The sequence below is a fragment of the Mytilus trossulus genome, chromosome 11 (assembly GCF_036588685.1).
Source record: "Mytilus trossulus isolate FHL-02 chromosome 11, PNRI_Mtr1.1.1.hap1, whole genome shotgun sequence".
Lineage (NCBI taxonomy): Eukaryota > Metazoa > Mollusca > Bivalvia > Mytilida > Mytilidae > Mytilus > Mytilus trossulus.
Window position 1 is genome coordinate 21,917,066 of NC_086383.1, and position 72,089 is coordinate 21,989,154.

Sequence of the window (72,089 nt, forward strand, 5' to 3'; positions counted from 1 at the left end):
TTCATATACAAATACTGCAAAAATTTGTGCAATCAGAGGTAGGTTTCTCTTATCGTTGTTAAGCGATCCTCTAATTTCCTACAACAAATTTAAGCATGTGTATAGAAACGCCAAATGCTTGAATGAATATAAAGTCCACATTTCAGCTCGCTGCCTTTGCATTCAATGTACACAATTCAGACATTTATTGTTTATGAATATCAATTATATCAATTATATATCAATCATTACATTTATTACTCATGTTGTTAGCTCATGTTTATATCGTTTGATCTATATCATTCGCATTATATCATTTTATCATCATCATATATGAAAATATATAAAAAAAAAAAATAGAAAAATAAATGCATAAATAAATTTAGAAAAAAATACTATGAATTTCTTTTTCATGTATATTACTACTTAATTTTATTGATATATTATATTTATATTGTTAGTTAATGGATGTATATGAAAACTATGTTTAATTGCATAATTGATGGAACAATCATCTTTTTAAAGAAAGAACAACTACTGTAATGTAAAATTGTGTTTCATTTTGTTAATGTTGAATTTATGAATAGTTGGTGTAAATTCTTGATGCTTTAAGTTATATAAGTAGAGTTGACATGACTTTCGTACAAACTAGGTTGTAAACTATTCATCTATTTACAATTGCTTTGAAAAAAATACATATCAAATATAGTCTAATTAGTTATCAAAAGTACCAGGATTATAATTTTATACGCCAGACGCGCGTTTCGTCTACATAAGACTCATCAGTGACGCTCAGATCAAAATAGTTAAAAAGCCAAACAAATACAAAGTTGAAGAGCATTGAGGACCAAAAATTCCAAAAAAGTTTTGCCAAATACGGCTAAGGTAATCTACTCCTGGGGTAAGAAAATCCTTAGTTTTTCGAAAAATTCAAGTTTTATAAACAGAAAATTTATAATATGACCATATAATTGATATTCATGTCAACACCGAAGTGCTGACTACTGGGCTGGTGATACCCTCGGGGACGAAATGTCCACCAGCAGTGGCATCGACCTATATTGTATTCTGTATAAAACCATTCGAATACTTATTGTTTTTTAGATTTTCTTGTTGCGGATTCCGGCCTTCCTACAATCGACTGTGAGTCCCCTCTTTTATTGTGGAATAAATCAATACGATAATTAGGGGAACACGCATCAATGCGAAGTGTCAAAATAGAATAATGGAGGACCCGGGCCTAACTACCTTTTATAATAATCCTAGTATATCTTCCTGATGTATCCTCTGACATTTGCTTACACATTGTTTATTTTCATGAATTAAAACAATTCTATATTTCAAATTCAAATTATTATTTCCATTAATCAAATGGGAATCAGCTGTTAATTTTTAAAACTGAATAAAACTTTTAACTTCATAAGGATGATAAGATTATCAACTTATCTGAATATTTCCAAGCTTTGAAGCACTTTAACAAGGAAAAGTAGAATTATCTTTATTTGATGTTAGTGCCTTTCAATTCTTAGAAAAGAGGTATTACAAAATTTCTGATATTCATTGTTTAAGAATAACAATTATATATTATATGATATCATTTATTACTCATGTTGTTAGCTCATGTTTATATCATATGATTTATATTATTCGCATTATAGCATTTTAGCATTTTATCATCATATATGAAAAAAAATAAACAAATAAATGAATAAATAAAAAAAAAACTCATATTATTACTATTTATTGTTATATTATATGTCTATTTCCTTTGTTGTTATTTAATGTAAGTATATAAACACTATGTGAAAATACATTATTGATGAAACACTCATCTTGTTGAAGGGATGTAAAATTGTGATTTATTTTGTTTAATGTTAAATTTATAAATATTTGATGTAAAATCTTGATGTTTGATTTGGCATGGTTTCCGAACAAACTAAGATGTTAACTATTCATCTAACTATTTCTAATATAATTATAGATTATTGGTATCAATATGCTGTTATTAAGGATGGAAATTGAGTTGCAAGATTCCACAAAGTGTGTTATATAATTTCTTTGTCAGTACAAGTTAAAGATAACTGAATTCTTGACAATTTCTTTAAAAATGAAAATCTCTAAAGTCTTCTGGGTCAAATTGCAAACGCAGCATGGTCAAAGTGTGTGTTAACTGTATGTTCATAAATAGTACACAGGTGGGATAAATGCTAATTAATAAATTATCGTGGGCCGATGGTTGTTATGTCCATACTTTAAGATTATATCATTAGTGGGTAAGCCATCCAAGATAATTTGATAATCACTATTACAGTCAAGTCTATAAAAGCCTATGTTTATCATTTGTGTTCAATTCGAACACTTACTGTATTCTAGATAAGATTAACATCATTTCAAACATACTTTGTATCTTCAAAACAATTTTTATAGTTAAAATAATTTATTTCATAATAAGGAAAGATTAAGAGCATAAGTATTGATATTACTATAGTTGTTTGATTATATAGGGGATAATTAAAAATGTATATTTCATGTTTATTAATTGTTTATTAATGTCTTCAATTTACAATTACTTTAAAAAAGGAATGTATGAAATATCATCTTATGTTATAATGACTTAACTTTATTCTGTATTAAACATTCGAACACTTGTTGTATTCAAGATTTTCTTGTTGCTGATTCCAGCCTACTTTCAACCGATATTGAGTTTGTTTCTTTTGTTGGTATGGCATAGGTCAATACGATAGTTAGGGTTACAGCACCATTAAAAATTGTCATAATGCATATATCGTTTTTAGAAATGTATGTTTCCGAATTACTCTCCTGGTTTTTTTTTTATTGAAACAACATGGGCCTTGTATACTAAAAAAAAACCAACAGACTGCATCCACTGATGATTTGTTTTTCTGAAACAAATATTTTTTCTCAACATCTATTGAAAACAATGTTTTCGTGTTTGTCATCTCACTACTGCATGGAAATCAAGACGAATATCTTTTGTCATCTAAAAACAATGTTCGGTTGCTAGTTTGCGTTGCCATGGGTTTCAATATTTTCACTGAATAGGATGTTTACTTATTTAAAGCAGCTGATCGAAAAGGGATGGGTTAAGGCCTTCCCGCAATGAAGTTTGTTTGGAGCTTTGCATTTGAAAACAGGTGCGCTCTGAGACATTTTCGGACAATTAACAAGTGCATAAGTATATAATTCTGTTTAATTAATAGGGACCATCAACATCTTTCCCTTTCGTATTAGGAACCACGGTCATGGCCGTTAATGTAAGAATCACGGAAACATTTCGATGATGTTTTATCGATGTTCTCTCACTAAATAATTCAAAATTTGAAGACTATGGTGAACGCATCTATCCCATCGAACTAGAGATAAAGGATACAACAGATACAATTAAGTCGGCGTCGTATCTGCACTTACATCTAGAAATTAACAATGAGGGTGAGTGGAAAACAAAACTTTACGACAAAATAGATGAATTCAGCTTTCCAATTGTGAACTTTCCATTTCTCAGTAACAGCATTCAAGCAGCACCTGCATACGGGATATAAATCTCCAAATTAATACGATATTCCCCTGCTTGTAGTTCCTATCATGATTTTCTTGATGGGGGTTTGCTGCTGACAAGGAAGCTATTAAAACAGGAGTTCCAAATGATGAAGTTTAAATCATCCCTTCGTAAATCGAACGGACGCCATCACGTGCTGGTTGACCGCTTTTGAATAACCGTTTTACAGATGGTATCGGATATGTTCCTTACGTCGTAGCTACAATCCCCTTTCTTTTTATGAATATTAACTGGATTTTTTATAACATGAGCAACACGACGAGTGCCACATGTGGAGGAGGATCTGCTTTCCCCTCCGGATCACATGAGCTCACCCAAGGTTTTTGGTTAGGTTCGGATTGCTTATTCTTGAGTTTTATATGTTGTCTCATGTGTACGATCATTGTCTGTTTGTCTTTTTCAGCCATGGCGTTGTCAGTTTATTTTGATTATTCCTCTGGTATCTTTTGTCCTTCTTTATTATCATTGGATTTTTACATAATATTCACTGTATTTTTTAGTTCAGCGGTCCTTTATAATTTTGATTTTGTGTCGCTGAATACTGAATAGTGTTAGTCGAACTTTAAACTAAATATCTATATAATTTTATTTATAGTGCAATATACATGTACATGCATGCAACTTTTTATTGAGTATTTGTAGTTATATGACTATGAGGTTTCTGGTATCATAGATCATAGACATTATATACTAATAGTGAAACTGTACTATATCCATTTTATTCCGGTCAGAGTTCTTTCAAATTTCGAATATTAATCATGAATACTCGATATTTTCTGTTTTTTTAGCACGTTTGTTAGTTATGAGCTCAGGTTTCATAAATCTTCAAGAGGAAATTTCTATTTCCAAATAAGTCATTCGCATATCAGCGTTTCAAAATGTCCAAATTGAAAGTCAGGTAAAATAAGTGAAAATTTATTCAATGATATTGCAAACATTGTAGATGCATATGGTTAGAAGTATGTCTACATTATCCCCATCAATCACTAATATGGTATTCTATTGATAAAACGTTGGAAAAAAATACCGTTTAATCGAATTGTCACCTTTCGATAAGTCTTTGCCACACTATTTTTTGTGAAAATCTTTGTATAGTGGTTCACGTCCTTCACATGCATTACATATTTTCCATTTGAGTTTCACTCAAGCAAGCCTGATAATGCTTGAAATTATGCTTCTATCCGAAAAAAGCCCACCATAATTATCGTTCGTTTTTTGTTACACTTCAATGTTTCTGTTGTTTTGTTGTTTCCCTTTTACACAGTTGATGTGTTTCCCTCGGTTTTATTTTGTTACCCGAATGTGTTTTCTCTCAATAGAGTTATTACTTTTCGAAGAGTTGTTTACTACTGTTGCCTTTATTTATCACAAAAAAGTAAATAACATAGCACAGAAAGCTGTCTTTATACAAACATAAATAAATTTTGTGTTTTTACTGTCTTTTGATTGGTTAAAATTATTAGTTTTATTTTCAATGTTGTCAATTTTGATGGTGACACGCCCACTCTGACGTTGTGTATTCATACGCCAACATGTGTGTCCTTTTTGTTTTTAATATAAATAAAATAAAATGGTCTTTGAGCCTTATTTTTGATGGAAATTTATTTATAATGAATGGCAATAATTTATTTTGATTTTATTGAACCATAAAACTAATTTTGACTCTTCACATTTTACATAATCTGCTTCGCGGATTATTCAATATGAAGAGTCAAAAAATAGTTTTATGGTTCAATAAAATCAAAATAAATAAAAGCCATTCATTAGATAATACGTATTCATCGCCAAGCAAAGAGGAATAACAATGTGTTAATCTATTAGGTATAAAGGATTGCTTCTTTACAATGACAAAATGAAATTACTTATATTATCTGTTCAGGTACGAATTATATATTATAGATACGATAAAATAATACTGAGTGATTCTTCATATGAATTTAAAATAAGTCAAATTATAAAGATGTATCTTGATTATATTTCAATAATAAACAATTTCATATGTATTAGGAGAGCGGCAGAGAGGATTATTTTAGAAATTCAAGTTACCTTAATACCTCATTGGAGTGTAATAGCTCACTAGAAAGCTGAAATCTTGTACGTTTTGCAAATATGCGTCGTAAATATAAAAGCTGATACGATCGAGCTGTAAATCAGGGTCAACGGTCATCAAGGAATAATTTCCTATTTTCATCTAGAGAATTAAAAACATTAATATTGTTCTAATAAGTATTATGTACCAATACTGCATTTCATACCAAATATTTTCGATATTTAGAAATGACGTCAAAACAACTTTTTATATAATTTGATATTTGATGCCATTTGTCCATCAAAGAAAACTGACCCAGCTTGTAATTTTGCAATTATTTTTCAACTAAAGGAACACGGTTAGCAATTATTTTTGTAGGTCAAATTGGCAGCCACTAAAACTTTGCTTTGTGTTGTTAACATACTGATGCACATGACGGAAGCTTTATAATACATTTAACTATATCTATAGTCAATTGATGTCGCAGTAAATTTAAATTGTTGTGAAATTTCTTAAATTTATATTCCGAGTTGTAAGAGCAGTATTAAACACCCTAGCAGCAAATATAAAAATATTCTCCTGTGTTAAGGCTACATAAAAATTAGGTGGCTGGGTTTGGCTTCATGATGTTGAATACTGACTTTTAATTGATGCAAACAAAACCTTGAAGTTGAATCACAGCCACTCAAGGCATGACCGATCGACAGAATACCGTTGGCAACTGCACCAAAAGACAAAATAATGGCGCACACTGGTATTAATCGTCTATCATCGTTCAAGCTGCCAAGTATAATTATGCATTCACGTTATATGCGCCCTTAACATCATCTCCAAAAAGATATTGATAGCAAGTACAATGCTATATTTACCTTGTCCTTGTGTAGCAGAGAATACAATTGCAGTCTTGTAGTGCTTGCATTGTTATGTTTAGCTTTTAGGTTTGAGGAATGACAGTAGGTTTTACTAATTTTCCCCGGTAAAAAGGTTGGTACAGTGTACAAAAATTGATGACACTTATATGATAGTTTCTTGCAAGTAAAACATTTAGCTGTATTGCAATGCTGAACATTATTTCAGACAGCAAAGAATTTGATAATTGTTATCAAAGGTACCAGGATTATAATTTAGTACCCCAGACGCGCGTTTCGTCTACATAAGACTCATCAGTGACGCTCATATCAAAATAGTAATAAACCAAACAAATATAAAGTTGAAGAGCATTGAGGATCCAAAATTCTAAAAAGTTGTGCCAAATACGGCCAAGGTAATCTATGCCTGGGATAAGAAAATCCTTAGTTTTTCGAAAAATTCAAAGTTTTGTAAACAGTAAATTTATAAAAATGACCACATAATTGATATTCATGTCAACACAGGAGTGCTGACTACTGGGCTGGTGATACCCTCGGGGACGAAACGGGGACAAGGTTTTGTATTTGGTGCTTCCTTTTCAGCCGAAGATATGCTACTGATTACAAATTCTGCTTAGTTGTGCAGCTTTATTTCATGACCTATAAAACTAAATACGGTTGACCCCGTTCCTGTTTCATCACAGAATGTCATTAACGGTACAAATTTTCCTGCACCTGATGTGCATTTCGACAATACATGTATCTTCAGTGATGCCCGTGGCCAAAATATTTGAAAGCCAAAGCTTATATAAATGATGAAAAGCTATAATCCGAAAGGTCTAAAAATAAAACCCAAAATATCGCCACATGTCTTTGCTGCAGCATTTATCGGTCATTTTCCGTTCGGATTCTGTTGGAATAATTAATATTTCATCAAAACATGCAACACTAGAATCGCTGACAATGCATTTGTCACATCAACTAATACTTGCCTTGTATTGGCATCGGGCGGAGCCAGTTTTAACGAGACAGTGACAGTTTCTATTTACCTGAATGCAAACCAAATCAAACCCACTCAAAAACAAAACGAACCCTATGATATTCACTTTCTCGATTTAATTCAACAAAAAAAAAACTCTTGAAAGAAAGGCAAAAAGTAAAATTACGAAAAGTCCATAATCACATGGCAAAATCAAATAACAAAACGTATCAAAAACGAAAGAATGGACAAGAACTGTCATATTCCTGAGAGAAAAAAAATCAAAAGTGTTAGAATAATTTTCAGAAATAGACCCGAGATTTAAAATAGTCCAACATTGATATATAGAATGTGTAAGTATCCACAAATAGTCAATTTCAATACGCATTGAATGATTTTGACGTTTGTGATAAACGTATTTTGTAATTCATAATAGAAATATATCATAATGACATCAAATAGAACAATATCAAATTGACGGGATCTTTTCAAATACAGAGCCACGTTATAAGAACCAATAAAATACAAAAAGTTGCATATACAGAACACACCACCAAAAAATGAAAGACAATACAAACACATTGACGAGATGTTTAAGTACCGAACCACGTTAAATGGATATCACTTTAACACCATTCAAAAGTATAAGTAAGATTAATAATAGAACAAAGACAAATGAAAGAACTATAAAACACGTTGTTAAGATGATAAAAAACATCAGTACAAAAAATCTATACATCATTATCATCGTGTATTATTTGTGAAGTCGATGCGGAAAATTTATCAACAAGGTCTTGATACCTTCCGATGAACTTTTTAAGAAAAAGGACGAGACTTTCTTTAACATACCCCTGGTTTATCAACTTTCTATGAGTCTTATGTAAACGAAACGCGCGTCTGGCGTATTAAATTATAATCCTGGTACATTTGATAACTATCTACTCAGACACTGATGACGTTTTACAAAGTCTGAGTAGGAGCTGCAAGCTCGTGAATATTGAATAAGTTGGGAAATATATATCCCATATGCAGGTGAAGTTGGTATATTGCTCCCAAGGTGGGTGAAATTCATAATTTCAAAATTAAAATCGTCTCGTTTGTCATATAATCTGGTACTGAGATGACTGTGTAAGTCAAATTCGAAATATAAGTCTTAAAATGAGGCGAAGGAAGCTGTGTCTGTTGTTTCTTTCATCTCTAGTGCTAGGGGATATATCAATGGAACCCAATCAGAAAAGTTCGGTTTGTTTATGGAAAGAACATCATCAATATATCTGAAAGTTAAATTTAATAATCCGGCTTCTTTGATCCTCTTGTTTTTGACAAGTGTCTGAAGGAACTCCGATTCATATGAAAATAAGAAGAGGTCGGCAAGAAGAGGCGCACACTTTGTTCCCATAGGAATAAGGACAATTTGTTGGAAAAGTCTACCTCCAAACTCAACAAATATGTTTTCGATAAGAAAACTCCAGCATACTTACTACTTGTTCTCCTGTGTATCGTGTTTTACCTCTTTGTTTGTCACTATTAACGAAATATGCCTTATGAAATCACAAAGTAATACATTTATAGCATATGCTACCATTTTTATGTTGAAAGACATTGTGAATTATTTCTTTTATGCGATTTCACATGGGGAATGGTGGTATACAGGGTTGAAAATCAAAAGTTTTGATAGGACTAATTCCAGAAAAAGACCGATTTAAAATTGTCTAGAAGTTTTTTATAATTTTTAAGAATCCACATATGATTAATATCACTACGCGAGTAAACAGTTTTACAGTATTTCTGAAGTCCCTCTTTCACTGCGGACATAATTTTAGTCAAACTAATGGACACTTCTTTAATGGAACATGACGATGAGCCAGCAATATTCCGTTGTTTGTACGGAATTTTATAAAGCTTTGGTATCCAATACAAACAAGATAGGTCCTCTGATTTGGTGTTCAATGTAATGTTTACTGAAGCCATGAAGGACTTATGATTTGCTAAAATCTCATCCTTGTCAAATGATATGTCTTTCTATGTGAGATTACCTGAGTGCTTCTTTATACTCAATCCTTTTACAAGACATTCGTTGTAATACGATTTACATACAAAGACAATATTTTTTTAAGCTTTGTCCGCAGGAACAACACGATACCTATCATGAAGAGATGATAGACATTTCATGGCCTCTTTGTCTCTGAAAACGGACTTTGGTCGATCGTTCACACAGTTTTCAACTTGTGAATGCGACGTTTCATCAGAGACCTTATAGTTTTAACCAATTCTGACACAACATAACAAAATCACAAGGCTTAGGAAGTTCTAAAAGGAACAATAAAGGAGCTTAATAATGACTTCAAGTGACCTTCGCTTAATCGCAAATAACTAGAAACTACAACAGTTATTGTTTGACAAAGATCCTGACTCCAAATTCTGATAAAAAGCAGATATTTATCGTCTTATGTATTAACTTTAAAAAGTAAATCGGGTCGATTGAAGAGTTTTTAAGGCAGATTTACTGTTGAACGTTTAACACACACCTATACTACACATGCAAATAATGCTAGATAAAAAACGAGGATTTTTTTGTGCTATTTTTAATTTATTAAACGTGCTGTTTTCAATGATTTAACCATTTTCATATGCTTTGTGCTAAATATATAGGATTATTTAAAAATGCCTTTATTGTGTATAAGCGTCATAAGCGACTGTATGTACCAATATAGTTCATATTTTTTTTTAAAAGGTGTTAGTTATATGATTTGTCTACCATATCAGCAAGTTGGGTATTCGTTGCAATTTGGGTAACATCAGTTACGGCTTATTTTAACGTCATTTGTGCCGCATTTGATATTTACGACACGTATTTTTCTAAAGCTAAATAATTGATAGACAGTTTAGGACATAAGGTATTTATGTAATTTAAACTCGTTAACCAAGCGAATTTTTCAACATACGCCGCTTCACTATATATGTGCGTATATCAAATCCATATATAAAAATAAAACAAAAAGGAGGAATACATTTACTCTATAAAAAAGAAAATGTGGTATGATTGCAAATGAAACAACCGTCAACAAGAAACCAAAAATAACTCAGAAATAGATTGCTTTTGTTTCATTTGATTGTAAATAAAACAACCGCTTTTTTCTGGAAAACCAATTAAACTGTTACAATGATAAATCTCTCATGACAGATCGATATATATATTATTGATTTACCTTACAATATCACATGTGTAATTGGTCATCACAGTGCGTTTTTGTCTCTATAACTATCTACAACTTTTGTTGACTATATCATCAAGACACTTGATTTGATAACCCTTTTCCTTTCGATTTTAGTATGTTTTGAGTGATATAATGAAACATAAAGGGTTACATAGGATTGTCAACTTCACATGTACAGAGCATGAATCGTATCAGGCCATTGTTAAATCAATTACATATATTATAGATATTTTTGCTTTAAAATTTTTATTTCAGTTAGTACTTTGGTGTCATTATTGTATTTTGATTACTCATTTAATTTTGAACGCAATAACAAAATACAGCACAATAGGTTTTAACACAAAAAAAAACGTATTACAAAATGACTATTCCAAATATTTCCTGGCTTTCAAAACTGCACAAAACACCTCACAAATATAGACTTTTTTCGTCATTGAGTCATTGTTCCAATACTTAAATGACTATTATACTTATTAGTACACTTAGTACACAAAAGACTTCTGGTATTAAATTGTTAAAAAAAGACTTTGAAAAGAGTGTAATAACACTGCATGAAATGATACGTTTAAAAAATTTATTCATATATTAAATTTCTAGTTTTGAATTTAATGTCTGATTTATGAAGAACTATTTTAGTAGTTTATTAAAGTTTCATAATTTTGTTAAATTTCTTATTTTCTTAAGTTTAATTTCGATTTATGGGTTATTAAATTTGTTATTTATTTGAAAAATAATACCAGTTTAAATTTGTTATTTAAAAGATTTAAATCTAGTTTATCGCCGTTAAATTTGTCGTTTAAACATACGTTTTTTTTTTAACAAACTACTAATATAAAACAATTTTACTGAAATTTAATTTGGATTAAATAACAAGTTTAAACTGATTAACTTTCCTTCGGTAAATTTGAAATTTAATGCCAGTTTTCGTAACGTGTTTATGTATGTTGTTTTATATCAATGATTATTTCTTCGTCAACAAATTAAGGCTTCAATACTGTCAGATGAATACATGGTGTACAAATTAGAAAGAAAAAAAGACAACTTTACGATCGGGCTTATTATAATTGTCCAAAGAGAAAAACAAGAAAAACTTTCGTTGCAAAAATATTAACAACTTGTAATACGTAAATAATTATTCAAATCTTGAAAATCTCCAAATCTTTAGAGATTGTCAATAAAGTATATATGACTATCTTCGTCAGATTTCCATGGACATTCTGGTTATCTTTTTATCTTTCTCAATTACAGAAAATACAAAACACAACAAACAAACAAGAGCTCTATAAATAATGGCTAAATTTAATCGTTTGTTTTTATCGTTTTATTAGGAATAATTAAGTAATGAATAGTTTAAACAACATGTATTTATCGCAGTACATAAACACAAATAGAAGATATTTTTAGAAACAAGAAGTCTTGATTATCCCCCTTGTTATAGACTAAATATATTTTGCATTTTGACATTCTTCTTCCACTTGATAATATTTATTATAATCATATATATACGAAATGAACTTCTATAAAGTGCACTTTGTCAGATATTTCTTAAAGATCGTATTACTTTTTTAATAATATTTATATGGGATGTTACTCTTTTTGTCAACAATGATATCTGAGGAAAATATTTATATTTATGTTTTGAGTGTCAAAAATTCGTAGGAAGTACTTGAGAAATTGCATGCTCATATTTGTGATTTCGCATATGTTTGAAAGTTAAAATGTTACCCTGTATACAACTTTACCTCATTATCTTATTTAGGAAAATGCTCACAACTAATTAAATGGGTATTTAAAAAGTCAGAATGCGAATATTCAAGTTCGAACACTTTATGGTAATTTTAAGTAATAAATTACCAAATGGACTATATCTATTTGACCTGCTTTGATCCGATAACTGCACTTGAATTTGTACTAGAAACTATATAGATTCTACATTATTTGTTCTATAGTTTTAAGTCTTTTAATTTCTCTGAAGAATGCTTTATTCCTTTTAGTCGAAGTTATAAATCTTAAAAATAATGATTGGTAATCCATATGACACGATTACACACAGACACATAACAGAATTTAAACAAAGCGCATTGGCCACCCTCTAAAAGAGTCTAATTTTGACCCCCAAAATATGTGTTTAAAGGACTTCATAGAGTTATTAACAGAAAAATGTTCGTTACTGCGGCAGTGATCACCAATAGCACAGAGCTAAATATGGCCCATATAGAATCGAAGATAAAAAATTGCAAAGAAACAAATCAAGAATTTCCCCCCAAAACAACTTGAATTCACATATACGCACACAACTACTTGACACATGATCCCGACTACGGACTAGTGTGGCGTGTCAACTATATTAAAGAGTTGACTGTTAATAATTAATCAGTTGAATGATCTTTAATCTTGATTATTGTGACAGTTTATACGGTACATGCGTTGTTCAGTATAGTTGCAATAACATTTATAAGTTTATCAAAATACTCTAAGAAGTTATCAAAGGTACCAGGATTATAATTTAGTACGCCAGACGCGCGTTTCGTCAACATAAAACTCATCAGTGACTCTCAAAACAAAAATATTTATAAACCCAAACAAGTACAAAGTTGAAGAGCATAAATAAATGTTAAGTCTAAATTAAGAATATATGTTTACAACACGATCTTGTAAGAAACCTGTTATTGGGCAGATGTATTATAGATGAGAATGAAGTAACATGTTCAATTGTTGTATGGAGTTTAATTTGAAGTAACAAGTTGAATTGGTAGTTAAAATGTTGAACTTATTATTTATATTGTACACGAGATATTTACTAAACATGGATACAGTAAACTACCTAAACATTGTGCAACTATGATTAAATGTATTACTCGTAAATTACTATTCATCATCTATACAATGAAGATATGCCCTTATCTTCAAAATCATTGCATTATTTATTGCTAAAATAATTAAACTGTCAATTGAGTTTATACAAACAAGATAAATTTATTCGTCGCTAGGTTAAGTAGAATTGATTTACAATAGATGTATAGCGTTTTTAGTTGGATTTCCTTGACTTTCTCGTATTGCGTCTATGAAATGGTTGGGTGAAATTCTCACACGTAAGGAAACATTTTTAATTCAGGTACGATATGTTTTACGTAGATCACGGTAAATTTTGTCCTGATTGCATTGTTTCTACATATTTTTATAGTTATCAAAATTTGTTAAATACTAATATAGCTGTTTTTCTATTTAAAAAACGCTACTTTTATGTGTATTTGTGTATTTTAAAAACTTATCTTATGAACAACTTTTATTTTTATTCATTATTTGATTTTAAAGTATGTGCATTTAAAATTGATGTGGTTAGAAATTTCTTGATAAAGAAATATTAGAAATTCCTGTATTCAAAATTCCTTTTAAAAGTCGAGATATTCAGCATTGGTTAGTTTTCAGAATTATGTAGTTACTTACGATACAATGGAAACATAGAGACGACATAATTCCTTTTTTCTAGGAAAACAAAGTCAAATGTCACTATGCAGAGTGATTTTTGACAGATCAATAAACTTGGCTGACTTCCATTAAAATAAAATGACGAATTCAATTATCTATTAAAGTTGATTTCCATGTTTAATCCACCATTCTTTATTTACGGAAAGGTCTGTTTAAAATAAGGAATATTTAAAAAAAAAATGTCATTTTATCATGTATCTGTTTTGAATAGTTGTTACTACTGTGGATTCATTTAATTCCAAGAATACCAATATCAGTTGATTCGTGGGTACAGCTAAACCACAACATTTCATTGTTCGACAAAGTAAACGTTTTCTATACTTTACAATTCTGTAAATATAAACAATGAAATTTCACAAAGGAATTCGGCTAAAACTGTCCCTTTTTAACGCTAAAGTTTTGTTTTATCATGGAACAGAATGCACTACTATTTATTCAAAGGCCATAATATAGGGCTGTGCGGCTTATTTTCAGTTTTATATTCCCTGATTTTCTAAGAGCTTAAACTTTTAACAAAATACTATACTACACCCTACTCCACTTTTGGACCTCTTTAAAATTAAATTGAAGACGCTACCATGTTTTACCATATTGCTAACATCCCCAAGTGTTGTCTCTGTGAGATAAAACCACAAAAAGCATATCTGGGAACCAGTAAATTAAGAAATACCCAAATTTGTGATTATTATATAACTCTCTAAAAGAGGCGTGGTTTGTGAAACAGCAGCTGCTGTATTTACAAAGTACAATCTATACAAACATTTAACCACTTAGAAAACTCTTGAAAACCATTCTATAAAATCCATCTCCCATCCCCCAATCCCTGTTTCATTTTTTTTTTAAATTTGAAAACAAGACTTTAATCATTAGCCTCTCTCCCAAAACGCCAGTTTTCTGACAATCATGTAATGTCTATGATCTGTTCCAAGGTATTCTTATATCAAGTTAAAAGCATTTCAGAATACTGTAAATGTAAAGTTAAGTAGCAAACCTGTCTACCACTCAAGAGTATATAAAATATAAAATCCTGCCACTGTTTCCAATCAACATGTTACTGTATGCCTATTTGTTAATTAAATTTGATAATTTCTACCTCAAATAAATAGTGAAGAAGTGTTGTTACAACCAAATCATAATAAACCACATTCAGATTAATCAAGCTAATATAAAGAAGTGTTCATACAAGGTAATATTTTCACGAGTTGCAAGTATGAAGTTGCAACTCTAATGTAAGACATCGTTAAATGATTTATAGAACTGACTGCTTATTTCTATTTTCTGCATAATTCAAAAGCCCAGCTTCTGATTTCCATACAAAAGACTATTACAATAATAAAATCATAGCAATTACATGTTAAATTATCTGTTTTGAGGGCCAGAGGTAGGAATATTTTGCTACTGGTGTCTTATATTTGTTAAATTATTCAACTGTTTCTGTAAATACGGAATGTTCAGTATAAACTAAGGTTAACACACGCTATTGTTAGTTTTATGGAGGTATTTTTGTATTTCTAGCTTGTATGTTTTATGCTGCAGTCACAAAAAGCACATGTATGTGTTACCGCTTACTTTTGGGTTACCAACAAAATAAAAACACCCAACAACAATATTCAGTTAGGATATATGAGTTTCTATTTGCATTATAAATATCCATACATTATGAATTTATTCAGTATATAGGCCTTCAGTAAACAATAAACGCTGTAAACTGTGAATTTATGCTGAGTAATCGTAGTTAACGCCAAGGATTTTTCTATCTACATGAAACATTTTTAAATCTTTGTATTTGAGTTTATTAAGATTTAAATCTCTGAGATAAAGCATATGCTGTGAAATTCTATGTTCTCTTTTTGAACCATGTATAGGCTGGTATGAAGACTTAGCCAAAACAACGAAATAAAATATCCACGAAAAAACATTTTGTCCTCAATCGGCGAAAATGATTTTTTTTTCATATTACAATTCTTACTTTGATCCCAAACATTAAAACAAAATTTAAAATAAGTTACACTTAATTAACACACTATGACAGTAACCCTTGTTTATTGCTTACTGTCATATGATAAGGATTTGTTTGTTTTTAGAATATCTTTGATGGAAAGTTTGATTAAACTATACAACATTTTTTGGTGTTATGGACAAAATAACCGCAGTTATGTTCTTTCAGTTACTTCATATATCATTGCGTAATAGTATATTTGAAAAAAAAACCAACCATGATCATGTTAATATAATTCTGTTAAAACTCATTACCCATTCTTCTATATTAAATTGATTTTTTTGTATTGCTGAAACAAAACAAATCGTGTTATTCGAGATGTAGGATTGCAAATGTTTACAAGCTGTTTAAAATTTGTATTGACGTTAATTTATAGTTGATACAAATCATGCAGAAGGAAAGATATTACCTGCTGTTTATTTTACGTTTGCTACTGTAGTATATATAAGAGTGTATAAAAGTTATATTCATCAGTCATTTAAATATCTTATTTACTTAAAAACCTTGATATCATAAATGTGCCAATGCGGTTGACAATGTAAATTACAGACGAATATTCTTTACTAAAAATTATCAGTATAATGTTATGACCAAGATCGTCTGAAAAGATCAAAGCATAAATCCGTTGGGCTGAAACATGAATCAACCAGTCGATAGTGTTTCGATTTTTTTATCTTATTAAAGCTGATATAGATCTTAACTGTGTACTTATGTTCTTATATCTGTTTATTTGATCGAACACATTCTTGAGGTGAAATAAACCTCACTTTTTGAAACAAACTCAGATGCAGAAAACTGATTTACATGCACATCAATTGTACATAATTATACTACGTATTAATTTATATTACTGTTGACAGAACAACTATTTATCAAATCACACTCATGTGAAAGATACCAGATGGACATTCAACCCCAAAAATTGAAAATAAACTTACAACCCAGTGGCTAAAAAAGAGACAGAACAAAAGACAAGCTAGTCTATATTACACAAAACAAAACATAGAAAACTAGAGACAAAGAAGCATAAACCCCTCCTTTAAAGACGGTGATCTCGGGTGCTCCGGAAGGGTATGCACTTCTTATTCCACATGTGTCACCATCGTGTTGATAAGTAACACGTCGTGTTCGGTATGTCACATTAGTAAAAAGGGAAAAGTATTTAATGTATAGAGCTTTACTCAATGCTTTGTAATTTATTTTGCCTTTTAAACTTTTTTTTTTATTCGAGCGTCATTTGATGAGTCTTTTGTAGACGAAAGGCGCATCTGGCGTTAATACAAATTTAATTCTGGTATCTAACTGTTTATTTACAATTTTAAGAAAGAAGATAAATAAAGTAAAATTAAAAAAATATTATATAATGAGGGATATATGTCACTTGTCACTCCATTTGTACTCCTACGACACCGACTTTATGCTGTCCAGATATAATTATGTATGTTAATGTTTGTTCTTGAATTATTAACAAAACATCGGCATACATCTTTTACGTTACGTTTTGGTCGATGTGACTTTGATAATATCAATTCTTTATAAAAGATAACATTCAAAAATAGTCTATAAAAACTAAAAGAATGGAGTTTCTCTTTATCTACAAATCAATCATTTGGTTTTAGTCGAACGATTGAATTGTCAACTGAGACAACTGTTATCTTTTGAGATCCGGTTATGCGGTCATAAATTAGACATGTTAGATTGGTCAATAAATGTAGACATACAGATAATAAAATACTTTTAAGAGAAGTACGATATAATCCTCATAAAATCAATACATTTTAAAACTTGTTTCTAATTTATCAAAACATATGTGAGTGTATCTGTGTAGTTCAGATATTGTCAAAAAAAAAATTAACAAGATTTTATTTAAAAAAATTGATTGGAAAATGTTAACTTGATGAATAAACAAAGATATGAGGCAAACATTAACAGTAAGAATAACACACGTATTTGTAATGTGAGCACAAGTAGCAAGAATGTGTATGTTTGCAAACTTAAATCTGGTAAAAACAGATGATCTCTAAATTATTCTAACAAAGACAGAATTACGAGAGAGAAAAATCAAAAAAAATATCCTAAAACTTAAACCAATCACTTTCTCGGAAAACATTTCATTAAATAAATAGCAGTTCGACAAATCAAATTTTAATCATTGAGAAGCTTAATATTTCCTTAACAATACAACGTGATTAAAACTGTTATCTGATTTTACAGAGTTATCTCCCTGTACTGTCAGGAACTACCTAAAATAACTTTTAAATAATTAGCTATTGTTTATGAGCGTCTCTACCTACTTAATTAAGTATCATTTTAGAATTATAAACGGTTTTTAAACTGATGTTGATAATGACTAGTACAACATATCGTCGTGTCATCTGTTTTCGTATGTCATTTTTTTTCGTATCAACCACATTTCGGTTTTGACTGCATACGCGTACATTGTGGCATGTTTTTCGGTTTCTATATTTAGAAAAACAACACCAGTACAACTTGATATATTTAAAAAAAAACATATTCAACGTCGCTTTTTAAAGACGTAAGAACAAATTAAATAAAACTGACCTACTTAGGCATTTTTATTTAATGTCAAAAATTTGCATCACTAGAATAATTGTCGAAAAAAATTATGAAGAGTTAAAATAAAGTCCAGGTATGTTTTTGTCAAATCAGACACCGGATCATGCTTTTTAAATTTGAGTAAACACCTGAATAAAAACTCAACAGTGAAAACCGAAAGCAGTGAACATTGTTATTAGTACGAACACACATTACACGATGATAATATTAACCTCTAGAAAAATGTCTGAATCTAGAAAATAAACAGAAGTACATGTATTATCGGTTACTTAAAATGAGCTCATAGTTCTAATATGAACTTTTGATATGGTTAGTATTAAATTTAGCATAGAACTGACGAGATAATATTAATTTAATGCTTTAACTATTTGAAGTGTCAGTCCATTAGTTTGGGAAAGCGGAAATGGAAGAAGAGATACTGTTTGAACGATTAGTCAAATTCTGTTTTGGAAAAGCAATGTCAATCTTATGCCTTTTCATAAATGCAAAGGTTCTTCAAAATGGACGGTTTGAGTTATTTCTCAACAATTTCAAACATGAAATATTTCATCAATGGATTCCAAATTTTAGATGTTGTCAATGTAATCCTTATAAATATACGCCTTCAAGGGCTGCCCTTACCGAACCTCAAATGGCTAAATTGTATGAATTACCCAAAACAGTGAATACTGGACACGAAAAGAGAAATCCAAAAGGAAAAATAACTGAGCATTGTATATGCGGATTAAAAGCTTTACCAGACGTTGAAACAAAGGATGCAGATATTGGAACACTGTATTGCATCTTAAGAATTTGTGATAAGACTAATTTCTTGCGAGTAAAACAACAACTTGAAGTAATAAGAACAATGAGAAATGAAATTTCACATTCAGCGAGTAGAACATTTACAGAAAATAAATTTAATAAAAAATGGAAGGAACTCGAAACAGCTGTATTGGATATTGCGAATGAAGTCAACCCTTCAATTAAAGTCCACGAAGCCAAGCAGATAGCTGAATTAAAAGTTGCTGATGTTACTCAAGAGAAGTTAAACACGTTAATGAAAGTTTGCGATGAAAATAAAAAGGTATCATTTTTGTTGTTTTAATGTGAGTTATACGTGACCTTCTGGGGGTGTTTTTTTCTATTGTCGGGTTGTTGTCTCTTTGACACATTCCCCATTTCCATTCTCAATTTTATGTCATATCTAGATGTAAAATTCTGAATTGTTTTTGTAGTCGCCAAATCTTTTCGGGATTTACCATTCAACATCAAACTAGTCGATAAGAGAAAAATAACCAAACAAAACAGCTTCAACTCATGATAACAAATACGTTATTCTTGATGCATATGTCAGGTTTTCCAAATTGCGCGGCCTTATGTATAACTGAAGAGGTGTCAATAGCTAGTGCATTCAAATCATGTGCTAACTGTTTTTTTTTATAAAGATACAATTTGAATTAATAGTACAAGCTAGACATCGATACTATCATTAGATTTTAGCTACAGAGATTACGGAGTATACCTTAGGGGTTTTCTATAATATCTCTTTGCGATGTATAAAAATGAAATGGACATTTTCATTATAGCAATGTCTCTAGAAAACACCCCTTTCCAATCACTACGACTAACACCTTAATTTATGGTAGAGTTCCACACGGGCATTTTGTTTTCAGTTTATCTCTGATATCACGATATCTTCGAAAATCAAGCAGAATATTTTTATTTAGAATATGATCGACTGTTGCGTTGCGAATATTAAGAACAGTTAGCAAAGATACCAGGCTTATAATTGTATATACCATACATACCGCATGTCTATATATAGCTTATCAGTGACGCTCTGATCATAAAAGATAGAACACATACACCTGATAGTTTTTAAATAAAAAAGTATTAATGCATCATAAAATCAACCAACAGTGACACCAGTCAGAAAATGGTTATAAATAGCTCGCTATGGTCATTTCAAGTTAAAGAAATACAAAACATACAATATTAAAGAGCAATACACCTCAACAAAAGATATTTCAGAGAGTCAACACTTAAAAATCTACTTTTCCTTGAATAATCAATACAGGAATCGAATTACCATTTCAAATTTAGATATTCAATATATTGAATGGGGTGTAATTTTGAAGATTATATTCTTTCTTACCAAAGGGGCCTGCAGTATACATTTATCTTTTTTTTCTCTCATTTTTAGCAGTTGGAATGTATATTGAATATAAAACAACAAGAAGCAGCTCCAGATCCGGAAATCCGAGGTAAACTAACATTTTTAAGGGTGATCACAATTTTTTTAATAATGCTATATATCTACTTTAATAAATGCATCTAAAGAAACATAAATATTGCCAATGTTTCTTGGTTATGGTGCGTGTGTGTTTGTTTACGTTTGTTTGATATTGTATAACATTATAAACTACAATCAAATACATTTTTTTCACCAAAAAATCGATATTTAACATGTGAATAAAAACGGTTCATATTTGCATTTAATAAAAGGTTTAATTTTAGATGTGTTTAAATCTAACAAAGACAATCGAAGATCTTACATTACAAACTTTCCCTCGTTAAAAACTGTTATAATATATCAACGAAAGACTTCGACCCTGTTCCGAACAAAAGCAATGAACATCTGGTGGATATATATATATATATATATTTCTTTGTCTTTTTGAACAACTTAAGCATACAGTGTTTTACAATAAAATGAATGCATTGGAAATTACTTATGAATAATAAAAAAATGAAATAATTTAAAAGAATAACGATGCAAAAATCTAATGGAAAAACGTAACGAAAATACCCAATAATAGATAAAAAAATTTGATATCGAGTTTATTTAATATCAATTGCTTAAATATTTTCAGAACATGCCTTTAACATTGAGAATTTATTGATTAGAATATTATATGAACACCATCATACATGTTCAAACACACAGTCTCAAAGTAGTTGGAAATGTTGTTTTTGCTTGCCATCGAATGGTAAGTTAAATTTAGTGTAACTTCATCTATTACCAGGAAAACTATCAGAACAACAACAGAGGTTCAAAGATAGCACACTCGATATTTTTTAAGCTGTCAGCTCAGGACAAATGTTGTTGATAAAAGTAGACACATGCAAGGTTAATTATTCAAAGGTTTTAACAGTAGACTTTCATGAATGACGTTACTTATAACATAATATTTGTACACGTTATGTATGAAAAAGAAAGTTAACATACCCAATTTCATAACAACTTGATGTTTTTGTAAAAAACAACCAGCATCAGGGATCAGAGAAAAGGATGAACCACTCTTCAACTTTATATATGTATTTGTATCATTTATTTCAAATGAAAAGAATTTTTTTTTTAATCTGCTTGAATTTTGGTAAATTACATAAAATGACATATTGAAGTCTATTTTGAAAAGAAAAAAATGTTGTCATTGGGCAAACTAATTTACCCTGTTTCGTAGAGAAAACAAAGGATTCAGAACATTTGAAAGAATTTTTAAACCTCACTTAATATCATTTTTAACGTAAATTTGTTTGGATATATCTCACCTTTTTCAGGCTCAAGGTATTTGGCGGATGCACATCTATCAGATGGTAAGATTGCAATTATTCATCTTTTATACTTGATAATCAACGAATTTCTGCTAACTTATAAATATGGAGTTGTGGTATGATTACCATTGGAAAATAAGTTTCCACCAGAGACAAATGCGTAGAATTCGCAAATATAGGTCACCGCTTGACCTTCAACAATGAGATAAATCCACAACAAAAGCTATAAAATGGCAATAGAAACCAGAGTGACTTTCAACCTCATAAGTATAAAATAAACTGACAAAGCAATGGCTAAAAACAATGGCTTACAGACAACTAAAGTAAACAAACACTGCATAAAAAACTTGTTGTGCAACACAAACTTTTCCATCAACTGGGGTGATATTATATGCCCGGAACAGTAATCAGATCCTACTCCACTTGTGGCACCGTCATGTAATTCATGTTAGTACAAACCCGGTACTAGTTTGGTTGGTCACATTCAGGAAAAAAGATTGGATTAGTGTTAAAGGAGAGAAATATGCTGTTAAAAGTGTGTATTATGACGGTGACATCGCTCTAAAAACCAGATATCCAAATTACAGTCTTAATGTCTACCAGCTTTTTTTGTCCTTATGGTCGTATTTCTGTCTTTAGAATCATCGCTTTTGAAATTCATTCATGTATTACTCTATCAACTTGTTCAGATGAATTAGCCATTTTCGAAAGCTGAAAAGTTTTTTACCTTCATTTATATATATTTTGATAAACGTTACCTGACTTTTAATTTGTAGGTTTTAAACATCAATTGTATTTTTTAGGGTTGAACTCATACGGTTGTTAGAATCTAACTGATCTTAACAGCTTTTTTGTAGTTTTGTAAACTGGTATATACCCACCATTTGAATATACTTGTTTTAATCCTAACACGTCTAAATTTCTTCTCTGCTTGATGTCTGTCAGTAGATTCATGGGATTCATTTCAACAAACGTTATTTATCAAATCAAGGCTAGACATGACAATCATTACACTATCTACTTCTCATGTAAATTCTTATCACAAACAAAAATCACACATATCAGAAATACAAACAAAATACAAGACAAAGCATTAAAAAGAGAAAAACATAACGCAGTGGAAAAAATAAATCAGAAAGTTCCTAATTAGATGGCAAATTCAAACACTGTTAAATATTAAACGAATCGATAGCAACAATAATTTTTCTGACATGGTACATGCATTTTTCTTTTGTTGAAAATTATGAGTTAAACCTCTCATGATTCACTTAATTTTCGTTAAGGCGGGTTTTTATCTAAATGTACGACATAGAAGAACACAACTGCTTTTATAACCTATTGTCATTTTTCATTTGTTATTAACCTATCATATTTTCCACGTAGCATAGAAAGGAAACACTCAAAGGTTAAGGAGGTCACAACATTCTGAAAAAAACCCAAAAAACTTCATTATATGAAATAATGACTTAGCAATATTGTAAATTGGTGTTGTTTGTTGTCCTGGTGGACATATATGCATCGTTTATTACTCAATATCGTATTACTCAAAAAATGTTTATTGCTATATATTTTATTTTAATATTTAAGAGGAAACCAACCCTTTAATCCAACTTACTAAATGGGCAATGAATCCACCAGGTAACTGGGACGTACAAAAGATAAAAGAAAAACTTAAAACCAACTCCTGTTCACTAAAATATTTAGAAAAAGAGTCGACTGATAATAGAAACTTGGTTTTCGGGAAGGAATTTCCAAGACAACTTGTCGAAAATCATAAAAAGCTCATATCAGAAATAGAGTCAGGTTTTAAACAAACATTTGAAGCTGGTGAAATTGATGTTAAGACCACTGCTGAGATTACAGTTAACTGGTCAGTGGAAGATATACCATGTAAAAGGTACGGCATTAGATTGATAATATAAAAAAGATGTCTATTCGTAAAACAAGGCATTTTTAATTTCTACAATAAAATGAGGTTTAATATGAGGACTTCTACTACGTAATGAATGATTTGAAAAATCGAATTCAATCGACACATTTGTATTTGCAAAGGTTTTGTATTATACCAAGAAAACCTCTCTGACTTAAAGTGATGATGAGCGCAGAAAGCAAACGTAATGATTTCGAGATAGTTTTAAAATAAATTGAAACATTTATTTCTTTTCCTGAGATTTTTAATTGTAAGAAAATACAGCAATTGAACTTTAACGGATTTAATGAATTGTAAATATTTTTTTTTTTTCCTTAATTACTGTATTATGAAGATTTGTTGGTTGTGATTTCAGATGGGTGTGTAGCATAAACATTTCTTTTTCAAAAGACCTGCTTTTGCATATATGATGTATTGTACATATAGTTGCAATTATCATAACTATGCCAAAATAGGTCTAGTTTTTAAAGCATCCAAGATCTCAACATATGTTAGTATTTTTCTATAGTGAAACGAGATTTTTTGGTGCAGTTCAAAATTAGAAAAAAACATATTGCATTTTTTTTCAATTTGGGTGTCGATTCCAATGTGGGAAAATTGGTTTTTGATATACTTTAATTCTACACCATGCTGACGTTGAAGCTCAGATTTCTTTTCAGGTTTGACTTAAAGAATACAGTTCAGATTCCTTTCGAGAAAGCCGCAAATCATCCTATCCAAAATATCGCTGATATTAAAACATTCAAAGATGAACGAATAGTCATTGCTGATAAAAACTTGCACTTGTTGAAACTTTTCTATAAAGGACAAGAAATTCAAACAATACGATTAGATGGAGGACCAACGTCATTAGATATAATAGACGATTCAACTGTCTGTGTGACTCTTCCCCAAGAAAGCATTGTTGCTATCGTAGACGTTAACAGAGGAGAAACAACGAGGAAAATACATGTTGATGGGAAATGCTGTAGTATTATGTACACACAAGAGTGTTACGTTGTGGGATGTGAAAATAGAACCTTAATAAAAATTAATCATTCTAGTGATGAAAACCAAATCTTCAAGCTACCCTTCGAACCTTCTGGTATCTGTGGAAAAATATTCGATAACGGGCGTATACTTTGCATGCTTTGTCAGATTACACAAGATAATAAAATATATCGCATAGAAACTGATATAGAGGGTAAACTTAAATATCATGAACACGTTAGTTTAAAACAAACTATAGGAACAGTACATTTTGGATTAACGATAGATGATGAGGATAATTTACTTTATCTTGATAACAATGAAGTATTTAAAGCGTACAATGATGCCGCAAACACTCTAGTTTTGTCTCCATATAAGAAAATATCTTGCATGCATTACGACATTTCATCAAAGGCAATCTTACTGGTAACCATCGGGGGAGAAATTTTGTTTTACGAACACTTAAGCACTCGTTTGTAGCATCTTGCTGTAATGATAGTATTTCATGGTTGTTTCTCATAATATTCAGATTGATATCTCTAATTTTAAACATCTAGAATAAAACTTTATTATCATTCTAGTGTTCCACATAATTGTTTTACTTATCTGATCAATTTTGGCAGTAAGCATATTCTTACATACAATTTTGAACTGTTTCTATCGTCTGCTATGAAAAACAATGTAAAACATTGTATCTATGTACATGTATTGAATACTGAGCTACGTTTTTTTTTATAAGTAAATGATATCTTAAAATAAGAAATAATATAAAAACTAAAAAACAATGCAACAAAAGGTCTGCAACAAAATACAAGTACATATTGTATATATCACATGTATCAGGGAGTAAATCAAAATTCACACTGCGATAAGACGTGTCATGGTACTTGTCTATCCCAAATTCATGCGTTTGGTTTTGATGTCATATTTGTTATTCTCGTGGGATTTTGTTTGATGCTCGGTCCGTTTTTATATGTGTTACATTTTAGTGTTTTGTCGTTGTTCTCCTGTTATATTTAATGCTTTTCTCTCGGGTTTAGTTTGTTACCCAGATTTTAATTTTTGTTCATTGATTTATGAGTTTTGAACAGCGGTATACTACTGTTGCCTTTATTTGAGATTTAAATATAATCGATTACTCTGAAAATAGCTGTTTGATATGTGCAATAAACGCTAACAACCTTGAATAAAAAAAAATATTCAGGTATAATATCGGACTATGACAAGGATTTTGATTATAGACTGCCACATGAACACCTTCAGGAGATAAACATTTATCCTTAAAAATTAAACGAATTATATTAAAGAAAAAGAACACTACAAGGCCATACTAGAAAGTTTCTATCCCAGTAAGTAAAAAAGACATGTTTTGTTTCAAAGAAAAAAAACCGATAGCTGAATATGAATTACGAAAACAAAGTTGTCATATAGGTAACTCATAACATCAACAGTTTCTGAAAAATGGCATTTCAACCATGTCGAAAATTGGAATTGATTCACAAATTCAGCAGCATCAAAATATATGTTAAAGGTGAAATGCATTTAAAACTAGACTTAAAAAGTTAAACTTAGGATTTCACATTTATTTCCGTTCAAGTTTACAAATTTATTACAAATTATTTTAGAGAATACTTTGCTGTCATCAATGAACGGAGAACTTTTTGTCGTCTTAAAGCATTACTCTAAAGAAAAGGATAGATACAAATCTAGATAGTTCCTAATCTATACATCTTCTCGCAGTACACGTTATAACTAATCAAACGCATATTGTCAACCATATATACAACAAAAATACTGACGGACTTTACAAAACGCAACACACATTTTATATTTTGTTTCACATATCATAATGAAAAGAGACACGAAAGGTATGCAAAAGGCCATTTAAACTCGCAAGACAAATTTAAGTTAATAAAATCATGACTTAAAAACAAACAAATACACACAAAATATGTCATGAATATAGACTCTGCAGTACAATGCCGACAAAGTCACGTCAATACAATTTTAGTACAAAACGGCATTGAATTTGGTGATTTGTTTACGTCTGTCAATTAAATCGTCGAATGCCATGACAGATGGATTCACAAATTTAAAGGTTTTCCTCATATTCAAATGACAAAGAAAAGAATCGACTATAGAAAAAAACCTGTTATCGTCCCTAAAATTGGGATGAGTGGGACAGCAGCCAAATAAGAAGGTACAAAACGGAACAACAACATGCCAAACATATTATTGTATGTTCTATTTATCATCTAGGTGTTGGTTACAAGCAGTTGCCTTACACAGTGACACATATTATGTAACAAGCGAAAAAAAAAAAGAGTTTCAGTGCATATCTCTTAATTTCAAAAGTAAACTGTAAGTAATCAATATAACATTTGAATGGCAAACCATTTTCAAAAATAAAGTAATTAATGAAATTTCTGTTTAAACATTTATTCTACAAGAATTATCTTATTTGAATAATAATGAGTTATGCGTTTTTAAAGTCCTGTCGTTTACTAGTATATCAACCAAGGAACAGAAAAGATCCGCGAGCCTTTATCTTTAAATTGAAAATACAACTTACAAATACTGTTGTTCCAAAATAAAATCGTTTTTGTTTGTATTTTACAAAACGTATACTGTTTGTTAATGTGTTGGCAATTCATGAAGAAGTTCAACGTATACTCACTGAGATTTAAACAATCTGTTCATCGTTCCCTTGGAATTTTGATTCCCTTTGTAAATTTCATAGCAATAGAAAGATTCAACCGAATAACTATGTTGAACCCTTCTCAACTTAGTAGAATGTGATGGTTTTACCCTGTACATGCTGTAGCAGAGCTTGTGCACGTTTTGTAGTAAGGACTTAATGGAAGTGGCCGATAAGAAAAAAATACATCTAGGTTTCTCCAATTTATCAGAAATATTTTGGTTGTTTGCCACTTTGTTTAGAAAAAAATGGGTAAGAGTGAAAGGATTGAATCGCAATACAAGAATACAACTTTGGATTTCCGAGTATCTGACAAAAACTAAAAAAACGCGATAAGCGAACATTTTTATCTAAATGACCTTAACATACTAGTAAAAAATAATAATCTAAAAAAATAAGCCAGGTAATGTGATCTCACATTCATTCATATATGATATATGCATGATGTTCGTTCCATTAACAGTTCATTTTGTGTTCTGTTTCGGTTCTATAAATATACCATCTAAATCTGAAAATTCAAAATTAAATTTTCTATCCTTGTATCTATGATAGTTTATTCTATAAAAAGAAATGTACACATTCAGTATTATGACAGTTGTTTTTCCATTTTATTTTTTTTATTTTTTTAAATAGCTGTTGAATTTGCCATTTGATAAGCGACAGTCCGATTTGAAATTTTCCTTGGAGATTGGTATTCATGATATATGTGTTATTTTACTTTTTAAAAAATAAATAAAGTCAAACTTCACCCAACAGCAACCATTTGATTTTAATTTTTTTTTTTTTTGGGGGGGGGGGGGGTCTATGGATTTAATTGGAAAAAAGATTGTTTCCAGTTTTTGGAGAAAAATATAATAAAATATAATTTGTTTTTGACTTTGAGAAAAAAAAATGTTTGATCCACCCTCAGCTGCCACTATATTAGGAAAAAAAAGTTTTTGACTTGTCCGAAGGCCAGAAAAAATCCATAGAAAATCAAATGGTTGCTGTCTTATTCATCTTAGTGCATCAAAGTTATAACTTTTGTTTCTTACATCTTTCGTCGTTTGCTGATAAAGAAAATCTCTTGAAAGAGAGGCAAAAAGTAAAATCACAAAAATGCTGAACTCAGAGGAGAATCCAATCGGAAAGTCAATAAATACATGGAAAAATAAAATGACAAGACAAATCAAACACGAAAGGACAAGAACTGTCACAGTCCTTACTTGGTACAGGCATTTAAGAAGAAGAAAATGGAGGAATAAATCTGGTTTTAAAGCACTAAACCTCTCACTTTGATGACAGTCTCATCAAATTCTGTTATGTTTCGAATGATGCGTGAACTAAACAGACATAATAAATAAAATAGTTACAATATGGGTACAGCAGTCATCATCGTGAAACAATTTTAAAAGGAACAATTTAACAGAACACATCTGTCTACACACACATTCATTGATTCGCGTGTCTGACGTCAGACAATTTTATACGTCACATACATTTGTCGTTCAATGTATATACCAAAAGATACAAAAGTAACATTCAAACTCATAGGTCGAAAAAAAAAACAACAACGCCTTAGCTAATTAAAAAGAAAAGAAGACAAACAACCAAACAATACACGATGATTATGAAAATAATAATATGTTGTCTGACTTTTTTTATTTTGTCAAATGACCTTCATCCATTCAAAATTAGGCTGAAGGCTTATTCTTGTCACTATGTGGCATTACGTAAAGGCTAACAGTTGATCTTTAATATGTTTAAGGTCAATGATACCTCTCTGAATTTACCTTTGTGTTTAACCGATACAAACCCAAATACGTTGATGCACTTAAATGAATAAGTGTAGTATATTTTGAAATTGTCAGTCGAAATAACCATAGAGACCATCAACTCCATTATTCACAACAAAACTGACAATATAAGTTCATACACAAACACTTTACAACAAACTTACGATTGAGTGATACAAAGCCAACTTAAACCAGACTGTGAAAAAAAGTGTTTCAGACTAATTAGTATATCAATACATTATTTTCAAACTATTTACAACCGGAAACACTGAATGCCTGCAGCTAAAAGAAATAAAATAGTGTTAAATGTCGGTGATTGTAGTAGTTTCAGTTTACACATTACCTAACGTATTTGAGTGTTTGCATTAATATTCTTTCAAACATTTAGTTCAGTGTTTAAACATGCATCAGCTCGAAGCAGATGAAATAAAATTGAGAGTTTGTCCAAAATTATTAAATTTCTTCTGATATTTATTAAAAACCAATTTGAAGGTCACTGATGAGTCTTATGTAGACGAAACGCGCGTCGGGCGTACTAAATTATAATCCTAGTACCTTTAATAAGATTTGGTACCCGAAACTGAAAGGATTTATCGTTTTCAAATGTTTCTGAACTGAAATGATGCAGTGGTATATATTGGAATAATGTATTGTTTTGAATTCAATTATTTAGAAATATAAATTAATAGTTTTGCATTAACAACCAATTTTATTACTTAGATGCAGGGAAAAAATGGCGATTAGCATTCACAACCATCTCCTTCATCGAATGGTTTGAAATCTTTGTACACATGATATACATATGTATAAAGCCAAACAAGTACAAAGTTGCATAGCATTGAAGACCCAAAATTCCAAAAAGTTGTGCTAAAAACGTCCCGTAGCCTCCACTGAAAAATCTCCAATGGCTTAAACTATCTAACATAAATATCAACATCTTTCACTGATCTTTGCATGAGATTTCAAATACATTATATCCTCTAACTTTTTTTCAATTACAGAGCTGAACTTTGAAGATTGCAACACAAATTCATCGATAATGATATGATACAAACGTTATCAAAGTCGAAAAACAATATTATGCTCACAGTTTTTTTTAATTTATTTTTGAGTGCTTGCATATCATAGATGGCAGTGATTTTTTAACTTATAGATACTACTGAAAATGGAAAGTCAAAATCTTTTTTCTTATTTTTTGTTTAAAAAATGTGTAATAAATGCAACAACAGCTGATGGCTCACACTGTTCACAATTACTCCGTGGACACATGTTTTACAGTGAATCTCCCTACGTTTTTTATGTTTACCAAAACTTCCAGAAATCTTGAAATATTGTAAATTGTTTACCAAAAATTCCATTAACTATAATTGCTTATAAAAGTGGTATGGTTCTTATATTTTTGTTAAATCATAGTTGTTTGAAACACAATATTCTTAATTAGGTGTTTTAATAGTAGCATAAGTCTGAACGTTTTGTTTGAACTGTGAATTGTTTCCTGAGACACAAAACATAATTCACTTCCAAATGATGTCATTGCAGTTAATGTTATTGTCAAACAAATATCGGAAAATAATGAAGAAAAATCTAAATATGTAAATCGAGGATTCACCGTATAAACATTTCAATTCGCCGTTTCAGATTCTTATGCATCCTGGGTAATACTTTCAAAACTGTACACCAAAACGTTGTGAATGGTTGAAAATATAATAAACAATGGAAACTCAACCAATGACCTGACGTCTTGTTTTTAGGTAACGAACAATGAAATTACCCATGGTTAAATTTATATTCTTAAAACGTTATCAATGATAATTCTGTTAAAATAATTTGACATTATTTTTTGTACATGAGATGAATGTCAAATTGATCCTTATTTTTATAGTTAGTAACAATTACTCGCTATATCTTGATACAATTACCTCATTATTGTCAGACGTAGTAAAAATAGTATAATTTCATTAAATTTATTAGATTAAATAAATCATTAGTTACATGCTTTATAAATAGTTTTTCAATTAAGATAGGAACAAAAGATGAGCAATGAAAATGATAATTATCACAAAACAATACAAAAAAAAAAAGTAAGATTAATTTAGTTCATAAACTTTCTATCTGTTCATTTCATGTATGTTTCATTATAATATGTAATTTTGATTGGCCAAGAAATCTCTCGCATCCTTCTGAAGACAGCGTTCAGTTCAAAATTTAAAGCAACTGTTACGATGACACGAGCTTCCACAATGGAGTGCCACAGGTGAAGCTGTAGGCCCAGTAAGACCCCTGTTTGACCCCTTTTTATGTAATGTTTACTTTTTACACTTAATTAGAAAGTACAATACTTCTGTTCCATACATACATGTATTGGCTGCTATTGACAATACAGTGCACATGCATTAGGTAAAAGAATCATAAATTTTTGCAAAATTAATAAAGTGTTCACAAAGAACATAGAAGAAAAAGTATATGTTTAAAACAAAATAGTTGTACCGATAGTAAAAGGTGAAATGTTTGGGTTTTTTTTCTTCTATCAAATGAATTTTAAAGGCTTATGGATTTGGAACACTGTAGAAAACTTGTTTAAAGTTTGTTTTCGAATAATAAAGAATTATATACAATTTAAAAAGAAGGACAGATTTGTCAGAAGTCAGTGTTTTCGTATTATAAAACTTTCCGGAACTGGTACGCTGTATTATGGGATTAAAGGTATGTTAAATTTTCAACACAACCAGGATATAAAAGTATAGTTTTGACATGAAACAACTGTCACTTTGTTTGACCTTTCAAATACAACTTTGTTTTTATTTCTAAATTCTAATGTGTATACTGTTAATACAATATTTACATAATTAGAAGCAATACTAAAAAAGTCGTGCTTCTAGTTTCTGTTTTCAAAAACATCTTTTTTTAAACGCCATACTCGGAATAAAAGTCACAACTTACATAAAGATGAAGAACATGTTGTACCGATAGGAGAGTTTAGAAGTTCATTGAAGCTATTCCACACCCTGCCCCTCCCAAACAACAAAACAAAATAAAACAAAAAAACAATAAAAACCCCTAATGTCCTCTTAAACTCATTTGCACCTTAAGGACTAGTGTGGACGAGTGTGGACACTTCATATACAGTTTATGAAAAGAATAAACTGCAGGTTGTGTAATGTCAATATATAATTACGTGTCGACACTACAAGACGCATTTGTTGTTGATATCTCCTTTTACGTCACGTGCTCGGTATGTGTGTACTGCATAATCTGTTATAATCGGTAATATAACCCCATGTAGTGGAGCGGCGGAGAGGACAATTTCAGGAATTTAAATTACCTTAATACCTCATGGGATTTTAATAGCTCATTGAAAAGCTGAAATTGTGTAGTTTTTGAAAATATATGTCGTCAATATCAAATCTGGTACATTAATACCAAAAATCAAGGTCAAAGGTAATCACATAAGAAATTCCTATTTTTCATCTGGAGAACCAATACCATTGATAGTTTTCAACATTAATACTTATTCAATAAATTATATGAGTAGTTTTATGTAGAAATGCGTTAGTACATACAAAATCTTTTCATATTTGCACATGACGTCAGAACAACGTTTTATTAAACTTTTTAAAGGTAGTCCGAACAAATTATAAAGCCTCAGTTAACAGTAACATAATAACCTTGATGATTGACCTCGACAAATAGCATTTCTTAAATACTTTATGATACAAGTTTTCCAAAGAGTATCCGAATTCATTGTAAATAAATCAAACAAAATATGCAGTCAGGTTAAATTTCCTTTTAGTCAAGGATTCGACATGTCACTGAGTTTTCTTGAAACGAATTCTAACTATTTCAATACAAGATAGCTTTCCATGTAATATAGTTATTGGAGTGATACATTACTCAATGTGTACAAGCATGTTGTAGAACCAATTAAAAAATTGCGACATGACCGTTTTGGAATCTATGATGATATTTTTTTCATAATAAAACGTCCAAAAAATTATAGCTAATTAAAATAAAGATACCTAACAATGCAACTAAAAATATTTTCATGTTATTTCATCTGTGTCATCAGCTATACACGTCGGCTGAGTCTGCCTGATTATTGTTTTAACTACATAAATTTTGACAAAACATTAATCAGTACAAGGAAGACCCTGATTATTGCAAACACATGCTGCCTGGCATGCTTTCCCCCCATACACGGAAAAAATAGATCTTGTAGAAAGTCTGATGCCACTTGTCCCTAAAAGAAAACTGGCTGTAACTTGTCATTTTACGTTGTTTTCCAACCAAAAGCACATTTTATAGGGTTGGCTAAATTTGTCAAAATGAAACAATTTATTTGGTACAATTACTAGACAATTCATGTGGCAAGACATATCCCTCTCTGCATATTATTCTACGAATAACCCACAACATATCTGGAGTCTGGCCGATCGGATCTTTGAGAGTGTTAAACATTGGAGTGCATTTTGACGTTGCGATTTTTAGTTTGTAAAGGGTAGGTATTGCATCAGTAAGGATATTTTTTCGTCATAGACTAATGATGTGTCCTGTTTCTGTTCAAACTGCTGTCTTATTCTAAATCCGAGGAGTGTTCCATGTAAAACTGAATTTTGGAGTATAGAACGCGCCATCGAGTGACATGTGTTTTTTACAGCCAATCGTTTCGGTATTAATCTCAATGTTGTCCACATCTTCTTGGAATAAGGAACCATAGTTAGCTATACCGAATGGGACATGACAACCAACTTGTATTTTTGTTATTACAGCTACACTTTTGAAAAACCTCCTAACCTCGTCATACTTGACACCGAAAACATGTGCATTTAAATATTCAATCACAGACTTCGATCCGAACTCATGTTACAACTGTACTGTAAAATTAAGACTAAATAAAGTAGTTATGTTATTATAATTTGACACCAGGCACTCTGCGAGATCAGCACATTTTCTTCAAATTTCATGCGAAATATCCATCAATAATGAGAAAATGTTTCAAAAGACTTTTTGTCAAGAAACCAAGTAACAAAACTTATCAAACAGGGTGGCACCATTGCTTCTGAAACTTTCTACAATACTTCGTTATTTGCAGGATAATAATTAGACACATAAACATTTTCATTATTTTGTCATAATATTGAGGATGATTCATAACGTACATGCATATCGGTTTGTTCGTTAGTTTTGGTGGAGCTACGTGTACTTACGTAGGCTTTTATTTCAAGCATTTCTAAGTCTATTTAGATATTATTCGCTGCTTTAACAGCCTCTCCAATGGAAATATCGCTAGCAAATACAATTCTAGATTTACCTTGTCCTAATTGAGTAAAAAATACAATGACATCACTGAAGTGCTTTTTAAGTTAAGCCTTAAGCTTAGAGGAGTTACAGTATGTCTTACTTAATTTATCAGGTAAAACAGACTGTTGAAGGCCGTACTTTAACCTATTATTGTTTACTTTTTAAATTGTTATTTGGATGGAGAATTGTCTCATTGGCACTCACACCACATCTTCCTATTACTATGGTACATTGTTAACAGTGATGCCAATACAAGATACTTTTTTCACGAATAATGCTCTGTCTATAATTTCAGCTACTTTTTCAAATGACAAATGACAGTGAATTTCGGTTTACATGCCAAGTATATGGTCATACATGCTGCATGAAACACTGCATTAGTGAGCCAATTATATAGCTTCATTCGATTTATCATTTCCGCGTCGCATGCTCTAACAACAGCATCTTTAAGATTGACTAACCTTTCAGCAGAAGAATTTGTATGTAATGTTTTCACCCCTTTATGAGATATGTTTTTGTTGTTGCGAATACTACACTTTGATGAATATGTTCAGGCACCAAAGAATTAAAGATACATCGGAATTTATATCTGGTGTTTCTTTTTCAGCTAAGTAGCATGATACTGATTTTAAATTCTGCTTACTTACAAGCATATGATGAGACTGTTATGCAAGTGAGAGGGTTAGCGCTATAGAACCAGGTTTAATCCACCATTTTCTACATTTGAAAATGCCTGTACCAAGTCAGGAATCTGACAGTTCTTGTCCATTCGTTTTTGGTGCGTTTTGTTTTTTGATTTTGCCATGTGATTATGGACTTTCCAAATTGATTTTCCTCTGAGTTCAGTATTTTTGTGATTTTACTTTTTTTTTATATAGCTTCTAAAACATGACATATGATACTTAAGGACGGGTTATTTACTTGCTGTTTCATTGCATAATACATTAAAAAAACTGAACAAATCATCATAAAATTGAGAATGGAATCATGTTTCTTTGCTGCAGCATTTATCAGACTTTTTCTTCCTGATTCTGTTGGTATTATTAAAATTTCTACATCAACAGAATTACAGATAATACATTTGTCAACACCGACATCCACTCTCCTTTCTTTAATGGGACTGTTAAATTGTCCATTTGATTGAATAAAAAACTAAATAAACACACCCGAAAACCCAACAAATGATATTCACTTTCCCAGTTAAATTCAACAAAAACGAAAAAACAACAATACCAAACAACATAAATAAATCACAAGACTTCGCTAATTATAAAACGAACAAGAAATATTCTTGAAAAATTGCTACAAATGGCCTTTGCTAAATCGATGAATGTGGAACTATATCTAAAAATCACAACAATGTCGGTAAATCTGTGACAAAAATTCGGACTTGAAATCTTGATAGAAAGCAGATATTTTGTCAATTATCTACCTTATTAGGAATGAACTTCAAAAAGTAAATCGGATCTATTGAAGTATATTATAAGTCGGCTTTACTGCACGTGCAAATTATGCTATGTGAAAAACAGTGATTTCTCAGTGTTATTTTTAACAATTTTTAGATGTAGTGTGCTTAACATATAGGACTATTTGGAAATGCCCTTATATTGAATGAAGTTCAAGAATACCTGTATTTACCAATTTAGTTCACAAATTATATTTTTAGAACGGGTCAGTTATGCAATTTGGCTACCGAATATGTAGTGGGTATTCGATGCAAATAGGGTAACGTCAGTTAAGGCTATTGTTAATGTCATTTGTACCACATTTGATATTTGCGACAAACAATTTTAATAAGCTGAATAATCGATAAACAATTTAAGACCTTTAAATTCCATGAGGTATTTAGGTAATTCAAAATCGTTAACTAAGCGACCACTAAAGGTAGATGATAAGAGATAAATTGGTACTATTGAAAATGACAAAAAAACAGCACCCAAAATACCTGCATCGACCATATGATCATCTACTTTGTAAGCGTTCATTGATTTTTCACTTAATTTGTTAGTAATGAACATGTTCTTATCATGTTGTTCACATTATAAACATGTACTAATTTCAGGCAAAACTCAAAGAAATATAAAATGTTTCAAAAGTATAAAAATAAGCAAAATTTAAAAAAGATATATTGTATAAACAGAGTCACCCTTCTTAGTTAGATCATGTTTATTAAGTCAACTGATGAAAGGTTTTTGATTGGTTTGTCTGTATTAACAGATGATTCACAAACAAACAAGTTGATTTTCATTTATTTTTACCATTTGTGCTTTAATTCAGTCTTGAAAAAATACTGTCGATTAAAATCACGTTTTGAATTTTTCCAATGACACTTGATAATATATTTTCTAAAAGTTGTTTCTTACTTGCGTACACCATTTTATAAAAGAGAAGACAGCATATGCAATGAAAAATATGAAATTGTTCATCCTCGATTTTTAATCTCAATTGGACGAAATTTGTACTTTTGTTAGTTATAGTGCAACACAAAGTACAATTGATTATCTCCCAAATAATGTATTATTATAGTCAATTTTAATTTAATGGTTATGAACACTGCAACTTGACAATATACCGTTTAATTAAAATGAAAATTTGAAATCGAGCCTGCATGAAAACTTTTGTTCCGGCCGCATTTGTAGGGCGATTACTACGGTCTTTAAGGGTTATTTGGCTGTTCCAAATAATCCAATAATTGACTAAAACCTTTTCAAGCCATTACATCAAACATTTTTATTTAACTCACACAACAAACTTTATATTCATCAAACTTATATAGCAAGTTCAGACGACTACTACCATAACAATTGCGTTGATGATACCCTAGCTCTTTTAAAAGCATAGATTAAGAAAACAATACATTTCATTGTTAAACAAGCTATCTTGACCTACAATGATTTACTTTTATAAATTGTTATTTAGATGTATAGTTGTCTCATTGGCACTCATACCACATCTTCCTATATATATTAGCAGGTTCAAACTGGTGAAATGCTGCGCCTATGTTTTCTTAAATCTCGGGTGGGGGGGTGTAAAAGTACCAGACAAGGTCTGATTGATACTTCTCTGTATGGAACGTTCCTTAAAAGTTCCTCCTCAAGACAAGAAATTGATACTTTATTTCATTGTAATCACATTCAATATAATCATCATTTGTACAATATATTGTTAGGTTTAGGTTCTCTGAGTATTAAAACATCGGTAAAATCTCGGAAAAAATACACATTAATCGCAAACTCGTATTACCTGTTTATAAAATTCAAACTCGCGAAAATGAAAATCCGATTCAGTTGAGCTATACGTTTTCACAAAAGTAAACCTGTTCCATTTCGAAGTTCGGGTTTCTAGTTATTAATTTTATTTCTAGTGGCTTGGAGGCACGAGGAAGACAGAAACAGCGGATTTGATATTTTTTAATAATTGTTTGATATTGAAAGTGATTCTTTCAGTTAAAAGTCATTAAGTAAGATGCATCGGATAAGTGTATTTCTTTCACATGTAAAATCTATCTTTTCACATTGGCCGTTTAAACCACATTGGTCAATACCTACACAACCTTTAAATATACATGTCGTCCATTGATTCTAAATTTAGTATAATTCGTTCGATCCTCTTTTTACAACAATCTTCTGTTTGGTTCATCGGAACAACGAAATCATTTCGTACACAATTTGAGCATGCGTTATCAACCAACACTTTCTGACATTTTTTCTCCTCACAATGTAATGGGCACCTGTAGACACATGTTTCCCAGTAAGCATTTTTCGCTCTTACAACATTTCTAACATCACAAACAGTTGCTGAACTACAAATTCAGAAACAATCTTAAATAAAGTGAAACATGATGTGTCAAGCAAGTGATTGGTTTCATGCAACCATATCAGTATAATTATATATTTTCAATTTTTCAGTATTAAAAAAAACCTTTCCTCACTCAGGAACTGAAGGAAAGCAAATACAAAAAAACCTAACATTTTCCATGCAATCAAATTGTAATGAACGTTTACTTAATATAGCTGATTCATTAGATAAAATATTGTTCTTATTGTCTATTAAAAGAGGGTTATTTATTGATTAATTTATGTCAAACCAATTCAGTAAAGAAAAATACTCCCGATTCTTACTGAATTTACAATAGTACAGGTTCATTTGATTAGATATATACCATCATTGTTTGTATGAACATATGACATGTATGAAATGGATTTTGACATATATATTCCAAATATTATGGTGTTATACCAAACACCTTGACCTAAGTTGTATAGATATGTATTTGACCCGAACATGTTACAATTTTATTTAGATCATGCTGTAAATTATATTTATAAACCATTTATTTGTAAATATCGCATATCTGCTCACTGTTTGAATATGGAAACTGGTTGATTTTATAATATTGAGAGACATCTTAGACTTTGTAATATGTGTGATAAACAAGTAATTGAAGATGAATATCATTTTATTTTAGTATGTGAAAAGTATAATGAACTGCAAAAGAAATTTATCAAACCATATTATTGGAGAAAACCTTCGAATTTTAAACTCATACAACTGCAATCTGTTGATAATGTAAAGGAACTTAACAATTTAGGGAAGTTTTTATTTCTCGCCGAGAAGGCACGTAATTAGGTTCATCATTATAAATGCTTAATATTTGTTATGTTGTATCATACTCTGCTCTACTGTTATATGGGTATACTTACTTATATGATTATTTGACTAATTGTAAATATATTTCACTGAAATTGAATATTTGTAATATTTATATGCTATACGCTGTATTGCTTACGAATAAAAGATTATTATTATAAGTTAATTTGGCTTTTTTTTAATTTATCAATATATATACTTTGACCCTTTGACAAGAATGTTAAGATTAATAAAAATCTTGAACCACATAATTTATCGGAAAAATTTCCATTATTTCTTTGCATATATATCAGTTTGACATTAACTTATATTGATCATAAAGAACCTGAATAATTCTTAACAATTCAACATGATTAGAACGTTCCGCTGTTTTCTACATAGCTACTATCCTGTAGTTTTACATATATGTACCACCTTGATAATATTAGCTTCCCAATGGTACTGTCACATGCACAACACGAAGGGTGCCACATGTTCAACAGGGTTTGCTTTCTCTTCAAGAGGTCCTTAGATCACTCTCAGTTTTGTTGAGTTCTCAAAAGACTCACTCAAAACTAATAACCAATGATTACAAGTATAACTAACAGTACACAAAAAAACACGTAGCCATGATTACAAGTATAACTAACAGTACACAAAACCACTTACCAATGAGTACAAGTATAACTAACAGCGACTTCATCGTGAGCATTTTTTATCGAAAAAAAAATTCTTTACCAAGCACGTTATTTACTATTAAACAACTTATTGTGTCTTTATATATTTGGTGCAACAGGTTTTCACAGCAGGAATACTTATTGACGCTTCTATCATATGTTTTTGCATATATAAATAACTAATATGTGTAAACAGTTTGTTTGGAGAATGTTTGAAGCGTCACTGACCGGAGGCAGTCTTGTGTCAATTACCTTTACAAGGACGCTGTCCTTGACAAAAAGTAATATCACAAAACAAAATACTGAGCTCCGAGGGAAATTCAAAACGGAAAGTCCCTAATCAAATGGCAAAATCAAAAGATCAAAGACACCAAAGGAATGAATAACAACTGTCATATTCCTGACTTGGTGCAAGCATTTCTTATGTAGAAAAAGTTTGTTGATACCTGGTTTTATAGCTAGCTAAACCTGAAGATATATTCAGTCACTACTAAGTACTAACATTAAAGTGGGATATGAATACAGAGAAATACTGGATAAATATTTGTTGTCAAATTTATAAATTAAATTTGAAATAAATCATTATTCTTAAAAATGTATTACGTTTAACGCATATCTTCAATAGAAGTCTCGGTATAAAATTGTATGGATCATGCTCCTACCAAAAGAACTGATGATTTATCACGTTCACACCTTAAAGAAATAAAATGTGAACGGTAATAAGGAAACACTCTAACTATAAACCAAACATAAATTATGTAGTTCTAAACATAAAACATTAAAACATATATTGGTAGCACACAAACATGTTGGATGTTGGATATACTATAAAAGAGTGCTTTGACCTTTTAAATATAATATGATATGTTTGTGTCGAAACTGAGATATTGATAATAGCTGATTTAAGATATAACAAAAACAGTAAAAAGATAAACGAATTTTAATTTGAATTTGTTACGAGGGGTAAGTATTTTTACATGAATGTATTGACTCTTTAAAGCAAGCGGTTCCAATTTATTGTAATAGGGGAACATGTAATATAAATAAACTACCTTGTTAATATAAAACATAATACTATACGTTGTTAAGTATAGTAGTACAACCCGTAAGTGATTTCAATTTTCAATTCCCCAAATGTGCCTGTAAAATTTACCGAATTAACTGTATGGCCGGTATTTTTGATTATATCATTAAACATGTTAAAGATAAGTTTAAGTCAGTTGATGAAAATTCACTATAATTTTAGTTAGAAGCATAAAAGATCTTTCGAATTCGTTTTTCAAAATAAAATGTCTTTACACTATGTTTTGTACTTCTTTAGTAAACGAAGTATTATCTGTTGTTTTTCAAGGTCGTTATGTTAATTCCTGAACAGATTTGATATTTGTATCAAACAAAAGTCAAACAACTCAGATTCACAAATACTATATTGATTTCATGAAGTAATGACAAGAATTATATGCTTGAGAGAGATAAAAATGCATTTCTCTTAAGAATAAATTTTACAAATGCGGTTCTCATGTAACAAATATAAAAGAACAGAGTTATAATGTCTCCGTGTTGCAACTGTTTTGTCTATACAGGGTAAAAGGGCAGTAACTATAACCAGTTTTTTTTCTTACATTTTTTAAACAATTTATAATATCTCAGAGTAATAAAAGCGCCAGAGCAAAAGCAGTTCGATTTCTGATATGATTAATCTGTCCATGGGGCATAACTCGTAAAACGTATTTGATAAGCACTTATTTTTTAAAGTGTCAAAACATTGCTGTGATCAGCCTATTATTTCAGCTTTATAACATTCTGGAAAGAGTTGTACACGTCAGTGCGCTTCCAGTGCAACTTTTCATATATTAATTTATATTTCCAAGGGATACAACTCTAGCCGTATTTGGCACAACTTTTTGGAATTTAGGATTCTCAATGCTCTTCAACTTTATACTTGTTTTGCATTATAACTATTTTGATCTGAGCGTTACTGATGAGTCGTATCACTACTGGACGAAAAAAAAAAAAACTTTCCATACCAGTAACAGTCGTTCTAAGACTGATAATGTTTGTTAAAGTTGTAAAAGTTGTTAAATTTCACTGCTGCAGTTATTTTGTAACTGTCCCAACTTTAAAAGTGTTTATCTATAACATAAATTGACTGCAACAACGCAAGAAATAACTCTCACAGTCATCAAAGGACTGATTCAACTATTTCAAAGTTGTAACAGTTGATTTACAACTGTCCCAACTCGAAAAACGTTGCAACAGTCATAAATAAGCTGATTAAACGTCTAAATGGTTGTCACAGTCGTAGTAAAACTGATGCAACCATTTGAAAGTTGTAACAGTTATTTAATAACTGTCCCAACACATTAAACGTTGAAACAGTCATAAATAAACTGTTTGAACGCAGAAAAAATTGTAACAGTTAAAATATGATAGCTACAACCATTGTATAGTCAGCTAATTTATAAGCGTATCAACTTCCAAACATTGATCTTCATGTAAACTTTAAAGTTACGGATACAAAATGTCCGAGTGACGGTTAAATTATTTGTAAAACAATTTTACCGTGTGAAATATAAGGTTGTGACAAAGAGAAACAACTATCACTCCCATATAATACATTAATTTTAGATAGATATTGACTTAAAAAAAAGTAGTATTTTTAAATATTTTCTGCTGAACACATTTTTGTATTCCTCGGTTATTTAGTGAATGTGTTGAATTTATATATTTTTTTAACACTCCCTTGCCTCTGATCTCTTCGAACAAATAAAATCGGAACCAGCACTAGATACCTGCAATTTCACTAGATAATAGATAACTACTAACAGAAAAATCGAAAAACGTAACCTAATATATGTATAACCAAATGTATCTTTATAACAGTTGACAATTTTTCAATATTATCTAAATAACATATTTAATTATTTTCTTTTTAAATTAGTTTGGTGTGAAATCATTCATGCGTACAAGTTTGTTTTCAATACCTGTAGTTTTACGAATCACATTACCACATAATAACGGTCAATATACATGATATACTCTAAACCTAGCAGGGAACTCCTAATACACACACTTGTCAAAATTATCCCCATATTAACTGCTTAATATTTTCTTGAGGGCTTATTTCACACACTTGTTCTGAGCTTTTATTTCGGGCTACATTTTTTTTCTTGTAAAATTAACCATTTTGATTTCTATACATATAAAAAAAATCAAAGCTATGATGAACATTTAAACACATCTTTTGCAGCTATGGAAAAAAAATCTTAAATCTATCTAAATTTAATTTATTTTATATTACCGTATTTTATTTTTGAATAGTTCAATATTAACTCGACTTTTTACTATATTTTGAACCGAATGGTCTATTTGAAGTTCAAAGTAACTGATACACATGATACATGTAAATAGCACTTCAGCATTCATTATTGAGGTAAAAAAAAAATTATCACTATAGGTCAATGTACGGCCTTCATTTCGGTGTGAGCCAAGGCTCCGTGTTGAAGGCCGTACATTGACCTATAGTGGTTTACTTTTATAAATTGTTATTTGAATGGAGAGTTGTCTCATTGGCACACACACCGCATCTTCCTATATCTATGTCAGTACATGTACAGTAATGGAAATTTTAAAATGGTCACATTTATAAATTAGGCAAATGGGTCCATTATTCTGAATATATATACACCTTAGAAAGAAAAAAAATCATAAAAAATTGTTGGACTCACTTTAAAAGAAGGATGGACTGAAAACCAACCTTGATCGATTGCTTTACCTTTTCTTTAGTCATTTGATGGACAAGGTGAAGTTAGTTTTGGTTTTTAATATAAAATGCAATTGGGAATAGAAATGTTGTCATTTTGGTCTTCTTCTGACTGCCAGTAAACCCTTGCCAAAGTTGGACGTACGTTTGGTTGTGCTGGATGTATAAATTTTCACAAATATCAGAGTGGTGACATTATATCCTGCTTCTCTGTAGGTTAAAAACCAGTGAAACAACTCTTTGAGGGGCCGTCGGTAGCCTCTTGTCTGAGCCTGCTGAATGACAAAATTCTGACGGTATTCAATAAAGTAGTTACTTTTATTGTCCAGTCTCAGTCAAAGATTCAGTGACTCTTTTCATCCTAGATGGCAACTATTAAAGAAACTACCAAGTGTATTTATTGTTAAATTGTTCTTGCCCTGAACATGCATGTAATATTTGCTACTGGACAATAAGCAAAATTATAATATTGTAATTAATTAATGAATATGTTATTTTGAGACTCTCATGAAGATCAATTCAAAATAATTTGATTAACCTCTTGAAATACAGACTATTTATTTAAAATATTGTTCAATTTTTTCCTGTTGGACTATTTGGGTGTCAGACTAATGGTGTGTCGACTAATGGCGTGTCGGTATCATAGACGTATATATATACAATGTGTTGATGTCTCTTTCAAATAGCACTGCAGTTTACTCAATTTCACCAGTTCATTATTTTCTTTCGCTGGAAGTTTTTAAAACCGCAAAAAACTAAACCCCAAAAATATGCTTCCAAACATAAAAAATATAATTAAATTATAGCATGTATAGCAAACAGCTCACTAATAGTGCATAATACATGTACGACTTTGTAATACTTATGTTTATGGAAAACAATGGGAAAATGTTGTTTAACATCTTGGGATATATATTTAGAAGGCATTTATTCGAAAGCAGATAGAATGGATTTAAAAAAAAACTAAACATGAATAAGCATGATAAGGGCAGGGGATCACCTATTATAGAACAAGTCTTTGGTTAACCACAATATATTTGTCATTACCATGATCACTGTCGTATCAATGTTGCTCTTGTATAAAAATCAAACTTGGATTTCTCATCTAAACTTGTTTGCATTGTGTTACATCATCCAATATGTCTAGGCCTGTTATAGGTTGTTCATGATCACACTTATGCGGTACTGATTTTGCTAATTGTGGAAGGATGTGCTGTTTCTTACAATTACATCACTTGGTCTGCGGTTGATGGTCGTCTTATTGACACTCATACCACATCTCTTTATTCTGGTCATCGTACATTATACATGTTATACAAGACTACAATCATGACAATACCTAGTACTATCAAATGAATTATAACAATTGTTAATAGTTGTCAGACTTTTGTTATCAAAAAGCAGCTTCATTTGTATAATCAACATTGTAGACATGATCAATGGTGTCAGATGTAAACATGAATGACTGTGCACATGCTGAAATGTCATGTGTGCTTTGACTACATGTATGAAAGTTTTACTACATGTACAAACACAAACTTTCCATTATCGATTACCTTTGAAAATGAAGTCATAGTCAAATTAACTATGCCAGACAGATGATGTACACCCTACAAACTGACATTCCATACCCAAAATTTAGTGATTTATAGCGTCTGTGAAATAGACTTAACATTCTTAACATCCAAACCATGAAAACTAAACATTGCACAATGAAACATGAAATGAGGTCATGGTCAGATTTAAAGACTGTCAATCAAACTTGTACAACTTATGAATACCCAATAATATGCCAAAAATAGTGATACTATACATGTCATGCATGTACATGTACTTTATAGCATCTGAGAAACATTTGGAAATAGATCAAACCACAAAAACTAAGCATTGTTCAATGAACCATGACGTTTTCATTGCTTGTAGTATTTGACATGTGTGAGAAACAAACTTGACAAATTACATGTAACTTAAGTAACCTTAATCACTGATCCATGAAATGAAGTCAAGATCAGGCCAACCCTGTCTGACAGACAATGAGACATGTACAATGTAGACCTTTCAATATACCTATATATATTTATATACATGTACCATATGAATTTATCCAATAACTCAATTAATATACATGTTATACATGTAAGACTTAGAGTGTATTTCACTGTGACTGTTCAAACAGTAATATTTTTTTTTTCAAACAGTTATATGTACACGTAGTGTACCATGAAAACTAGGTAAAGTGCAATGGACAAGTCGCTAATAGAAATTTCATAACATAAAGAAGTATCCATGTTTTTACTTCTAAAATGTATCTGGTGAAGCTTAAATACAAAAGGTTACGCTGTAGCCACTGCCAGATTGTAATACCTATTTCTTGCATACATGTACTTCAACTTTTGTTGGAGGAGGGTTATAAAATTATACTTTAAAGTACATGCATGGTTTATTTGTTTCAAATACTTGGCCAGTAATTAAGATTTTTATTTAATTCTAATTCAGACTAAATTTAAGTACAGCAAGCAGTCATTTGACACTAAACAATTGACATGGACTGCATGAGACCCTCATGGGTGGTTAAGATCTTTTCACACACCCTGGACATGCTGGCGGTAGTTAACAATTGCAATGCCAACATAAACTTCAGATGCGATATACATGTACTGTTTTGTAAATTTCACTGAAACTAGAAATTCACATTATCCATATTATTAGTATATTAAAATGACTGGATTATCCACTAATTAAAAGTATTCATGAATTCAGATATGATGCTCTATTATTATTAGTATAATATTCACTGAAACTTTGAATTTTCATTTTTTCAAATTGCTATTTCAAATGAATAATTATCCTGGGTATTCTTGGAATTCAGATACAACGTATGATTGCACTATTAATATGCACTGCAACTATGAAATTTTGATATTCCAAATTCACTATTGATATAAAAAATTAATAACTATCATGATTATCCAAGGTATTTAGTCCTCCAGTAATTTGGTCCTCCTTTAATACAATTTGTAAGTACAAGGCACAATTTTCTTCTTGTCCAATTGAATCAGAATATCACATCATTATCATGGAATAATGCTGCACGCCTTATTCATTATTTCCAAAAAGAATAGATAACTAGTATAAAATAATGAATTAATCCATTATTTCACAATCTGCAGCTATAAGAGTGACTCGGTGACATCTATATTTCCTATGCATCAACGTATACTTGTAGCAGGCTTCATATTTTAAGTGGGAATCATGGTCAAACCAATACATACTCAGTATGGTTCTACAAAAAAAAAATATACATTAAAACACAGTACAGTAAATGTTTAACTAATAATAAATATATAATACTACATGTATAAACATTGTACAATAAGAAAGTCAATAACAATAACTGCATTTACCTAGATAAAACTAGCAATCCTCATTTGACTGACCAAAATATTCTAGGACTTATACAGTTCTATTTTTAAGTACAGATAGCTATTAACAAGAAGAATAAATCTTTTTAGGAGGTCTTAATTCTAAATATAGTGTAGTCTTTTTTCCTACATTAATGATTTTTTAAATGTGACTGTGTACTTTTATTGAAGGGTTACTGTTTTATTGAGGCTCACACTATACTTTAATTCATCAATTCCTTAAAGTCAGACATCATGGACATAGTTATTCCTCTCTAAAACGCAACAGGTTATTTCGTTCGTTCATGTTAATATGAAATATATTGATATTACAAACATGACAAAGAAAAGTTTAAGGAATGAAAAAATAAAATTAATAAATAAATGCACTTTTACTATAAAGATGCTATTGACTAAAAGTTCCCTTTGTCTTGTGCATATAATGAATAATCCTTTGTGATGTAAATATACTGTTCCAAGACTTAACCCTCCAATTTAATGTTTTAAGTCCTTGAGTTTAATAAATTTTACATCTTTTGTGTTACCCTGTATACTTTTTACTTATTACAGCTTGCATTAAATAATGCTTTGCAGCTCAGACAACACTATCTTTATTCAATTTAGTTATTTACCCAATTTTATTTTAATAAATCAATATTCAGATAACTTTTAAGATATGCATTTTTTTTTTTCAAAATAATAGTATATCCTGCTGTTTCATATTTTTCTTAAAATATAATTTGTTTTGAAAAAATTATCAAAATTTTGAAGAGGACAATTATAATCATGATATTTTGTGAACATCATTATAAAATCATCTTCAATATACCCATGACAGATTAAATGTCACACCCCCAAGGCAATAAACTATTGTTTCTTGATTTGTATATTAGCTACCTCATGTATATAAGAATTTCTGATTATTACCTATTGTATTGTCACATTTGCATAGTCATGTTCAGTAAATACAAATATTTTAATTATTTATTTTGAATTTGAATAACAAAAATGTTTAGACTAAATTAGTAGACATGTACATACAATGCAGTTAACACAGTAAAGTTTATGACAACTTACTTGATAATACTACATCTATAAAAAATATTTTGAGCTTCGTAAAATACTTTAAAAAAAGTTTATACCATGTTAACATAAAAAAATATGCATACAGATAGATGTTTTTGTTATGTTTTCCTGACATATTGAATGTTAACATAATATTTAATAATTATTTAGAAAAAGCAAAAAATCTGCAGTCATATGAGAATGCACATGATCAAAGGAGATGAGGGATATATATCAATGATGCATCACCCAAACAGTTAGGCAACAATAAAGTAACCAAAACACAATTGAACACGTGTCAAAAAATATGACCCATGATTAGAAAGTCCTTTAATCATTGTGGAATAAAAGACCATTGTGTGTTACTACTTTTCAGTTAGATGACATGTACATGATGTATGGTATAAATGAATTTTGAAAAACCATGCTAACAGGGCAAAAATCATATAAAAATTTCACATGAAAATATATAGTTTTGGTATTTCCAAATTAAAGTAATTTAATATTCTATGTTAAATCTAAAAAGATTAAAATTATGATGCTAACTTTGCACTTTTAATGTGTTTTTTTATTTCTTTTTAATTTAAAACAATGTATCAATTAACATGATGAAATTCATACAGATATTTTATTCATTGTAATTTTTGAGAAAAGAGGCAACAACCTACATAATTTAAAAAAGAAGATGTGGTATGAATGCCAAAGGGGACAATTGTCCCCAAGAGATCAAAACGACTCTCATTGGCGGATACAGGGGGGTCTGGAGTTGGAACCCCCTTTTTTTGGCCGATCAAGGCATTTGAATGGGGACATATATATGGAACCCTCCTTTTTTGTTCTGGGTTGGCCCCCCCCCCCTTTTAAAATGGCTGGATCCGCCCCTGACACAGACATCACCAACTATAGGTCACCGTACGGCCTTCAACAGTGAGCAAAGCCCATACCGCATAGTCACCTATAAAAGGCCCTAATAAGACAATGTAAAACAATTCAAACGAGAAAACTAATGGCCTTATTTATATAAAAAAATGAACGAAAAACAAATATGTAACACATAATCAAACGATTACCACTGAAACACAGGCTCCTGACTTAGGAAAGGCAAATACATATATAATGTGGCAGGGTTAAACAAGTAAGAGGGATCCCAAACCATTGTTCAATATATATGAATCCTTAAGTACATGATCAAACAATTACTAATGGAATTCGCAAAATTTATGTTCAACTGTGTTTAAATGGCAACTGTTTATGACTCTGTGCATTGTTTCAGGAACATTAATTTTATGATATTGTTTTATTTTAATGATTAATGCTATTTTAAACTATCTAATACCTATTCACTTTCAATGCCTTATACTATCAAATATATATTAACAATGATTAATGTTTTGTTTTCCATGATTTGGGAATTATTTAAATTTGAATGAAAATGCACACTTGCTAAATAAGTCACTATTTAATTTTAAAGTTAATAATTTACATAACATTTTATGATCGAATCATATGTTTTTGCAATATACATGTTTTTTCAATGGAAATTGAGACGTCACAATGCATTTTAATAGAATGAAAAACTATCAGCTGATTAAGCAAAACCAGGGCAATACTAGTAATCCAGTATAAGAAACACATTTATGTGGATACGTACATGTAAAGATTGGTTGGTTGTTGGTTATAAAAAGTCCAGTGACAAGTTTTTCATGCAAATTTACTTTAGGACCAGAGTTAGCAATACATGTAAACATACAATATATAGATATAGGAAGATGTGGTGTGAGTGCCAATGAGACAACTCTCCATCCAAATAACAATTTAAAAATTAAACCATTATAGGTTAAAGTACGGCCTTCAACACGGAGCCTTGGCTCACACCGAACAACAAGCTATAAAGGGCCCCAAAATTACTAGTGTAAAACCATTCAAACGGGAAAACCAACGGTCTAATCTATATAAACAAAACGAGAAACGAGAAACACGTATATATTACATAAACAAACGACAACTACTGTACATCAGATTCCTGACTTAGGACAGGTGCAAACATTTGCAGCGGGATTAAACGTTTTAATGGGCCCAAACCTTCTCCCTTTTTCTGAAACAATAGCATAACATCACAACATATAAAAACATACGATAAAATATCAATTAGCAGACTTAACTCAATCAAAAAACGTATGATATTGTACACTACATACACTACATGATGTATAGGTCACAGTGGAAGATCCAGAACTTTTCAAAAGGGAGGGGCCCGCTGACTGACATAAGGGGGCAGATCCAGTCATGTTTGAGTGATTCCCTATATAATCGACTAAATTTTGTTCACGAAAGGGGGGATGGGGGATGGGGATCAGACTATCGGTCACTTAAAATGCCATCCCACACTATAAAAGTTTACCAATGCCCCACATGTATACATGAGTATAACAGAAAGAGGATGAAGATCAAGAGTAATCTTTTTTCATTCCACTAATATATAAGCAATAAATAAGGGATAAAATGACATACACATGATAATCATGATAATAGGGGGAGGGGAACGGTGTCCTTTATGACTTTCAATGATGAACACATTTAACAAGCACAAGCCTATCTTTGCCCTGGAACATGCAACTATGTACGAGTGTGGTGATATAGAACGTCGATTCATAGCCTATCGGAGTATCTCAATATCTACATACATAGAGGAAGAACAAATAGCTGACAAATGTGCACACTTTCCCTTTAAAATTATTGATCCATGATTATTCGAAAGACATGCTTTAAAATAGTGTTAATTTCTACTCACCGATTGTTATTTCCAGCTCAGATTATTGTACATGTGGTCTAACATCTGTTGTTTCCTGTGTAAAAAAAATAGTTTGCCGACCTGAGGTCCGGTTTCTGCCGACAAAAAATTAAAGAGGGTATATCGTTTACGGTGAAGAATTGTAAATAAAAAGCATAACAAGTTAACAACCGCACAAAAGATGATAATAGTAGAAGGTATGGACTATTTCACAACTAAATCAAATCTTGAGAGCCGGATGAGACGTGATTTTCTTTTACATGGATCGACTTCCGTTACGCTAAACTATTTGTATTCAAACATTTAGCGACTGTATTAACATATGAAATATTTGTTTTAAACATTTAACGATTGTGTCAACCTTTTATAAGGTGTAATAAACATTTAATGACGGTGCCAACCTTTAGAAAGTTGTAACAAACACTTAACGACTGTTCCAACTCTAAAAACGTTGTGACAAACATTTTCTGACTGCATCAACGTCTGAAAAATTGACACAAACAAATTTTAACTGTCCCAACTATTAAAAGGTTGGGACAGACATTATGCAACTGCCACAACTATTAGAAAGACTATAGTAAATAGATTTTGACTGTGACAACACCGTAAACCACTGCGACAGTTCTTAAATGACTGTTGGTAGCATTTTTTGACTTTCACAACCCGTAAAAAAGTTGGGACAGACATGAATAAACTGTTGCGATGAAAATTGACAGATTTAACAGTCATTACCAGTCTTTCACAGACTTAAACAGTCGTACAACGACTTTAACTGGTATGAACAGTTGTTTTTTCGTCCAGTAGTGTATGTAGACGAAACGCGCGTCTGGCGTATTAAATTATAATCCTGGTACCTTTGGTAACTAATTAAACACAACTAATCAGCGATGTTCTTTTAAACTCATCTTAAATATTTCTTATATAAACCTATGATATAAGTTTAAAAAAACGCATGCAGGAAATGTGCATATCAGAGCGCCACAAATGCACTGTTCTATATAATTGTTGTTTCGAAGGGGCATCACTCTTTTTAAAATGATTTATCGGCACTGATTTTCGAATTCGCGAAGACATTTCTCCTATACACCTATTCATGCTATTGTTTCGTAAACAAAATTTAGCATGAACAGTACACTTGAGAGCGTTAACTAAGGGATCCGGGCAGACGGTCAGACGCCTGGTATATCATTGTCAACTGCATTGCGTTGCATAGGGGTACACGTTTGATCTGAATTGATTTATAAACTCGTATAAGACATTTCTTATATATAGACATTGTTTTGTTTATCAGCTCATAGACATAATTTTGTCATTCGACCGTGACGTCATCAACGGTTTTTCATGGTTTACTACGGTTTAAAATGGAATTTAGAAATAAATTATAAGAAATGACTGTAATATTGTTTTTCTGTTTATTCGAAATAACATAAAAAATGTGGTGCACACTTTGAAATAACCCGCTACGCGAATTATTCAGTGTACACCACATTTTTGAAGTTATTTCTTCATAGACAGAAAAAATATTAAAGTCATTCCTTAAATACACAAATCAATTTGGAAAGATAATATGTGATATTTCTTTAAAGATATAACATTAGACAATCGTTACATATTTTAAAGACAGGTCTGACACATTTTGTTTGACTACTAGTGCGGACACAGAATTGTGTTGATTATTGATCAAAGGAGTAGGGGCTTTAATGGCCTAAAATGGCCCCAGATTTACAAGATAATAAAAGTTCTAACAGAGCAGATTTCTCTCCATAAATTATTAGAATATGAGTAAATGATATAAAAAAAAATGTTTTTATTTAACAAAAAAAAGGTTCAATGACGTCACAATGGTAGGTGCAAATGACGTCATAATTGGGAAAATAAGCAAAACTACAGAAATGTTGATGTTTTTTCTAAATTTTGAACACCGCACCATGCTTGCACCAATTAGAAATTCTAACAAGTTCATACAAATCAAACTTCGGATAAAAAATCTTTTTGGTGCAAGGTTGGTGCGATAGTTTATTTTATATTTTTCATAGCCAAGTGGAGCATTAAAAAGCTGAAATTTGCTGTCCAAATTGGCCCTTTTCATCTGATAAAGTTTAGTTTATACATTCTTATGCCTATAGAAACGTATTGTTTTGTGTATGAATGTAGAGTATATTCCTAATAATATTTCCGTAAGTATATCCAATTAAATTTCTTTAAAAAATCGGAAAGCAATGAACTTCATGTGTAAGGGAGTCAATAACAACTTTGAGGACATTTTTTGTTTATTATGAAATTTAAGATAGACTTTCAATATAACAAAAATCTGTACATTTCTTATGTTTTTGCTAATTATCGATTCCAAATCTGTTGTTTGAATGGGGCAATCTTCTTTCTCTGGTATTAGGGTCGGATCCATGATTTATGTTACGAAAAGGGGGTAGGGGAAAAGGGGGGGGGGCGAATTTAAAAGATTATTTTACTTAAATTTCCATAATTGGCGAGAAACACGAAATTTATTTTGAAAATGAAACTACCTATATTCCAATTGGATGTGTCTTTGTTGGTAATGTGCATAGAGAACAAGTTCTATAAAATTTGATGGTAAGATAACGGAAACGCATAAGGTAGACTATCCATATATCCGTATATACATGTATATATACATAAGTACGTCTGAGCCAGTGACAACTCTCCAACAGATTTATCCATTGGATCACCAGCAGTGATGGTGATGCATGGCTGTGTACAATTATATATATATACAACTCGTCTAAACATCAACCCAACAATGTAAGATCTGTTAATTTGCTTTTGCAAATGTATATATATATATATATATATAACAAGTCAAAAAGGGTACAACATCACCATAAAATAACTATAAAATATACAAATATTAGATATTTCGGATAACAGATATCCTTCTTCAATAATAGCACGATGTCAAATGAATCATGTCAATTCAAATTGAGACTCTATCAAAATCTTGATTTATACAATTTAAGCGAACGCTGGAACAATTTTAAAATTTCCAAACACACCGCAAAGACTACAGAAATATGCCAAAAATAATGTCATGTGGTAACAGACGTTGCCTGACTTGTCAACAAATACTGAATACTCAAACATTCACTTGCCACTCGATTGGGTCTGTGTACACTATATATTGCAATGTAACTTGCAAAACCCAGAATGTTGTATACCTCCTTCAGTGTCGATGTGGCATGCAGTATGTTGGCGAGACAGAGCAGCCATTTAACAAACGCATGAATGGTCATCGAAGTGACTACACTTGCAAGCCCGACCTACCCGTAAGTCGTCATTTGAGATCACCTGGACACACACAAGCTGATCTCAAAAACCTTACCATCACGATCATAGACCACAACGAGTGTTGGTCGAAGGTCGACAGAGTCGCTCGGGAAAGATTTTGGATAAGAAAGTTACGGACAGTCTCCCCAGAGGGCATAAATGAAAAAACATAGAACGTGTCCCTCATTTTCCTGTGACCACTTGTTTTAAACAACGCCGGATTAAGTACTGGCTTTACAGTTCGAAATTATTTTTAAAATTACCGTTTAAATTACAGGTTTTCATTGATTCGGGATGATGTATAAGTACGTTGCCACGTTCAATTATTTAAGCTCAATATACAAAACTTATTTTTTCAATCACTATTAGACTGCTATTCGTTTGGAAGGCTTTAATATGTAGTTTCCGTTGTAATTGCCCTACCATTGTCTAATTTATACCATCCTGGATCGGTAAGGACATTTTTGATTATTTTGATTTTTTTTTTAGGACTGCCCTCAATGCAGTTATAATATCTCAACTGTCACATCCTTTGGAAATCTAAAGTTGTGCCATTTCACATCGTAAATAACTATTTTTATTTTTGGCATATTTCTGTAGTCTTTGCGGTGTGTTTGGAAATTTTAAAATTGTTCCAGCGTTCGCTTAAATTGTATAAATCAAGATTTTGATAGAGTCTCAATTTGAATTGACATGATTCATTTGACATCGTGCTATTATTGAAGAAGGATATCTGTTATCCGAAATATCTAATATTTGTATATTTTATAGTTATTTTATGGTGATGTTGTACCCTTTTTGACTTGTTATATATTATATTTTGTAGTGTACAGAATCATATTACATGATCCATCGCCTTGTAAGATTGATCGTTGACTATTTATTCAGTCATTTTATATATATATATATATATATGGATAATTGACCTTTCCATGCATAGAAACAAGAGCCTGAAGTCTGTAAGCATACTACATGTCTGTTACCTTTTTAAAGGTTATGTTTTGAATAGTTTTATAATCATGCGTACATTTTAAAATGTGCCCCGGTTTTGTTGTTAAGCCCCATTTGTGGGCATGATGTTTTCTGGGGTTTGCGTCTGTTCCTCCATGCGTATGTTCGTCTGTTCGTCCGATTGTCCTTGTGTCTCGCCTTAGATTTAAGTTTTTGGTCAAGGTAGTTGATTCTGACATCTGACATCAGACTCAGACTTTTTTTAAGTAAGTTTCTCTGTGCGTATTGTTGTGTGTTTGATTTTGTTTCTATTTTGGCTAGAGATCAAGGGAGAGGGGGCTTGAGATCTCAAAATAACATGTTTAAGCCTGCCGATTTTTTGGGCCTGTCTCAATTCAGGATAACCTGGCCATAGTTAGCGATGTGGGCATCCATGTACTAAAGACACATTCTTGTTGACGAATATATAATGAATATTGTCATGATGATCAAAGACCAAGTCATACGACACTAAGATTTGTGAAGGCGAACAATAAACTAGTCACATTGACAAGAACTACAATAAAACAAATAATATATATATAATGAATATAGAAAAATTTTAAGAATACAGATTTATTTGAGATAGTAGCATGTTCCAGTTTTGTAATGCTTTAGAATGATATGGTTATAAATCTGGACGTCTGAAATAGATAATGAAAATAAGATGAATTTCAAAAAGTCAACCCTAACGGTCCTCTACATATGTCCAGAGGGAGTGGGGTGGGGGTGTACTTCAATACTTAATTGAGAGGGTGCCGCTGTTTTGTTACCTCACCCAGTTTCACATTTTTTAAAAATATTCCTTTTAAAAAATTGCGTAGAAAAAAAATTACCTTTTCCCTGTTGATTTGGTTTCATGTGGTTTTATGTAAAAGAGTAATACTTAAGTGTCAAAAGAGAAAAATTGGTTGATAAAGACACAGCGGGAACACCAAACAAGTTGACAGTCCAAGAAGTTATGGGAACTTTATTGTCCTTATCATTTATATCTGATAGTTTTCTTAACTTTTCACTTATTCAAGCATAAAAAGGTGTAAATAAAAGTGCCCCCTTCAACCCCAACCCCTTCCTGAAACATAACTACTGTAATGGAAATACACTGACTTTTGAAAATATCCTTTAATGCATGTTTCTGTATCTATTTATTTAAGATAATTAATATTAAGATTTATTAGCGCTATATGTGTCTTGTCTTTATATTATTCTTCTTGTCGCTGATAAGTGAGACCCCACCCAGCATCAGATGCACAATCTATATATATATATATCAGCAATACCCGGTGTTTTGTTTTGTTTGTTGATGTTTCAATGTATTGCTTTTCCCCTTAATGTTTTCCTTGGAGTTTGTTTCTTTTTACAATTTGCATCTTAAATTGTCTTTCTGTTGCAATATATTTAAAGTTAATCTGGTGAAAAAGAAAACAAATTGCGGTTGCCATGGGCACAGATGCGTTTCTAAGGAGAAACAACAGTGAATTTGGCAAAAATGTGCATTTAATTATGTAGTATTCAAATAGTTAACAAGTGTAAAGTTCACTACATGCTCGGGTTCAGTTTCAAATATAGACATATTAAAGCTGCTTAATAATCATATTTGATGAGTTTAACCGGCCGCCATTATAGTGGTTGCTATGCAACAGAATAAACGAGCTAGACCTAAAATTCAATTATTTTTAGAAATTCTATGGTATAGACTTACAACATGACAAATTAAATGAAATATGATGACTTGTGTAGTGGTTAATTCTGCAGAGAGCCTGTATGTTTAGATATAAAAAAACTAAAAGTCTGCTGTTTATAAATATTAAACAAATATGTTGCTTTGATTTTTTGCAAATGATGTCGATCAGTTATTGAGCTTTTGAGACTGACCCTTTTTAACCGAACACTTTTTATTGTAAGAGTTATCTCCCCAAACACTGTTTTTCATGTGGACACTTCCTTTGAATCCGTAAAAGATTACGACAAAAATATTTCACCAATTTGCTCTTTGTATCCTCAGGATCTGAACACTAATTTTGACCTAAGCCATCCAGAGAGTCCATATGAGTGTTATTTTCCCTTATGCCTTTGAGATATTAAGTGATATGCATTTGCAACTGGTAAACCATAAGTAATAGAGACCTAGAGTCTGTTAATTTGAGGTCCTTGGTCTAAAATAAAGACAATTATGTCAAGGTCACAGGTCAATTTCATGTTGTGATTTTTTTATATTAAGTTGATATCGCTTATTCCAGGAAAGAGTTATAGATATCAACAAAACAATATAACCAAAATGTTTGTCGTCACACGTACTACAAGAAGTTTTTGGTCGAAATGGTACAAAGATGTTAGAAGAAGTTAAGTTCTTAGTAAATGTAAAAAAATTATTAGATGGATGTTTTATTTATCAATATAATAGAATTGAAAATTATACTTATTCTTCACAAGGAGCTTGGACTTGTTGAAGACAATGTAACAAGCAACTGATGGAATTAAAGAAATTGTTAAAAAGGGAAAAAAACAAAAAAAAAAAACCAAAAAACACATTTATATCAAATTAAACACATTCACACTCATTCGCGTTGTAATTAACAGTATCAAATTAAACATTTTGAATCTAACATGGACCATTTGAAAATATAGAATAAGCTATACATGAATAAGCAATTTAACGTTCATCCTTTTAAGTCTTAGTTGGGATACAAGCTACTTTACTTTAATTATTCATCCCTTATTTTTATTAACTTTGTATTTACATTGTATCATAGATCAAATGTATTCGTTCATTGTGTGTTAATTTGTGTTACTACGTTTTTTAACTGAGTTAAGCCATTCTTATTGATATTTTATAGTGTGTCTTTCTATGTTGTGATGTTACACTATTGTTTCAGATAAGGGAGAAGGTTTGGTACCTTAAAAACGTTTAATCCCGCTGCAATTGTTTCCACCTGTCCTAAGTCAGGAATCTGATGATCAGTAGTTGTAGTTTAGTTTAAACAATATTTTATTTCAAAAAGTGCACAAAATATAATTATACAATATGAAATACAGGGATTCGGAAACAAGAAAAACTTATATAAATCCGTCTCCCTTTTTAAAAAAAATTACAAAATTAGGAACATAGTATTAGAAACCCGTATAACGTAATTTTCAGTTCTTAGCTAACATGTTTATTCTGTGGTTTGCCCGTTACTCAGATGTCAGTTTGGTCGAAAAATGTGATCAACTCGTATTTAAATAATTATAGTGCATGTAATTGAGAAATATGTTAATGTTTCGAAAATAAGGTTACATCAAATAAAGTTTCAAAATCTTAATCGACATCGACATAACAATAATTGTTACGGACCAAATCTCCCTGTTTCTAAAATAAATCTTTGTACAACTTTAAAAATATTTTCGTTTTTTTCATCACTGATTAGTTCACTACCTAATAGTAATGTTTGTATATTATATATTGGTAGTGTAGAAATGGTTTGTGTTCTGATGAGTCGATAATTATGACATTCTAGCAAATAGTGTTTGCTGCTCTCAACTTGCGCACATATACAGAGACTGGAAAGAACAATATTTTTCTGGAAAAGGTGTTCATTTAAGCCACTGCACTTCAACCGGAGTCTGGCGTGAAGTATTTGGCCTTTTCTACAACCAGCATTATAATATGTGGGCACTTTCTTTGTATCTCGATTTATATAATTTTTAAGCGTAAATTTTGAAGGATTACATCTAACATCTTGTGGAAGCTTGTTCCAATCACGAATTACAGATGGTAGGAAGGAATTTTGATAAAAAAGTAGTTCTACAGTTCATATTTTGAACATTAAATGCACTTCTAGATGTCTAGTATTATAGTTATAGACCTGATATAGTTGTTGAGGTACGAGACTACAAAGATAATTAGGAGCTTGATCGTGAAACATTTCGTGAAATTTAGTAACTTTATGTCTGGATCTTCTTTCACTCAGAGACACCCAACCAGTATCATTATAAAGATTAAATTTAGAGCAAAGCTTAGTGGCACCTGTGACTATACGAGCCGCTTCTATTTGAATGCTCTCTAGCTTGTCCTTTAAGTAAATTGGTATGTTATCCCACACAGTGTCTGAATATTCGAGAATGGGCCTGATGAAGCTGATATATATAACTTGTAGATTATTAACCGATAGCTTAAACTTTAAACTCCTCATAAGATTTAAGCGAGGCGTAGCTTTATCAATAATATAGTTTACATGACTTTCCCAACAACCGTTTTCTTGAAAAATTAACCCTAAATGTTTATGTTCTTCAACCTCTTGTATCAGTGTATCATTCATATATATAGGTGGATTATGGGGTTTTGCTCTTTTTCTAGATATAGTCATGGTTTCAAGTTTTTAATATTAAAATTAACGAGCCATTGTTGAGACCATACGTTATTTTTTTCTATATCAGAGTTCATTAATTCAGCTGTAGCATACTCGTCCTCAACAACTATATATAATGATGTATCGTCAGCAAAAAGTCGGATGTTGCATGATTTGTCACAGACAATATCGTTTATGAATAATAAAAATAAAACAGGGCCTAAGATTGAGCCCTGGGAGACACCTGCTTTAATGCTATACACATCAGATGTCTGTCCTCCTATGACAACTCTTTGTCTTCTCTCGGATAAATAACTTTTAAACCATTTTAATAAGTCCCCTCTTATTCCATATTTTTCTAGTTTGTGAAGGAGGCCTTCGTGCCAGACCCGGTCAAATGCTTTACTGATATCAAAACAAAACACAACTCTTATTTCTATTCCAAAATCAAGGGCTTTAGCAATATCGTTGGTAATATAAATAAGTTCATCAACAGTACTATCTCCAGGCATAAAACCTGACTGCAAGTTTGTAATTATTTTATAGCGAGAAAGAAAATTAAATAAATATTTAAAAACACATTTTTCCATCATTTTACCCATTATAGATAACAGAGAGATTGGTCTTTAGTTTGATAAAATTTCTTGAGTGGTTGAGAACCACTCTTGAAAACTGGTATTACATTTGCTATGTTCCATTCATAAGGATAAATGCATAACTGAAGTGATTTATTAAACAACAGAGCTAGGGGATAGCTTAATTCTAAAACCGCATTTTTGAGAAATATTGGACTAATCGGGGCCGGTTGCCTTAGACACAAACAAGAGAAGTTGGTCATACACTTGCTCTTGCGTTATAATTTTATTATCTACAGTATGTAAAATTTCGTCTAAATTTAGATCTGGGATATTTGCAGACGAGTCATCAACACTCGATTGATCACAAAAATAACGATTAAAGTAATTTTCTTTATCCTTATTATCGTCTAAGTAGGTATCATTTAATAAAATAGGGGGTAGTCTGAGGATTTAGAAGCAAATCCAGCCAGGTTACGCAATTTCTTCCACCAATTCTTGATGGAATCTACTTGTGAATGTCATGATTCACATTGTTTTTCAAAATAATGGATTTTTGCTAGTTTAATCATGTTTTCATATTCATTCCTAATTTTCTTAAAGTTTGCCCAAGACTCCGGAGTATTGTATATTTTGGCTTTTTTGTGCGAACGTTTCCGTCTACGAATTTGTCTCCTTATAAGTGACGTCATCCAGGGTGAATCTTTCGTGCGAACAACAATTAGTTTACTTGGTATATGCTTGTTAGCAGCATCTAGATTTTTTTGTGTAACAATGGAGACTGCATTATTTAAATTTGTATCAAGTAAACTATCCCAGTCAACTTGTCTTAACTCCTCACAGTAGAGGTTGTAGTCCCCTTTTTCAAAATCCCAAACTTTACGTTTTAATTGGGTATATTTCGGTTTGTGCAAATTTAGTATTCCACTTACTGGACAATGGAACCTAGTATTTGCTTCTAAAATATTTTCACTCACTTCGTGATATGCAAGAATATTGATATCATTAACTATAAGGGGGTCGAGGAGTGATGAGGAATTTTTTACAATAAAATGTTGGCTCAGTAATTGCTCGGTGCATACCATTATCTAATAATATGTTTATTAAATTATTACGGTTTGCCAGTAATGAATTTTCGTTAAAGTCGCCCATGACCACAATACTTTTTATACCGCTGTTTACTGCGTTTTCAATTGACTGGTTTATATGATTCCAAATATGATATGGTTTGTATTTAGTTTGTGTGGTTCACATTAGATTAGACCGCTGGTTTTCCCGTTTGAATGGTTTAACACTAGTATGTTTTGTAGGGCCCTTTATAGCTTGCAGTTCGGTGTCAGCCAAGGCTCTGTGTTGAAGACCGCACCTTGACCTATAATGGTTTACTTTTATAATTGTGACTTGGATGGAGATTTATCTCATTGGCACTCATACCACAAAATGACGACCCTTAAATGAATGTTAAATATATTCCAAAAAATAGGAATTTTGTTCGACTGGAGGGGTCATGAAACATGAACAGGAAACAGTTTAACTAACTATATGATTTTGAAGAAAACCAGCAGGCTAACAAGCACACCAGATGTTTATGGGTATACCAGAATATGTTTCTTATGGACATGAATGTGAAAATTAATTATAAACATACCTTGTTGAGAGAGAAAAAAAACCAGTGGTTTATTCAAAAATTATATTTTAAACTTTGTAGACAAATGGTTATCTTATGTGTTAGTTATGCATCTCATCATTTTATAAAAAAAAGTAAATATTATATCAGTATCTTACTTCAGACATTGGTTCACAATACACGACAGGTATCGTACCTCAGACATAGGTTTACAAAACCCAACAGGTATCGGCGAGTTCTGGTGCAATTCATACACATCATGTATGGCACGCTTTGTAATGTGATAAATGGTCTTGTTATCAACTGAACATGCACAAAATAACACTGAATTATGAAGAAGAGAGAACCGGACATAATCTTCAACTTTCATTTATATCGATGATTTTTTTTTTCTTTTTCTTATGAAACTTTTATTGTATAATAGCTCTTTAGATATTTTCATTTTTGTAAATGAATCATGTAGTGTATTTATTGCCTGATATCTCACCAGAAACCTCCAATATTGTCAATGAATTAGAAAATGTATTTATCGATTGTTTTCTCATTAGATACTCCCAACATTGTAAATAAATCAGATTGTGTATTTATTGTCTGATATCTCGTTAGATACTTCCAGTCTTTTCAAAGAATCAGATGATGGTTTTTTTTTCGCTTGATAGCTCATTTCAATTGGATACTTCAAGTATTGTCTATAAAACAAACACTGTATTTATCGCATGATTGCTCTTGGATACTCTCAATACTCACAAACAAACAAACGTCCACAGGAGTGTGAGTGAGTGATTTGGTCCTGTTTATACACCAATAAATTCCTTTAAAAAGGCGTTTAATCCTTATAATTCTTTAAAATTGGAGATAAGGCATTTATTTTACAATACTCATAACTTCTATCACACGTAAATTGTATATTTGTTTCATTGAATTGGTCTGGCGCATCAATATATGCGTTGGTTAACGCAAAAATATGTACTCCTTGAAATTTGCAATCTGATAAAAAAAAATAACCACAAAAACTCTCATTATCATTCAAATGAATGTTTTGTGTTTATTATTTAATTTAACGATTAACGCAAAATCAAAATAAATATTTTCAACGTCGAGCCAGATTGTGTTTTTATCGCCGCCATCTTGTTTACATTGGTTACAAAAAGAAGTCGGTCAATGTCGTCTCTCGAAAAATAAACAACGTCAAGAACGACTACCGGTAGTCCTCTAGACCAATCATATCAACGTATTCTCTAACATGCAAATCATATAAGAATTATACAGATATGATGTGTATCAAATGACTGATATTGTACATACATGTAACATATTCTAAATACGTTTGATACTGACAGATTAAATTTATTCTCTAAAAGTTTTGATATCCTCGATTCTGCTGAAAGACATGTACCGCCATCACAATGCAAGGCTAGATTAAAACACTGATAGGCTGTATCCTTATCACCGGATATATCATAGCATACTCCAAGTATTGTTATTGAAACAGATAAGTTATCAAATGAAACAAAGTTCCCATTCATCACTGTTAAGTGTAAATCGTGTAAAGCCTGCTGTCTGTTGAAAATATCACCAAAATGATGAAAACATAAAAATCTAAGACAGTGAGACATCAAAATAGGGGAAATCGTCATTGTTTGGTCATTCACCTCCAGTTGTAGCTCCCTTGGTATTAATGATGAGTGCTGAGTGTAATTAACACCGTTTATAGTAGCTATTCGCATTCTTTCATTCAGTGTCATTGCAGAATGTACATTATTTCTGTAACTATGTTTATGCCCTTCACAGTAGTTTACACAGCCTACTAACACCATATCAGACGAACATTTTGATAAAACATAATCCGTTAGTTTTAATGTAACATTAAACTCTCCTGTTACATAGTAAAACGACGCGTATAACAACCAACCCGATATAGCATCTGCCTTGATACCGTCCTTTAAATGTCTATGATAACGTTTGTGTATTTTGTATGTCTCAGTCGTTTTAGTTGGTGTTGGTAGTAATTGTGCGGCATTTTGACTTATTCTAGCATGGTAACATTTACATACTTCTACAATGAATGTACACGATTTTGACTTAAGTAAATATTTAGCAAATTTCAGAGTCTCTAAACAGCGTAATGTGTTTACTATAATATGAAATCCCTGTATCCTGTAAAAGAGTAAGTCTACCATAATGAAGGACGATTCTCTATATGTTCTTAGTAAACGATATGTTTCATTGTCCTGTGGAAATAATTGTTTTATTAATCCCTCAATTCCATCACTCTTAATACTTTCCAATATATGTATAAGTATTTTATGGTTATCTCGACTGATCTTTCCTAGGAACGTGTTTTGCTCAGGTATAAAATAGTTTGGACAGAAGCAGTTGTTTACCCATAATATAAGTTTATTTAGGCAGTGAGAAAAACAAACAAATAAGTTAATTACTTCAAATGTGTCAATATCCAATTCCTCTGACAATGTCTGAGACCCAAAACAAAGAACTTTTACTTTAGAAAGTAAGAACACAATAAACCTTCGGCATGTTTGTTTGTGTTAACGATGTGCTTTAAGGTTAATTTGAGAAGACAGTAAACAAATAGCTGGGTGAAAGTAAACGAGTGTACTAGTTGTTTTTCTGCCACAGAGAAAGATAATATTTTACATCACAACCTGGCATAGTCCTTGGTCCACTAGAGAATTCTCGATATCTGACTTTACTAACGTCATACATAAAGTGTACGTAAGAAATCACAATTAAGACTATATTTGAGATTGAATTGTCTCCCTTTTTCCGAAATGCATTCAGCCATAATTTCGCCTTTATCATCATATTTTTCCTTTATCTAATTAGGATATTTGAATTAAGACAACATTAGTGGAAAACGATTATTTTCAGTTAGAGAATCATGAATACATTGGACAATTAAACAATCTTTTGTTGGTTGATACTATACGTGTAAGTCTTTTTTGTTTGATAGAAACAAACCGATCACAAAACAGATACAGCCCAATGCCATTAATCGGCTGAATTCTGCCTTATGGTCTGGTGTTGTCTTTTTGAAATGCTTTCGTCTTTCATTTTTTTTATACTTCGTCATCCCGGACTTTAATATCTCAGATCGTTAATCTATGTCATAGCTTATACTATTTCTTACGAGTTATTTATTGTGAATTGTTGCAACTGTCTTTTTAAACTGATTTTAACCTACTGCTGTTGCATCGCTTTTTAAACTTAGGAGATAATTTTGAGTCGGTAAACATGTTTGTCCATCGCCATAATTTATGCTCGGTCATATGCTACTCAGTGCTTGACTAAGTTGCTGCTTATAATATTTGTGTTTGGTTTGCACATGTTTGCTTTCTCGTTTTAATTCCCTTTCCAAAAAAACAGATTTCGTCAGTGCACAATTAGTCGTCTTAAGCTTGAAAACTTGATTTTTTTAGTATTTAGTGATTCTGGTAACTTAAAATTATTGACCATTAAATCGCAAGAAAAATAATCGTAATTAATGGAAGCAAAGGAAGGTATAAAGAGCTGATATCCAGTTTAGGATTCAATAACTGGAGACACTGCTATACATCTGTTATACTTTGTTTTAAATGTCAAGGGTTTATAATTAAGTCAAAGCATATTATTATTATAATATTATAATTGAAATAAAAAATCTCAACATACAAATATCATCTCACTTCGTTGACGATATTTACACCAAAATAGTTTGTATCTCTAATTTAAAGTTGTGTTTGACGTAAAGTTATGTTTGTCGTATTTTATCATAACTAGTATTTTGAAGGTTTTTTTAACCCCGTCAGATAGACTTTTATAGTCAAGTCAGAATCACCATACATGTGTGAAATTATAAAAAATATCTAAAGATGAATATTGATGGTTGATGCAAAACTTCACGCCAACATATACATGTGTCGTATATCTTATATCAAGATAGTTCTTGTTTGTTTATTGTCGTCAGTACATAATTAAGGCAATCTGAAATTGAGCCCTGGGTCTGGACTAAAGCTCAATAATGAAGGTCATACGGTAACCAATAGTTGCGTTAAATAAACATTACTCCCCCTTGTAGTTAGCTATCTGATTGTTTATATCGTTAGATATCGACTTTATCTTTTGTGGTTAAACATAGGATTTTTTTAAAGTTTTATTCTTTATGCTTCATATATACTTCATCAAATTGTCTGTACGAAATAAGATGCCCCTCCGAAACAAATTTTCAAACAAATAAAAAGATTGTGCGTTCCTCCTATGATGTCAAAATTACAAAGAAAATTAACGGAACATCTGAGTGGCAATTTCCTTGTTATATTGTATCAATCATCTCTTTAAACAAGTATCTACAGTAATGTTGAACACATAAGTAACGATGTTTTTTTGGCGGAAGAACTTCTTGCAAACACGTTTATGAAATATCGAATGAAACAAGTGTGGACACAGACTAGCGTGGATTGTATCCAGCATATACAGAATAACACGGTCAAACTCATAAGACCCAAACAAATTCGAACTTGATCTGGATTTAATCCTGGACATTTGCCAGCCAGACAATACCACCAGAAAGACAGATATACAGACATATAACACCATCAGACCGACAAGACCATCAGAGAGACAGACAGACATAAAAACACCACCAGACAGACACACAAACAAGACCACCAAGGAGACACAGACAGACATACAGACAGACAGACAGACAGACAGACAGACAGACAAGACCACCAGACAGACAGACACACCAGATAAACAGACAGACGGACAACAACACCAGATAAACTGACAGATAGACAAGATCACCAGACAGTCAGACATACATACAAGACCACCAGACAGACAAGACAACCAGACATGACAACCAAACATTACCACCAATCAGACAGACAGACAGACAGACAGACAAACAAATATAATAAAGTATCCTACAGCTCCACTTCACAGGTCAGGAACTTGTTTAACCAGTTAACACTTAGTCTAGATGAGTAACGATCTATATCAATCAACAACATGTTTTTTAGATAATTAAGCACAAGACCCACACAAAAGATAATCAATTTAGTTTAATTAACCCAAGTGAAACTTAAGGATGTTTGCTACTCTATTTTAAAATAACAAGTTTTTTAAAAAAGACTGTTATAAATTGATAGTATACAATGCAAGAAACTATAAAAGCAGAAAAAAATGAATGTCCGTGTGCATGTTTTCGAGATATAAGTCGTTGAAAATTTGGCGGGAAACAATTTTCTCTAGACATTTATTAAACATTGGCCACTATCTATTTAAAAATTAACAAGGATTTTATAAGATTTTGAAAAATGGCTTATTTAAATATATGAAATGAAAATATGAATTAAAAAGGGGGTTAATTGCAACAAAAAATCGAGGTACATTGAAGGATAAACCCGAGGATTCCGAAAATCTGACAAACGTCTAAAAAATGAGTAGCAAACCTCCTTAATCAGCCTATATTTGCGTCTTGGCATTAAACGTCATATATAAATATGTAACATAACGTTGCTACGAAATAAAGAGAAAAGCAAAATTATATATTTTTTTGGGTTCCCAAAAGGTACAAGAAATACTGTGGAGACCGAATATCTACAGATAAGCCTTTTTCAAATGATTTTTACGTTTCGTTCTTGTACTTTAACACCACTGTTCCAGTTAAGGGGGAGGAATGGGACTCCGCTAACATGTTTAACCCCGTTTTACGTACATATGTGCCTGTACCCAAGTCTAGAGCCTGTAATTCAGTGGTTGTCGTTTGGTGCCATGTTACATATTTGTTTTTCGTTCATTTTTTTTTACATTAATTAGGATTATTATATTTTATTTTTAATCTTTTAAAAAATAAATGAGTCTATCACAGTTATTGGTCTCTTCAAAACTGAGTCGATCCAGAGCTTTACATTTTGTGTAGAAAATGCATATTACTATATTGCAGATAAAAGGCCTAGACTACAATTCATTGACGGTTCATGTAGTTGTTGTCGTAACTTATATAGCTACGACTGGATTATGAACTTGACAGATAAGAATTAATTGGAAACTATAGTGATACGAAGCAAGAATGTAATTTGTTTTTAAACAACAATTTCCTATAAGAAATAGTTTTCGGTGATATATATGACTTTTTGTTTTATTTATATCCCCCTTTTGACGCTTTTATGCCCCCTTGTTGACACCATGTAAACGGATTCAACCTATGAGATTAAAACATTTGTTTCATCAAAGAGCTTAAAACATGTGTTTCATCATTAGATTTATTTAGATAAGGTTGTACAAGTTCCGGTTAGATGAAATTTAAAAAAAAAAAGGCAGGACAGAAATATTGATTTAAAAACATACAGTATACATGAGTTTCGATTGAAAAAAGGCAGGATGAGCAACTGGGCAAAACAAAACCAGGACCAAATAAAATAAAAATGCAGGACAGAAATTACAACGTAAAAAAAGTACAGGACACAATTTTTTTTATCATAGCCACCCCCCCCCCCCCCCCCATCTTAAATCAAATGGTAGCTTCCTGAAATATCAGATGTATGACATTAAGTGATGTGAATATACCCCTCACATTGTGATGCGGCAACTGGTCTACCATGATAGGAATACTAACCGTATCATTTAATTTCAAAAGGTTTTTTCGAAAAATCCTGCATTGAATTTGCGCTTCAAAATTGTGCAACATTTCGCGAAACTAAATTGAATCTGTAGGGGGGAAAAGACTTCATCTTATCTGTGAGAAGATATATTTAAACTTTAATGTTGGATTACGTTATACAGCCGATGTTAGTTTCTTTATCGTCCCTGGAGTGCCGATTGGGAGTCCCTACATATTTCCGCCTTTTTGGTTCTAAACTTCTCGGATGGGTAGATGTGTATAGAAATAGTTCTAGGTGTTTTTTTGGGTTTATTTTTATCTTGGGTTACAATGCAAAATCACTGCCAGTTTCAGCTCAGGCCAACTCTTCACTAGAAGATGGAGTAAATTAAAATAGTTCCGGAACAGAATCGATCAATGTTGGGCGTTATAACGTTGCAACTACGAGACAGGGCTTTACGGGTTGGAGTGCTTTCTGTAAAGTCCTCGTTCTCAAATTTATATATGGACTTGACTAGGATGTAAATTTGTCCCATTGGCACTCACACCATATCTTTTTATTTATATTGATAGGGTAAAATTCTAATTTGGGTGCTTTCTGTGACGTTTTCAAGTTGTGTTATTAAATATCGGCCTAGTGTAGTAGTGCTCATTTCACACTTTAAAGTATTGCCGCTGCTGCTGTTGCTTCATGTTGAGTCATATACAAGGTGTTTCCAAGTAATGCTTTTACTTCCTCTACAGCTCTTGTGCTCACTACCTTATTGTGTGTGTTTTGCTGCTGCCGCTAGTCGAGGATAGAGAGTTGTTGTTGCTGCTGCTTAAAATACTCATAATAAGATTTTTTTAATAAAATGTTTTCAATGCTCCTGCAACTTTTGTCTGACTTAGGAATATATGCAGCGGATTTGAACGTGTTAACAGGGACCAACCTTCACCCTAAACCTGATACAGCAGTATATTAACATTACAAACAGAAAAGACGCACTATAAAATATTAATTGAAAACGGTTTTACTCAGACTATAAAATAAACGAATGTAATATGAAATCGTGTGTACCAGTGTATGACTGAAATTTCCTCAAATACTTTACATATGTTGTAATGGCTCTTGCTCTTTCTGCATTAAAAAAAAACTTTCAAAGAGGGAAAAAAAATTGCAGCCATCAGCTACATTTCCTTTTATCTGTTTTGACTCCTTATAATTTTATAATCTTCATTTATTTCCTTGCATAAACTTCAAAGTTTGTTCGATTTCCTGTAGTATGCGCTGCAACGCATTTAAAAAAATTGGAATTGATGACTTGGGACTCTACAAAGATCTTCTAGTATTCTAAATAAGTGTCCATCGGTTGATAAATAACATTGCCCATTAACATAACAACTGTAAAGATACAAATGTCGTCTTCACCGAAAACCTAAATTAATCAATTAGGAAAAAAATATATAAAATATGACAACTCAAATTAAAAGATACTGAAATATTTCATTTTATCTATAAAAATCGTATTTTTTTAGCTTACTATCAAAAAAAATAGAAATATGTTAAAACAATCACAGACTTACCATCTTACGTATGTAAAGTCAGTGATTAAAACATGAACGTTTTCACCTGTTTAACGGCTTAAAAATGATTTTGGGAAAAGAAAGACAATCCGAATTAAAACTTTTCACTTTTATATGTATAATGTATGTTGAAATGACGCTTGGAAGGTATAAATAACATGAATTTGACGCTTCCTACGTACAAATACCATTGTTAAGTAACATTTAACGTATAAAGTAGATACGTATGTCGCCTGTGTTGTTTTCTCTAATAGGTACAAACAAACATCCGTATTCTCTTATCTTATCAATTGTGGGATTAGGGGGCCATTGTTGTCGACGACGCAAAGCCCATGGTATTGTGTTATAAGGTAAATATTTACTTCGAAGACAGAATGCATAATCAAAGCATTGATCGTTATCTGATAAACATGGGCCGTGTGACGATAGTTTGCGATGTAGAACTAGCTTATGTATATGACTTATACATTTTTTCACTGATAAATATAAACCTTTGTTATCACTTTCAAAGCATTCAGATGTTATATACCTCGTTTCCCCTTCCCCTCCTGCTATTAATCGAAGTCTAGTAAATCCAGGATAATCATTATCAGTATCCATGACCAGCGTTGTACGTTGTACTGGATGTATGATATTCTTTGCATCCGGTACTTTGTCTGCGTGTTTGATGACGTACATTAAATCGATGTCACTTCCGGGTAAATCAAGACCTTCTGCTAAACTTCCACTTGATATTTCTGTTAAGTCGGATCTAGAGATATTAAAAATGTTATCGTGTATTATGAATAACTGTTGTCTTTTGCGTATGTCTATTTCAGTACCAACTGTATTCACTAAGTGTTCGTATAAATCTCTTTGCTTCAAACCATTCCAAGTCCAGGACAAGTAATTTATAAAATAAAATATGTATTTTTGCAATTATGTTTTTTTTTTAATCGTGATGACTTTTCTGTACAGAGTGTTTTCTCAATTTTTTTTAATTACAGAAATTTACCACTTTTAGAAAACCCTACATCGACCAAAAAGAATTACAATTACATTAGATTACTTTTATTTAAAGTAATCATGATTCACTTTGGATTACTTATGATTACATTGTATATTGTAATATTAAAGAATTTCTGATAAACTTTTTATCCTCACGAAAAAACTACTTTTTGTGATTTTTTTTATGTGATCCTTAATTTATTCATTTTATTAAGTGTGCTCTTCTGTGTAAAAAATATTACATTGTTTTTCTAAAATCTTTAGCCAACTGCCCAATTACCAAAAAACCTAAACAAATAATGAAAAATCAATAAAGTATAGTTTTATTGTTTGTTGGGATATAATTGACTCATCCATATATTTTGACAGGTGTTAATCACTAATTCCATTTTTTTGACAAACAATAGGTGAGATTGGGTATTAAAATTTAATTGTCTTAATTGCTATATCAATAAAGCTATACGTAGTTTAATCATGATAATGTAAATAATTGTTTGAAAAATGTCCATACTTGATATAGTAAGAAAGCACATATCAAATTTATACTTATGGAAAACAAAATTAATGCAAATTGTAATAAAAAAAATTGGCTCTAAATGCCATACTTAATTAAGTTGGCCCATTTATGTCATCATTCTAAATCAAATTGGAACTTAATGTTTTATGCATTTGAATTTCCATGTAGTTGTACCAAAATATTGCGTAAACTTTAATTAGAGCTAATATCAGAAGTGTTTCATCAAGAAACACAAAATGCTTTCAAAGCATATTCTTGTATCACAAAACTCAATCTCACAATGAAACATTTAAAAAGGTAAATTCCTTTAGTAAACTTTTACAAAGTAAATCACTTATTTTCACTATACATGCCCAACTTAGTTAAA

The 72,089-nt window shown here is 31.2% G+C and overlaps 1 protein-coding gene across 1 annotated transcript; it reads left to right on the forward strand.

Moving 5' to 3' along the window:
* Positions 1-19,073: 19,073 nt before the first annotated feature.
* LOC134689846 (uncharacterized) lies at positions 19,074-25,611 on the forward strand. Its single transcript, XM_063549815.1, has 6 exons — positions 19,074-19,761; positions 20,881-20,941; positions 21,551-21,667; positions 22,239-22,274; positions 23,820-24,129; positions 24,822-25,611. The coding sequence occupies exons 1-6, from the start codon at positions 19,099-19,101 to the stop codon at positions 25,609-25,611; spliced, it is 1,977 nt and encodes a 658-aa protein (XP_063405885.1). The 5' UTR covers positions 19,074-19,098.
* Positions 25,612-72,089: the final 46,478 nt, after the last annotated feature.

Bases quoted from the DNA above. Each gene is read 5' to 3' on its own strand.
- LOC134689846 (XM_063549815.1), top strand. From the start codon at position 19,099: ATGGAAGAAGAGATACTGTTTGAACGATTAGTCAAATTCTGTTTTGGA. The intron at 19,762-20,880 runs GTATCATTTTTG...TCTCATTTTTAG, and splicing joins TTTGCGATGAAAATAAAAAG to CAGTTGGAATGTATATTGAA. The intron at 21,668-22,238 runs GTAAGTTAAATT...CACCTTTTTCAG, and splicing joins TTTTTGCTTGCCATCGAATG to GCTCAAGGTATTTGGCGGAT.